This window comes from Nyctereutes procyonoides, unplaced genomic scaffold (assembly GCF_905146905.1).
Source record: "Nyctereutes procyonoides isolate TBG_1078 unplaced genomic scaffold, NYPRO_anot_genome, whole genome shotgun sequence".
Lineage (NCBI taxonomy): Eukaryota > Metazoa > Chordata > Mammalia > Carnivora > Canidae > Nyctereutes > Nyctereutes procyonoides.
The window spans coordinates 31,926,627-31,998,715 of record NW_026575044.1 but is presented as its reverse complement, the minus strand read 5'-3'; the positions used below and the strand labels follow the sequence as shown (position 1 = coordinate 31,998,715).

The window sequence follows — 72,089 nt, the reverse complement described above, 5'->3', positions numbered from 1 at the left end:
GTTTGCAAAGGCTTCTTTCATGTAATCACCTACTTCTCAGTGCATTGACAGGTTCCACAAGAGGAGTTAATACAACACTGTCATCTTGATTTAATATCAAATTACTTTCCTGCCATTTGTTTCTTTTTTTATCTTAAAGAAAAAAATGCAGTTTCTGCTCCTTCTGTATGCATTATTTCTAGTGTACCAGCAACTCATATAAAAAGCAGCCCTAGGCGTTTGACTTCAGTGATGATTATTTCCTCCTTGTGATGGTTTGTGTGATAGAACATGTCAATCCAAACAGCAAGTGACTTTTTGGAGTATGTTTTCAAGGCTATCCTTGAAGGATGGCCTATGTCCGAAGGTTTTAAGACAAGACTGTTTTGGGACAGGGCAGCTCTAGGAGGTTTTAGTTAGTTACTTGGTTAGTAAGGTAGTTTGTTTAAGCCCAACATAACAGCTGTTTAGGGACTTAAACCAAAAAGTGCTAGAAGAAATTGGCTTGGACAAGAACTTTTGCACATAATTCTTACTAATTTGGAAAGTGAAAGGTAGTCAGTCACTTAGAAACAACCCTCTTTAACCTTAGCATTAATTTTCCAGCCTACATTTTTATTGAGATTGAAGTTACTAGAATCAAGCTTTATCAGTAATTCTATTTGTTGGTAATCACATTATTTGAATTAAGGTATACAGTGGCTCTCTATTCCCTTAAGTAATATGAGCAGGCTATATAAGAACCAGGGAATTCAGGGATCTTGCAGACACGAAACAATAGCCTGATAGATTTCTTCTTTTTCTTTTTTTTTTTTAAGTGCCATTTGATTGGTGTGATGTACTTTTAAAACTACTGTTTGTTCAAACCTGAACTTGAATATAAAATATCCAATCACACATATAAGCTAATAATTATAAGAAAATTGCTACACTTATCCCTTTCAAAAATACTACATGAGTTTATACTTTACGTTTACCATAGATAAGTCATTGGGATTACTTTTATTATTTTGACTGGACACTCATTAATAAATCAACTCAGGCCCTTTAAAAAATGGACAATTGTTCATTTAATTCAATTAGTTATAAAATGGCAAATGAATGGGTAGATTCTAATTATGCCCAAGACATCTTTATATACTTTAATCTTCTATAGTAGTATTAAAAAGTGTGTAAAAATTTCTTTCATATTTCTCCCAGTGAATTATGAAGTCTATGTATGTCTTATTTCTTTCAAGGTGGGCTGGATTTTGTGATGTTTTTTCTATAAATATAGCATGGCATAACTGAAACTATGTGACTTCTGAGATTGGTTACAAAGGTTGCTTATAAGTCCCCTTGTCTATGGCAATTCTGTTACAACAACCCAAATGGACTAAGACACCAAGTAAAGCTGTTTCTAAATTCTTAACCCACAAAAGTAGTTGATTGAATCTATTAAAAGAGTAATTATTTAGTACCTACAATGTATCAGAACTATTAAATTCAGGGATAGAGAAGTAAATTAAGAGAAAAACTTTCTGCATCATGAAACATATATTTCCCCCAAAGCAACACATAGAATAGGTAAAAGGACAAGATAATCCATTTTCTTTAAGGTACCAAAAGTAACTCATACCACAATGACATATTGATTTGAAAGTGATTTCAATAGCACTTCAGGTATTAAAGATAGAGTGAATAATATCAAAATTTACATAAATAGAGCCCCAAATAATAATAATCCATATACTCTAACCCCTGTAACTGCACTACTTTCAAGTCTCCATGGAACTAATTTTTCTTTATTCCACATATTTTTAAATTTATAAAATTGTAGTTTGGACAACAGATATTTGCATTGCTTTTTTTTTTTTCAAATGCCTGTACTGCTGCTTCTCCTACATTATCAAATGCTTCTTTTAAAATATAAATAAAATAAATTGTTAATATTTTGTTTATTCTTGAATAGAAAACAAAATCACCTATGGCACCATGCATGCTGTACTTGGCTGCTTTGATATCAGTAGATCAAGAGACACTGATTATTAATTAAGTCCAAAGGAGATGGCAACAGTTCAAATGGAGCAGCAACAATCCTCTTAGTACATCTGCCAGCCTACTTGTATTAATCTAGAAAAAGATTGTGCACTTGTCTTGGACTTAAATCACAAAAAGTACCTTCAAAACCATGTTAAAGACAATAATTATATGCACAACACTTGAGTTGCTAAAGAACTTTCCTCCTCTCATTCAGAAAATTGTCACCAATTGCCACTTTTGCTTTTACATTCTCTCCAACTCATTAAACTTTGTGAAGCTGCATCTGATGGTTAAAATAGATTTCAGTAGCATTAGCTCCAATTTCAGGAGATTAAATGCTGAGGATAAGAGAGTGGAATATTCTGATTAGGTATATTTACCAGGCTCTTTCAAAAGATGCAATGTGGGCACTTAAAAACTAGAGACTAAAATATGTGTTTACTTTTAAATCTTTTACTGTCTAAATAGTAGATCATGCTTCTAAAGTGAAATGACTTACATTGCTGCCTAAATGGAAAAAAAAAAAAAACCTTTCTTGATAATTTCTGTTTTCAAATGAGTAATTAACTCCAGTGATTGAACATCTACTAAATGAGTAAGATTGGGCCCTGCCTTTAAAACAGAGATCATAGCCCAGTGGGAAATACACATACAGGTATAAATATCTATAATGGAAGTGCTCCAATAGCTAGAAATGATCAGGTAAGTGGCAAGGAAATCTCTAAGATACACTACTGGTATATTCACAGAATATCAAGTACTCCATAGATTACAGTATTGTGCAGAGGGTTATTCTCATGGAATATGGGATTAGAAAAGTGTGCAAGATTTAATTTACAGCTGGACTGGAGAAGCTCTATCTTTATCTCTAGTGACTGGGTATCTGGCTTTTCACTCTTAGCAAAACAATGAGCTGTAGCCATTATGTTGCCTTATTTACAGTCCAGAACTCCCCAGGGTCAATTTGTGGTCTGAAGACTTCCCTCCTACTGCCGATCTCGCTCTCTTCTTTGTGCTTCACAGATATTTCCTCCAATAAATTTCTTACATATCATTCCTTATTGACATCTGCTTTTTGGAAGACTTGAGGTCTCACATACACATCATAATAGAACTATATGATAGACAAGATTGAGAGTGTTCAAGGTAGTATAGCCATACACACGTTTGATAACGCACTGAGTAGGAGAAGATATGAGGAGATAGACACTCCTACATTGCTGTGGGAATGTATATTAATAAAACTTTTACGGAGTGCTATTAGGCAATATCTATTAATAATAAAGTGGACATTCCCTTTGACCCAGTAATTCATCTTTTGAGATTTATTTAACAGGAATAGTTGCATATGTGTGAAATAAATATACAGAGATAGTTACTGTCATATGCATATAAACTGAAAACAATGGGAAAAATCTAAGTGTCCATCGATAAGAGAACAACTAAGTAAATTCTAGTATGTCTATAGAATGGAATAATAATGAGTAGGGAAAGATAATGAGAGAGCTCTACATGTGTTTATCCTGATATGGAATGATCTTGAAGATATATTAAATGCAAAACAACAGAATTTTTGGGATGCCATTACTTTTATATCTATATTGGTATAATGACTTATATGGTTGTATGTACATTGATTGTTTTTTGATGGATTCATGAGTTATGGGTAAAAGCACCCCTCTGGAGAAGAGTACTTAAGTGTCTAAAGACAAACATGGAATGAAGATTTTTCATCATATTCCATTTCACATGTTTTGAATTTTGAACTTCATATATGTACATAAAATTAAAATTATACAATTCCACATACATACAAAAACCTATATGACAGATAAAATGAAGACATTTTTATCTGGTACTTTCAAATGTTTCAACTAAAAGAAAGTTTCTAAAATATCAGAGAACATTTGGACTTTAAAGCAGCTAGATATCCTCTCAGTGGATTTAAAAAAAAAAGATTTCATTTATTTATTTGATAGAGAAAGGGAGTAAGCAGAGAGAACACAATCCAGGGGCGGGGTAGAGGTAGAAGAGGAAGCAGACTCCCTGCTGCTCAGGGAACCCAATGTGGAGTTGCATTCCGGGACCCCAGTATCATGATTTGAGCTGAAGGCAGACACTTAACTGAGCCACCTAGATGCCCTGTCTTTTTATGCACAGGAAAGATAATTTCAGCATAAATCTAACCAAATGCCGAATGTTGATTCATTATGAGATATGTCACATCCATTTAATAAGTGTCTATAGGATATTGGATCAAGCTCTAGAGATACAACAGTAAATAAGTCTGGTCAATATTTGCTCAAATAATGTAATCTAATAAAGAACACAAACAAGAAAAGAATGTTAAAAGAAAAAATGTGCTAAGTTGGGAAAGGTGCCAAGTATTATGGAAGTACTTAGGGAAGTGACTTAACCTATGGACAGTATGGGATATCTTTCTTTTTTTTTTTTTTAATTTACTTATGATAGTCACAGAGAGAGAGAAAGAGGCAGAGACATAGGCAGAGGGAGAAGCAGGCTCCATGCTCCTGGAACCCGATGTGGGATTCGATCCCATGTCTCCAGGATCGCGCCCTGGGCCAAAGGCAGGCGCCAAACTGCTGCGCCACCCAGGGATCCCATGAGATATCTTTCTAATGAAGGTGATGAATTCTTGAAGGAGGGAAAAGCAGTGTAAAAGAAAACAATTGGGAAAAAAAAAGTGTAATTTAGGATTGACAGAAGTTGAAGCTCGAAAAATAAGCAGTGTGGTCCCATAGTGCAGCATTCTATATGGTATGGTAAGGATCAACAACGACAAGGGGAAGTCATTTAAGGATATTATACAGATATGTTCAGAAATTCTTTGTATTTTGACTTATCTTGCTACAATGAGAAATGGATTGAGAACACAACTTAGAGGAATATGGGTATTAAGTATCCTAAAAAATTTTCTGCCAGAAAAACAATAATTATGTTGGACAATATATAATAAACATATTTTAAATGCATAGCTTAGCAAGAACAATTAATGAATATGTAAAATCTTAAATATCCAATAATGGGATCCCTGGGTGGCTCGGCAGTTAGGCGCCTGCCTTTGGCCCAGGGCGCGATCCTGGAGACCCGGGATCGAATCCCACATCGGGATCCCGGTGCATGGAGCCTGCTTCTCCCTCTGCCTATGTCTCTGCCTCTCTCTCTCTCTCTCTCTCTCTCTCTCTCTCTCTGTGACTATCATAAAAAAAAATCCAATAACAAAAGTAAGCTTTAAAAAATCCAAGTATCTGTGTTTATAAGAGACACAAAAATAGTAAAATGAAATAAAATGAACCAGAGATTATTAAAAGAATACTAAGAAGTTGGTATACCTATATTAACCCCAGAAACAATAAACTTGAAGAAAATAAGATTAGGAAAAAAATGTACAAGTTTATCAGGGAAATAAAACTAAATTGATGTATATCAATTCAAATTGTCTTGACATACTTTAAACAAAAATGGACTTTAATACAAGGAGAGATTGAAAAATCCATAGAGAAGGTCTACAGAATAATCTACTATGCGGGTAGCTAATAGATCAAGGAAATAAAAATGCTGTGTACAAAAAAATTTATCAGTATAATTAACTAATTTGAATAACCAATTTGTGTATACATGAAAGCCAGCATCTAGAACTAATAGAGTACATATTCCTGTAGAGCACATAGGTATCGTGAATAATTTAATTATATATATGTGTGTGTGTATATATATATGTGTGTGTGCATTTTATATATTTTTGAAGTATAATTTTATATATATTTATATAATATATACTTATATAATTTATATATATTTTGAAGTATAATTAACATATAATATTATATTCACCACAATAAAGGTACTCCCTATCTGTCACAAACGACATTATTACAATATTATTGACTATATTCCCTATGTTGTACTTACTTTTCATATTCATGATTTATTTATTTTATAACTGGAAGTTCAGATTTCTAAACCCCCTTTACTTCACACATATCCTACTCACCTCCCCTCTGGCAACCATCAGTTTCTTCTCTGTATCTAAAAGTGAGGTTTTTGTCAATTTGTTTATTTCTTTGTTCATTTGTTGTTGTTTTTTTTTAGTTTCACATATAAGTGAAATAATATGGTAATTGTCTTTCTCTGATGTATTTCATTTAGCTTAATACCCTCTAGTTCATTCTTAAGGCTGAGTAATATTACATTATAAATAAATAAAATATATATATATGCACACACATACATATATATGTATATATATGTCTATATGTATCTTATATGTCTGCTGTATATGCACGCAACATCTTACATTTGGTTGCAAAAAAATTCAATGAATTTCAAAAATATAATATTATACAGATACTGTTTTTTTGTTTTTAATGCAATTTAGAATCAAATAATCAAAATGTTAACAACTGAAAAAATTTAAAATACTGTTATATATCAAAAAATGGCATACATTTTAAGCAATAGGCAGAAGTGAAGTAGATTTACTTTTCAAGAAAATCTGAGCAGCTGATGAATAGTGAGCTAAGCATTCCATGTAGGAATTTAGATAATGAACAAGTAATAAAACTATAAAGAGAAAGGTAAAAATAACTGAATTATAAATATTAAATATCTAAAAACAGAAGATTTAAGGAGGAATAATAGACTAGCAACATATTGGCTCTTTGAAAAAAATATACACACAGCTTGGGCAAAATTAATTAAGAGAAAAGAAAACAAAATTGGAAAAGAGAGATATGAGTCTACCTATAACAGATTAAAACTTATAAAAGAATAGTATGAATAACTCTATGATAAAACATTTAAAATTTTATATGAAAAAATAACTGTCTGGAATTGTAAACTGCCCAAACTGCCTCAACAAAAAAACTCCAGAAATTCTTAATTGTCATTAAGAAATTTATTTAGTTGGGGTGCCTGGGTTTCTCAACCATCGATTAAGTATCTGACTCTTAATTTTGGCTCAGGTAATGGTCTCAGAGTCATGAGATGAAGCCATGCATTGGGCTCTGCATTGGGTATGGAGCCTGGTTAAGCTTTTCTTTCTGTCTCTCCCTTTCCCCATCCCCACTTATGCTCTCTCTCTCTCTCTCTCTAAAAAAAAAAAAAAAAAAAAAAGGAAAAGAAGGAAATTGATTTAATTTTTAAAAATCATGCCACAGTGTAACTACCAGACTGAGAAGGTTGTATGGCTTAGACCTATCAAACACGTATAGATAACCTAATTTTATACAAATAGAAATTTATTATAAAGTTAGACATAAACTTAGCATACAACCCATAATATCCACTCCTAGGTATTTACAAGAGAGAAATTAAAATATATAGTTATATAAAATATTTTACTCGAATCTTCATTGCAGTTTTCTAAATACTGGTTAAAAACTGGAAACAACCTAGAAGTCCATAAACTGAAAAATAGATAAAGAGATTGTAAAGTAATCATACAATGGGGATGCCTGGGTGGCTCAGCTCAGGGCGTGATCCTAGTTCAGGAATAGAGTCCCACATCAGGATCCCTGTGGGGAGCCTGCTTCTCCCTCTCTCTATGTCTCTGCCTCTCTGTGTCATGAATAAATGAATAAAATATTTTTAAAATAATAATCATACAATGGTGTATTACTCAGCAATATAAAGTAATGATACATTCAACAGCATAGGTATATCTCAAAAGCAAAGTAAAAGGTCAGAAAAAAAAAAGACAAGCTACTATAAGATACTTTTTGATGAAATTTTAGAAGAGACAAAAGTATTGTGTCCGAGACAATAGTTATTGTCAAGGGCTCAATACTAGGGGAATAATTAACTGACAAGGGGCATGAGTAAATTCTTGATTAATTGTGGTTTGTATATCGTGATTGTGATAGCCATTACATGACTACATATATTTGCCAGAATTCACCTAATTGTACATCTAAAATTGTTGAATTTTTGGATACAAATCATGCCTCAGAAAGGCTGATATTTTAAAAATCTCAATTTTGAGGAGTGACAGTATTATTTGACTCATTACAGTATGATTGAACTGGAGAAAATTTCCCTATTTCATTTAATTATGTAATACTTTAAGACTTTATTTATTTTATTTTTTTAAGATTTTATTTATTTATTCATGACAGAGACACACAGAGAAAGAGAGAGAGAGAGAGAGAGAAGGCAGAGACACAGGCAGAGGGAGAAGGAGGCTCCATGCAGGAAAACTGGTAGGACACGACCCTGGGTTTCCAGGATCAGGCCCTGGGCTGAAGGCAGCACTGAACGCTGAGCTACCTGGGCTGCCCGCTTTAAGACTTTAATTAGTAAAGTTATTAAAGATAGTTCTATGAACTTGAGAACCAAACAAATAAATATTTAGATATATAAGATTGTTAATATTAAAAAAATAGAAATAACATATAACAGTATTGAAAACTCCAACAACTTTTAATGAAGATTAAAAAGTTGCTAATTGAATGAATTTTGGGGAAAAAAAGATGCATGGAGGGTCATGGGCATCAGAGGTTAATGAACTTTCAATGGATTTATTCATGAAGGAAAACACATTTTAAATGAAACTAAAATATAGTCACTTCTCAGCTATCTACATTAATGGAGAAGAAAATAGCTTGTACTTATTCAATAATTGATTACTCTTTGGAATGAAATGGCATCATGTTGACTCTGCAGTCAACACCAACAGCTTCTACATGGCCAATTATATTTAAATGCTATAAATCAAATTTAATTTTAAAAATTGAAGTAGGTCTGTATTTTTTTACAAGTAATCTCCAAAGATATAAGTGAATTCCAGTGAATTTGGATATATTGGTATGATATCCCCTAACCTCTCATAATTTTTTGACAAGGCACCTACTTTCTTTCTTTCTTTCTTTCTTTCTTTCTTTCTTTCTTTCTTTCTTTTTTTTGGCACCTACTTTCTTTAGCATTTTATAAACAAATCTATTTGTCAACTTTTTCTGTTAGAGAATTCCACAAATTACATGACTTATTATAATGGTGTCTGCCAAAATTAAGTTAAAAATCAAGAATATATTAATTACATGGCCTTTTACATTGAGCCCTTTGAGCACTTAAACAGTGTTCTAAGCATTGATGTAATTGTGTAAGGAAGTTTCCCAAATCTATAGTCTCAAACAGCTTAAATTTTAGTTAGAAGGGAAAAATTTAAATTAAATTAAAAGTAAATAAAATCTAAGTATCAGTAAGTGCTCTCAATAGCATACAAATAGTTAATGTGATACATCAGTACTTCTCAAATTCCCTACAATTTTGGGCTTTCCTCCAAACAATTACAGACCACTTTTACCAAATACAATCGAATATTGATATATAGCAATATCAAACTGCTATAAAATTTGCTTAGCACATATTCTGTAGTTTCTGTACTCATCTTGTTATTGCCTGGATATACTCAGCTCTTGGACTAGCACTAAATGGTGGACTTCCTTTTGAATTCCACAGAAAAGATGGCTGAGGAGGGACTCGTTTTGTTGAGGGAAAAAGGAAGGGCACTCTGAGGAGATACACTGGAGTGAGGACTTCAATAATGAAAGGGGACAGATGTGCAATATCTATAGACAAACATTCTAAACATCAGAAATGTCAAGTAAAGGCAATGGAATGTGGACTTATTTAAAGTGCTTGAGAAAGTGAGAGGCCAATACAGCCAAAGCATAGGGTACAAGATGAAGAGAGAATTAGAAATTTAAGTATTGGAAAACCTTAAGACCAAATTTGGTACTTTGGTTTTCATTTTCAATGAGCATTTTATTGTCTGCATAATTTATAACAATATACTAGAAAGTGAAGAAAAATTGCAAGTAGTCTTTATTAAAAATAAAAACTTTAAGAATCTCATAGTATTCATGAGAGAGGGCAGCCCCGGTGGCGCAGCGGTTTAGCACCGCCTTCAGCCCGGGGTGTGATCCTGGAGACCCAGGATGGAATCCCACGTCGGCTCCCTGCATGGAGCCTGCTTCTCCCTCGGCCTGTGTCTCTGCCTCTCTCTCTCTCTCTGAATAAATAAATAAATAAATCGTTTAAAAAAAAAAAACTCATAGTATTCATGAGAGAGCTTGTCATTGTAGTAGAACAGATGAGATCACATCTGGGTTGCCTAACTACTTTTGATGAAAAGTTAAACAAGTTATTTAATTTACATGAATCTCAGATTCTAGGTCTACAAAATAGAAATAGTAATTATTTTCTCCTAGGTAGTTGTATAATTAAAAGATGGATGATATATTAAAGAAATATAGATGTTTGGGATATAGGAGATTCTCGATATTATGAATTATTGATCCTTTTCCTTTCACATGTATCACATCCCTAATAAAAATTTAACTGTGTACTTTATATAATTCTGATTACAAGGTGATTTGTTTTGGATTAATAACTAAGTTAGTGGTTTAAAGGGTCAATTTATGAAAATTTATAGCACATATTCATTCAACAAGTACTTATTATTAAGGGATCTATGGTTTGTTAAGTGCTGAGTATGCGTAAACTCTAACAGGGCAAATTTTATATACTCACAATATATCAAATAAAAAAATAAAATAATTTCAAAGACGGAAAGAAAACAGGATGATAAGGTACAGCATGCCCTGCGTACGGTAGTGGGAGACAACCTAAATTTGGGTCCCTTCTACGGACGTGACAGTCAGAAACTACATGACAGCTTTGACCTTGCATAATTCAAAGTTTAGGGGCCCAGGCACTGGAGGGTTTTGACAAATAGTTACAGTAAGGAAATGAAATCTGAATGATGTAGAGTGTTGCTATGTGACAAACATGGCTAGAAAGAAGTCTGAGGAAGAAGGAATGAAGTTGAGTAAAGGAAGTTAAAGATAGGGATCCCTGGGTGGCGCAGCGGTTTGGCGCCTGCCTTTGGCCCAGGGCGCGATCCTGGAGACCCAGGATCGAATCCCACGTCGGGCTCCCGGTGCATGGAGCCTGCTTCTCCCTCTGCCTGTGTCTCTGCCTCTCTCTCTCTCTCTGTGACTATCATAAATAAATAAAAATTTAAAAAAAAAAAAAAGGAAGTTAAAGATAAGAATAAACCACCATTGAGGAATGACTATATTTTGGACAAGAAAAGGAAATTAGTAAAAAAATAATATGATTTACCTTAAAAATACATAAATTTCTTAGAGAGTAGGCTAGGAATTTGGTGGTAAAGTTTGAAAAATATATGTAAATCTATGCCTATATATATAAAACTATGTCTATGTGGATAGGTACAGATCACATATATGTGACATATGATGGGGACATATACATGATTAGTATTATTGAGAAGAAAACAATACTGGGTATAAATAGTCCATTTTTAAACTTTACACATGCCTTTTTAGTTGTTTTTATAGTTGAGTGTATATATTTGGCATCTGCTCACACATTTTTTAATACTCTTAAAAATGCTGTCATTGTGATGAGCTAGTCTTTCATTTCCAAAACAAAATGACCTTATTTCAATTTGTAAAGGTAAATAAATTAACATTTTAGTCAATTCATACTATATTACATACACTGATACTGCACATTCAGAATACTATCAAAATATTTTAGTTCAATACCAAAGAAATAGGATAAAGTTCATCTCTATGGTTTTGTAAAACAAAATATTACAATATGAACTTAACATAGCTCTAATACAAAAGTTCTGAGAGACTTTGAGCAGAGTTATAAACAGAATCACACAGAATCATTAGAGGGTAATGTCATAGTAGACAAGAATTTTGAGCCAATATAAAAAAAGAAGTTGAGAAATAAAAATTATGGGAACAGAAAGGTTTGGAGAAATCTGGTGCATAGCAGAAATGCCTCACTGTGGCAAATAAAAACTATATTAATGTTCCTCTAAAATAAATAGAATAGAATTTTAAAATAATCAGTGATACGTTTAAACTATACATAAAAATAGTTTAACTTGAATGGATCTATGGACATAACACTAAATCACATATACTACATTCTAATCACTTTCCTGTTTTAACAAGCTGTTGGGCCATATAGTTTACAGAAGTATAGTATTGTAGGTTGAAAGTTGTTCTAACAATAATTTGATACTTTTCATAAATGAAAAGTCAAACTAAGCAATGCTCCCTTAATGAAAGATACTTCGTGTAGATATGTGGGATATCATGTACAAATATTTATTTCAAGTAAGTACACATTTTACATTTGTATATTGTTTTTGTGTCCCTTGTTTTGTAACTTAACCTGGAATTTTCAAAAATGGTATATACAGCATAAAATAGTTGTGCTTTACTGTGTTCATATACCAGCAGGCAAGCACTGGCTACTGTACGTGACCCAAATCACTGCAGTTACTTTTTACCACACCTCTTCGAAGTAGGTTCTAATGACCCCATCTGTCGAAGGAGAAAACAGAAGGTCAGAGCTGTCAAGAGTCTTTCTCAAAGTTATACAACTAGCCACTATTCTGAATTCTGGCTGTCTGATTTCACAATTACCACTCTGTATGCACATGTGATACTCCATTAATTAGTATTTACTACCCGTATATGTCAACTAGTTCACTTCCTTAATGTTCTACTTTGTATTTGTTTGTTTTATTTATTTTGGAGTCTTTATCACTTATGTATGAAAAATAAAGTAGAAGTTGGTGTATCTGACATTTCATTAGATATCTTTTTACGTTTTCATTAAAGGTTTTCCTGAACTGGTATATATGGGCAATCACCTAAATCAAAAGTTAATGATTTTAGTAAATTCAGCAGAGAAAAATGTCAACTTGGGTCTTAAATTGAATTAATCATCAAGTTAGGTGTCCATGCACTACACAGATTTTCCTGGAAATGGTGAAAGTATCTGGAGAAGAACTGTGTGAGGCAATATAATGTACCGTGTCAAAACTCCTTACATTAAAAATGTATGTAGTGTATGTAGTGTCCACTATTATACACGGATTCAAATAGTCAAGAAATATTTATATAATAAATAAGATATTAACCTCTCTCGGGGATCTTAAAACAGAGGGACAAACATGCAAAAAAGATTAATAATAGCATAAGGGTTAATACTAAAGAAAAAAATTCAAGATTATTTTGTAAGATCATACCTGATTAAATGTTGAATTTACCATATAAAAGTCAACGTTTATGGTTCACAGAGTAGGTAATCACTATAAATTTGGTTGTTCAATGTAATTCTTATAAAGAAGAGGCAAATTAAGTTTGACTTTGAAAATTGCCCATTATTTCCCTATCAATCAGAGTTGCAATAAGAAACAAGAGGTATACTTATTGGGTTAAAGAGAGTTCAATAGTTAAGGTTTACAGTGCTTAAGGCTGGAGTTTAAGAGAAAGTAATGACGAAATAGATAGAGTAGGGAGCCATTCTCATTTCTAGTCCTGAAGAGGCAAGGAAAGGGAACATTCCCCAGAGAGAGTAGTAGCCATGGGTGAAGTGTTGCCAGGATGAGTTCATATATGATCTTTACTCCAGAGCCTAGGAGTTCTGCCTTAGGTAAATAACAGACCAGGAGGAGGAAGGAGCTATGTCTCACCACTCTATCCACGGCTTTTTTTTTTTTTAATCTCTAGCAGTTTCTCTCATTCACTAAACATACCTGGAAATCAGAGGTCAGAGAAGTTCAAGAACTATACTCTAGGTAACCCTGCAAGGCAAAATTCAGAGTAAAGCAGGAAAGGGATAAATAATTAGCCCAGGTGGGATAAATAATTAGCCCAGGTTTTCTGGTCAGAGAAGACCAAAAATTTATTCCAATTTAGGAGAAGGGAAAAGATGGGAATACAGACATGGGAACAGAAAGTTGCCGTGACTCATCCAGGAACTATAGAATAGCTGGTGTAGAAATAATTGAGAATATAGAAAACAGGATACAGAACAGAGACAGAATGGGATTGTATGGAGGATCTAGACTATCATTTGAAATTACTCTCATCATTATGAATTAAGGACATAAACTTGCTTAAAAATGCAAATCTTACCATAGACAAATCCAGGTTATAGGTGACTAATTTTCCTTCCCTCTGGCTAATTTCTTTCTTTCTTTTTTCCTCCCTCTTTTCCTCTTTCTTTCTTTCTTTCTTTCTTTCTTTCTTTCTTTCTTTCTTTCTTTCTTTCTTTCTTCTTTCTTTCTTTCTTTCTTTCTTCTTTTTTTTCTTTTTTCTTTCTTTCATTTTCTTTCTCTCCTCTCTTTCTTTTCTTTCTTTTTCTTAGAAGTTCTTGTCTCAGGTGCTTCAATTAAATTTCTGTCATACCAATTATTTCACCTTCCTTCCAGCTTCTCAAATCTTCCTCTTTCAGGCTTATTTATTATTTGTAGTTTAAAGCTGGTCCAATATTTTCTTTTAGTTCTCTATCCCATGATGATTTTTCTGAGTTTCAATTGCACTTACAATAAGGACCATACAATACTGACTGGTTTCTAAATGTTCTTAAGTATTCACTTTTCTTCATACTTCTGGATGAAAGAGAGACATAATTTCCCTCTTTTGTTTGTATATATCCTATACTCCACAACATGAAGCAGGATGCAAGAACCATAATATGGTTAAAATACAGACTCTTGCAAAATTAGATAGGTTTAAATTAATGTTCTTAATTTCATGTAACCCAAGGATACAATCTAATACTAACCTAAATTTTAGAGTTGCATCAATCAGAGTTCTGGCAGATCTAATCAGAATCAGAGTTCTGAACATAATTCAACTCAACTCAACTCAAGAGATACAGAGGATCCCAAGGAATGGACACTCCAGGAAGCCACTGTTACAATTAGGACTGAAAGTGGCAAGAGAAAAAGTCATAATACTGAAGATGGGTGAGGGCTGGAGGCTTAGAGGGTAGAAAGATCCTATGGGGAGCTTCAGAGATCATGGATGAAAACAACAGCTTTGAGAAGCAAAGTGTGTAAGACAAGAACTTGGGAAAGAAATAATTCATTTTCCTTTTCCCTCTATCCTCATATCTCCTACTGGTGCCTCCCCTTGCTGAACCCAAACAGAAATCTGGTGATGCAGGCCCCTGAAGGTCAGCCTATAGGACACAACAGAGGAAGACAGAAGGGGATAACCCAGCAGAGAATGAAAAGTACTACTGAAACTGAAAATAAATGAAACAGATCTGAAGGGTGTAGTTGAGTCATATAAGGGGTAGAGATCTAAAATGAATATCATGCACAGTTGTCTACTTAAATTTATGTTCTTCCTGTAGCCTACCTCTACTTTTAATCCTATGTGTCTTCTTTAATTACATTTTTTGCTCTTCCAGATTCTGTTTTCTAGCCTTCTAGGGTTCCTGCAAATATGTACACTAACAATAAATGGTTCAATGCTTGACATAGTTGAGATTATGTTCTTTGTAAACCAAAGAATTAAACTAAAATGATCCTCTGGAAGGGACCCCTGGATGGTTCAGCAGTTGAGCATCTGCCTTCAGTTCAGGGCATGGTCCCAGAATCCTAGGATCCAGTCCCACACCAGGCTTCCCTGGTCGAGCCTGCTTCTCCTTCTGCCTGTGTCTCTACCTCTCTCTCTGTGTCTCCTATGAATAAATAAATAAAATATTTTTTAAATAAATAAAATAAAATAATCCTTTGGAAAGCTCATATTGCATGCAAAGTAATAAAAGTGACTGTTTAGTCAGACATGGTGATTGTAAATGGCATCTATCTCAAAAAGACAGATTTAATAAAAAACTTTTAATAAAACTATCCAAATAATACCCTATTCTCTAACTATTGTTTATCCAGTTCCTTTTAACTTTTTCGGTCAGGAATTTTTCCATTTTCACCCTCAAGTAATTCCCTTACGTTGTCACATTGTCATGTCAATCAACATGTCACAAGAACACTGTGGAAGACCAAAGATGGTTAGAAATAGCTATGGAGTAGATGCAAAGTCTTGATCAAGGAGACATTATTCTTTTAGCTTTATCTGGATAAATTTACCGACCAGTAATTCATTTGTTGTTTGTTTAGTTGGTCGCTAGTTAAGGTGTTTGCTTCATTACTTCTTTTTTTTTTTTGCTTCATTACTTCTAAGAGAAATATCATGCCCAAGACATTGCCATTGAACTAAACTTAAATTATACATAACAGATATCCTGATGCCCACAAATTAGCCCCAAATCCCATACTACTCCGTTAAACTAAACACAATTTCCATATTAAAACTGACCCAAAAGGAGGGTAATAATCATATCTTATATTTCCATAATTCCTTGCAGTTTCCAAAACACTCTTGTAGACATTGTCGGATGAGCATAACAAAAAATTTATAAAGTAGGAATTACTAGTCCTACTACACAGCTAAGGAAAGGGAGCTTAAGAAAACTGAAATTATTTTCTTGAGTAGTTTGGGCCTCCTTCAATGGTATTATGTTTAGCAGGCCTGATCAAAATTTCCAGTGTCTACCATAGTGTCATCTACACTATTGGTTTTTAAATTTTTATTTCAGGCTGTAAGAGAAAGTGCTGAACTGGGTGTTATACAATATATTCAAAATAGCATTCCCAAAATTTCTTAGAAGATTCATGTTATAGGCTACAATTAAAATGTGTCTTTTGGCATTTAAAACAAATGAGTGATTTCTAAATATCTTCTTTTATAGGAATTATGTTTTACATGTGTTTTTTCATTGAGAAATAATTGACCTACAACATTATATAATTTTCAGGTGCACAACATGAACCTATGTTTGTATATATTGCAAAATGATGACAACAATAAATCTAGTTATCATGTATCACAATACAAAGATACAGAATTTATTTCCTTGTGCTAAAAACTTTCAATCTACTCTCTTAACAACTTTCAAAAATGTAATAAAGTATTATTAACTATAGTTTCCATTCTGTACATTATATATCCATGTCTTATTTATTTTATAATTTGAAGTTTATGTCTTTTGACTCTTTTCACCCATTCCACCCACCTCTAACTGCCAACTCTAGCAACCACTAATTTGTTCTTTGTATCTGTGAGCTTTTTTCTTTAATTCCATATGTAAATGAGGTTATATGATATTTGTCTTTTTTTGTCTGACATTTCACTTAGCATAATGCACTCAAATTTTATTCATATTGTCGCAAGTGGCAAGTGGTTATTCTTTTTTATGGCTGAACGGTATTCCATTACATATATGTATGCTCTATATCCTCCTTATCCATTCATCTATTGATGAACACTTAGATTGTTTTCGTATCTTGGCTATTATAAATAATGCTAGAGTGAGCATGGGGATGCTTATATCTTTTTGAGAAGGCAGTGTTTTCATTTTCTTTGAATAAGTACCCAGAAGTGGAATTGGTGGATCATATGGTGATGCTATTTTTGGAGGAAATTCCATACAGTTTTCATAGTGGCGGCACCAATTACATTTCTACCAACAGTGCACAATGATTCCTTTTTCTCCACATTCTCACCAAAACGTTTTATTTCATGTCTTTTTGATAACGGCCATTTTGATAGGTGTGAGGTGATATTTCAATGTTATTTTGATTTGTATTTCCCTGATTACTAGTGATATTGCTCTTTTCAACTGTCTGTTGACTATCTGTATGTCTTCTTTGGAAAGAATGTCTATTTAGCTCCTCTGCCCATTTTTTAATTTGATTGGTTTTTGCTATAGAGTTGTATGTGTTCCTTATACTTTTTGCATATTTAATTCCTTATCAGAAGTATGAGTTGCTAATATTTTCTCCCATTCAGTATGTTGCCTTTTTATTTAGTTGATGGCTTCCTTTGCTGTGCAGAAGGTTTGAGTTTAATGTAGTCCCACTTATTTATTTTTGATTTTGTTACCATGACCAGTTATTTTATGAGGATAAAATCAGAAAAAGTTTAAAAGTTATTTTAAGTCAGAACATCACTTATGATGTAGTTCTTTCTGAAGAATGTGAAATGAGTTCTTATAAACTAAGCATTTCATCTTTAAAAAGTACTGAGTAAATGACCATCTCATATATTGTCTTAGATCAGCATTTCTCCAAAAACATTTGGCAGAACTTTTTCAGAGGGATGTAATTAGTATTGAAAAAAAAAAAAAGACAGCTTGTAAAGAAATTTGGGGAATTTCTGGTCTTCTAAATTGCTAAAGTGTACTGAAGATCTCTAAAAGGGGTAATACACTAAAATATTTGGCCAAGAAATTATTTTTCTTTTTCTGAGTATTTTTAACAGCTAGTATTCTATGCTTTTAAAAATGTATTATGATGGCTATCTCTTCTATGTTTCTTCCTGAATGTCACAAATTTTTATGCATAAAATGGGCAAAATAGACAGTGACATTTTCTACAAGAATGTTGCTTTAAATGAACCTGTTTCTGCCTGAGTGATATTTTCTATTTAAAATTAACATTCCTGTTTGCAATATACATGATATATTTTACTATAAAATGTACTTATCAATTATTAATGCACTTAAATGGAAATTTTCCTAAATTTCTATTTGAGAGGAGACACTCATATATTCATATACATATGGACAAATACATACATACATATATAATTTAAACAAGTACATATTTTAAAGTTATTTTTCCTCTTTTGTTTTTTTCAATAATTTTACCAGCTTCTTTGAGATTTATGTGTAAGTTAACATGTACATGATGATTTCATACACATATATGTTGTGAAATGATTAGTTGAATAAGGTTAGTTAACACATACATTACCTCACACAATTTTCTTTTTTGTGTGAGAACCTTTGATATCTGCTTTTTAGCAGCTTTAAGCATATAATACAATATTGTTACTTATAGACACTGCTGTACATTAAACGTCCAGAACATATTCATCTTATAAATGGAAATTAGTATTCTTTAATGGATAACACCCATTTCACCAAACCTCCAGCTTTGGCAACCACCATTTTATGTTTCTATGAGTTCAGCTCTTTTATATTTCACAAGTAAGTGAAATCATGCAGTATTTGTCTTTCTCTGTCTTATTTTACATTGCATGATATCATCTAGGTCCTAACATGTTTTAACAAATGGCAGGATTTTTGTCATTTTTATTGCTAAATAATATATATGTTATATTATTTACTATATATAGTAATATATAAAATAAATATGATATATATCCATTATCCATTCATCTTTATCCATTCATCCATCAATGAACACTTCAGTTGTTTTCACGTCTTGGTTATTTTAAATAATGCTGCAATGAACATGAAGATGCAGATATCTCTTTGAGAGAGTTATTTAATTTCCTTAGGATATATACCCAGAAATAAAATTTTAACTTTTTGAGGATCCTCTATGCATTTTCCATAGTGGTTTTACCAATGGCAGTAGTAGCTGTACCAATTTTCTTAATAATATATTTTGGTGCTCCGGAGGAGGGGCAAGATGGTGGAAGAGCAGGGTCCCCAGATCACCTGTCCCCAACAAATTACCTAGATAACCTTCAAATCATCCTGAAAATCTACGAATTCGGCCTGAGATTTAAAGAGAGACCAGCTGGAATGCTACAGTGAGAAGAGTTCGCGCCTCTATCAAGGTAGGAAGACGGGGGAAAAAGAAATAAAGGAACAAAAGGCCTCCGAGGGGGAGGGGCCCCGGAGGAGCCGGGCTGAGGCCGGGGCGAGTGTCCCCAGGACAGGAGAGCCCCGTCCCGGAGGAGCAGGAGCTGCACCAACCTTCCCGGGCGGGCGGAAAGGGGCTCGCAGGGAGCTGGAGCAGGACCCAGGAGAGCGGGGATGCCCTCGGGCTCCCGGGGACACTAACAGACACCTGCGCCCCGGAGAGTGCGCCGAGCTCCCTAAGGGCTGCAGCGCGCACGGAGGGACCGACCGGAGCAGCTCGGAGGGGCTCGGGCGGCGGCTCCGCGGAGGGGGCTGCGGGGCGGGAGCGCGAATCCCACAGCGCAGGCCCCGGAGCACAGGGCGCCGGGACACAGCCCAGGATCCGGCCTCCCCCGGGACAGGCAGAGGCCGGGAGGGTCCAGGACAGCGAAGACGCTCCTGCCCCGAGCTGAGCAGATCAGCGGCCCCGCCCCGGAGCCTCCAGGCCCTGCGGACGGAGAGCTCCGGGGTTATTGCTGAAGCTGAATCCAGGCTTCCAGAGCTGCCGCAGCCACTGGAGTTGTCCCTCCTGGGGCCCCACGGGGTAAACAACCCCGGCTGAGCCCTGCAGCAGGCAGGGGCAGAGCAGCTCCCCCAAGTACAACACCTGAAAATCAGCACAACAGGCCCCTCCCCCAGAAGACCAGCTGGAAGGACTTTATGTCCAGGGACATAAAGTATATAGAATCAGAAGATACTCCCCCGTGTTTTGTTTTGTTTTTTTCTTTTTGATTTCTGATTGCTTACCCCACCCTTTTTTTTTTACCTTTCTTTATTTTTCTTATCTTTTTTCCTTTTTTTCTTCCTTTTTTCTTTTTTCTTTTTCTCTTTTCTTTCCTTCTTTCTCTCCTCTCTTTTTCTCCTTTTCCCAATACAACTTGTTTTTGGCCACTCTGCACTGAACAAAATGACTAGAAGGAAAACCTCACCTCAAAAGAAAGAATCAGAAACAGCCCTCTCTCCCACAGAGTTACAAAATCTGGATTACACTTCAATGTCAGAAAGCCAATTCATAAGCACTATTCTACAGCTACTGGTGGCTCTAGAAAAGAGCATTAAGGACTCACGAGACTTCATGACTGCAGAATTTAGATCCAATCAGGCAGAAATTAAAAATCAACTGAATGAGATGCAATCCAAACTAGAAGTCCTAACGACGAGGGTTAACGAGGTGGAAGAACGAGTGAGTGACATAGAAGACAAGTTGATGGCAAAGAGGGAAACTGAGGAAAAAAGAGACAGACAATTAAAAGACCATGAAGACAGAAAAGGGAAATAAATGACAGCCTAAGGAAGAAAAACCTACGTTTAATTGGGGTTCCCGAGGGCGCCGAAGGGACAGAGGGCCAGAATATGTATTTGAACAAATCCTAGCTGAAAACTTTCCAATCTGGAAAGGAAAACAGGCATTCAGATCCAGGAAATAGAGAGATCCCCCCCTAAAATCAATAAAAACCATTCAACACCTCAACATCTAATAGTGAAGCTTGCAAATTCCAAAGATAAAGAGAAGATCCTTAAAGCAGCAAGAGACAAGAAGTCCCTGACTTTCATGGGGAGGAATATTAGGGTAACAGCAGACCTCTCCACAGAGACGTGGCAAGCCAGAAAGGGCTGGCAGGATATATTCCGGGTCCTAAATGAGAAGAACATGCAACCAAGAATACTTTATCCAGCAAGGCTCTCATTCAAAATGGAAGGAGAGATAAAGAGCTTCCAAGACAGGCAGGAACTGAAAGAATATGTGACCTCCAAACCAGCTCTGCAAGAAATTTTAAGGGGGACTCTTAAAATTCCCCTTTAAGAAGAAGTTCAGTGGAACAATCCACAAAAACAAGGAATAAATAGATATCATGATGACACTAAACTCATATCTGTCAATAGTAACTGAATGTGAACGGGCTTAATGACCCCACCAAAAGGCGCAGGGTTTCAGACTGGATAAAAAAGCAGGACCCATCTATTTGCTGTCTACAAGAGACTCATTTTAGACAGAAGGACACCTACAACCTGAAAATAAAAGGTTGGAGAACCATTTACCATTCAAATGGTTCTCAAAAGAAAGCAGGGGTCGCTATCCTTATATCAGATAAACTAAAATATACCCCGAAGACAGTACTGAGAGACGAAGAGGGACAGTATATCATACTTAAAGGATCTATCCAGCAAGAAGCCTTAACAATCCTCAATATATATGCCCCGAATGTGGGAGCTGCCAAATACTTAAACGAATTATTAACCAAAGTAAAGAAATACTTAGATAATAATACACTTATACTTGGTGACTTCAATCTAGCTCTTTCTACCCTCGATAGGTCTTCTAAGCACAACATCTCCAAAGAAACGAGAGCTTTAAATGATACACTGGACCAGATAGATTTCACAGATATCTACAGAACTTTACATCCAAACTCAACTGAATACACATTCTTCTCAAGTGCACATGGAACTTTTTCCAGAATAGACCACATACTGGGTCACAAATCGGGTCTGAACCGATACCAAAAGATTGGGATCGTCCCCTGCATATTCTCAGACCATAACGCCTTGAAATTAGAACTCAATCACAAGAAGAAGTTTGGAAGGACCTCAAACACGTGGAGGTTAAGGACCATCCTGCTAAAAGATAAAAGGGTCAACCAGGAAATTAAGGAAGAATTAAAAAGATTCATGGAAACTAATGAGAATGAAGATACAACCGTTCAAAATCTTTGGGATGCAGCAAAAGCAGTCCTGAGGGGGAAATACATCACAATACAAGCATCCATTCAAAAACTGGAAAGAACTCAAATACAAAAGCTAACCTTACACATAAAGGAGCTAGAGAAGAAGCAGCAAATCGACCCGACGCCCAGCAGAAGAAGAGAGTTAATTAAAATTCGAGCAGAACTCAACGAAATTGCGACCAGAAGAACTGTGGAACAGACCAATAGAACCAGGAGTTGGTTCTTTGAAAGAATTAATAAGATAGATAAACCATTAGCCAACCTTATTAAAAAGAAGAGAGAGAAGACTCAAATTAATAAAATCATGAATGAGAAAGGAGAGATCACTACCAACACCAAGGAAATACAAACGATTTTAAAAACATATTATGAACAGCTCTACGCCAATAAATTAGGCAATCTAGAAGAAATGGACGCATTCCTGGAAAGCCACAAACTACCAAAACTGGAGCAGGAAGAAATAGAAAACCTGAACAGGCCAATAACCAGGGAGGAAATTGAAGCAGTCATCAAAAACCTCCCAAGACACAAGAGTCCAGGGCCAGATGGCTTCCCAGGGGAATTCTATCAAACGTTTAAAGAAGAAATCATACCTATTCTACTAAAGCTGTTTGGAAAGATAGAAAGAGATGGAGTACTTCCAAATTCATTCTATGAGGCCAGCATCACCTTAATTCCAAAACCAGACAAAGACCCCACCAAAAAGGAGAATTACAGACCAATATCCCTGATGAACATGGATGCAAAAATTCTCAACAAGATACTAGTCAATAGGATCCAACAACACATTAAGAAAATTATTCACCATGACCAAGTAGGATTTATCCCCGGGACACAAGGTTGGTTCAACACTCGTAAAACAATCAATGTGATTCATCATATCAGCAAGAGAAAAACCAAGAACCATATGATCCTCTCATTAGATGCAGAGAAATCATTTGACAAAATACAGCATCCATTCCTGATCAAAACTCTTCAGAGTGTAGGGATAGAGGGAACTTTCCTCGACATCTTAAAAGCCATCTACGAAAAGGCCACAGCAAATACCATTCTGAATGGGGAAGCACTGGAAGCCTTTCCCCTAAGATCAGGAACCAGACAGGGATGTCCACTCTCACCACTGCTATTCAACATAGTACTGGAAGTCCTAGCCTCAGCAATCAGACAACAAAAAGACATTAAAGGCATTCAAACTGGCAAAGAAGAAGTCAAACTCTCCCTCTTCGCCGATGACATGATACTCTACATAGAAAACCCAAAAGCCTCCACCCCAAGATTGCTAGAACTCATACAGCAATTTTGTAGCGTGGCAGGATACAAAATCAATGCCCAGAAATCAATGGCATTTCTATACACTAACAATGAGACTGAAGAAAGAGAAATTAAGGAGTCAATCCCATTTACAATTGCACCCAAAAGCATAAGATACCTAGGAATAAACCTAACCAAAGAGGTAAAGGATCTATACCCTAAAAACTACAGAACACTTCTGAAAGAAATTGAGGAAGACACAAAGAGATGGAAAAAGATTCCATGCTCATGGATTGGCAGAATTAATATTGTGAAAATGTCAATGTTACCCAGGGCAATTTACACGTTTAATGCAATCCCTATCAAAATACCATGGACTTTCTTCAGAGACTTAGAACAAATTATTTTAAGATTTGTGTGGAATCAGAAAAGACCCCGAATAGCCAGGGGAATTTTAAAAAAGAAAACCATAGCTGGGGGCATCACAATGCCAGATTTCAGGTTGTACTACAAAGCTGTGGTCATCAAGACAGTGTGGTACTGGCACAAAAACAGACACATAGATCAATGGAACAGAATAGAGAACCCAGAAGTGGACCCTGAACTTTATGGTCAACTAATATTCGATAAAGGAAGAAAGACGATCCACTGGAAGAAAGACAGTCTCTTCAATAAATGGTGCTGGGAAAATTGGACATCCACATGCAGAAGAATGAAACTAGACCACTCTCTTGCACCATACACAAAGATAAACTCAAAATGGATGAAAGATCTAAATGTGAGACAAGATTCCATCAAAATCCTAGAGGAGAACACAGGCAACACCCTTTTTGAACTTGGCCACAGTAACTTCTTGCAAGATACATCCATGAAGGCAAAAGAAACAAAAGCAAAAATGAACTATTGGGACTTCATCAAGATAAGAAGCTTTTGCACAGCAAAGGATACAGTCAACAAAACTCAAAGACAACCTACAGAATGGGAGAAGACATTTGCAAATAACATATCAGATAAAGGGCTAGTTTCCAAAATCTATAAAGAACTTATTAAACTTAACACCAAAGAAACAAACAATCCAATCATGAAATGGGCAAAAGACATGAAGAGAAATCTCACAGAGGAAGACATAGACATGGCCAACATGCACATGAGAAAATGCTCTGCATCACTTGCCATCAGGGAAATACAAATCAAAACCACAATGAGATACCACCTCACACCAGTGAGAATGGGGAAAATTAACAAGGCAGGAAACAACAAATGTTGGAGAGGATGCGGAGAAAAGGGAACCCTCTTGCACTGTTGGTGGGAATGTGAACTGGTGCAGCCACTCTGGAAAACTGTGTGGAGGTTCCTCAAAGAGTTAAAAATAGACCTGCCCTACGACCCAGCAATTGCACTGTTAGGGATTTACCCCAAAGATACAGATGCAGTGAAATGCCGGGACACCAGCACCCCGATGTTTATAGCAGCAATGTCCACAATAGCCAAACTGTGGAAGAAGCCTCAGTGCCCATCGAAAGATGAATGGATAAAGAAGCTGTGGTTTATGTATACAATGGAATATTACTCAGCCATTAGAAACGACAAATACCCACCATTTGCTTCAACGTGGATAGAACTGGAGGGTATTATGCTGAGTGAAGTAAGTCAATCGGAAAAGGACAAACAGTGTATGTTCTCATTCATTTGGGGAATATGAATAATAGTGAAAGGGAATATAAGGGAAGGGAGAAGAAATGTGTGGGAAATATCAGAAAGGGACACAGAACATAAGGACTCCTAACTCTGGGAAACGAACTAGGGGTGGTGGAGGGGGAGGAGGGCGGGGGGTGGGGGTGAATGGGTGACGGGCACTGAGGGGGACACTTGACGGGATGAGCACTGGGTGTTATTCTGTATGTTGGTAAATTGAACAGCAATAAAATTAATTTATTAAAAAATATATATATATATTTTGGTGCTCTAATGTATACACATACACGCACGCACACACATATATACAATTCTATTTTTTAAAGATTTTTTTAATTTATTAATGAGAGATGCAGAGAAAAGAGAGAGAGAGAGAGAGAGAGAGAGAGAGGCAGAAGCAGGCTCCATGCAGGGAGCCCAACATGGGACTTGATCCTGGGTCTCCAGGATCAGGCCCTGGGCTGAAGTTGGCCCTAAACCACTGAGCCACCAGGGCTGCCCTATATATATATACAATTCTTAAATATTCTTGATGAGTTAAGCTATTGATCATTTTATAATGATCCTCTTTTTTCTTATTACAGTTTTTTATTAATATTTTATCTGAGATAACTACCCCTGTTCTCTTTCAGTTTTCATTTGCATGGCATATCTTTTCTCATCCTCTCACTTTTAGTCGATGTGTGTCCTTAAAGCTGAGGTGTAATTGTAATTAGCATATAGTTGTGCCTATTTTTTTAATCTACTCAGCCACTCTAAACTTTTTGATTGGATAATTTGGACCCTTTATATTTAAAGTGTATTTGTGGATAGATAAAGACTTACTAATGCCATCTTATTAGTTATTTTCTGAAAGGGAGTTCATGTCTTCCTCTCTTGCTGGCTTCCTTGATGAATTGATGAGTTTCCATAGTGATATGCTTTGCTTCCCTTCTTTTGTCTTTTATGTTGTCTAATGTAATTTTTCTTTTGTGATTATTGTAACCTAACTTTGCACACAAAAACTGTTCAGTTTTATCTTCCTTCAAATATTTTATGTGTTTGATGTCACAGTTTACATCTTTTTATATTGTGTATCCATTAAAATATTTTTGTAACAATAGTTATTAATATTCTCATCCTTTAACTTTATAATAGAGTCAAGTGAGCAACACACCACAGTATTACAGTATTATTATGAATTTGACCAAATACTTACTTTACTATTGTGTTTTATATTTTCATTTTTTTTATGACAGTCACACAGATAGAGAGAGAGAGGCAGAGACACAGGCAGAGGGAGAAGCAGGCTCCATGCACCGGGAGCCTGACGTGGGATTCGATCCCGGGTCTCCAGGATCGCGCCCTGGGCCAAAGGCAGGTGCTAAACCGCTGCGCCACCCAGGGATCCCATTTTCATGTTTTCTTTTCACTGATTACCATCTTTTTGCATCAGCCTGAAGAACTCGTTTAGCATTTCTTATAAGGCACACTTACTGGTGGTGAATTTTTTGAGCTTTTGTTTGGGAAAGTCTCTATCTCTCCATATCTGAAAGACAACTTCTTTTTCCTTTGACACTTTAAATGTATCATATCTTTGCTGAGAATCCAATGAGAGCCTTATGGGGATTCCCTTACATATAACAATTTTTTTTCTTACTGCTTTAAAAATTCTGTCTTTGATTTCAGACATATTTATTATAAGTCTTAGAAAAGACCATTTTTGGGTAGAAATTGGGTGGGGTGGACTATAAGCTCATGAACTTGAATGTTCAAATCTCTTTCTAGATTTCTGAAGTTTTCAGCCATTCTTTAAATGAGCTTGCATCTTTTTTCTCTTTTTCTTCTCCTTTGAGACTCAAATAATATGTACATTGTTTCTTTTAGTTCTATCCTATTGCTCATGGAGGCTTTCCCCACTTTTCTTCATTCCTTTTGTTTTTGTTCTCCTCTGACTGTATAGATTCAAATAAGTTGTCTTCTACTTCACAGATTTCTTATTCTTCTTGATCCAGTCTGATATTGGGTCTCCATCTTGCATTTTTTTGATTTCAAACATAATATTTTTTAACTCCACAATTTCTGGGGTTTTAAAAATATATTTCTAATCTCTGTTAAACTTCTCATCTTGTTTGTGTTGTCTTTTCCTGATTCATCAAATCAATTTTTTTCTATGCTTTCTTATAGTTCATTGAGCTTTCTTTTTTTAAGACTTTAAAAAAGTCTTATTCATGAGAGAAGTGGAGAGAGAGGCAGAGAGAAATATAGGCAGAAGACTCGATCCCAGACCCCAGGATCATGTCCTGAGCTGAAGGCAGATGCTCAACATTGACCCACCCAGGTGTCCCACCACTGAGCTTTCTTAAAGCATTATTATTTACTGAAAAAAAAATCACAAATCTGTATTTCTTTGGGAAAAAATTTTATGTTCCTTTGGTGGTATCCTGTTCTTTGATTTTTCATGCTGGGTAAGGCTAAATGCCCAAATACAATTGTATACTTTCTTCCAATCTTGCACAGTTGGGCTACTTTCTACATGGGCTCACTAGCCATTTGCAAAGGCATGCTCTCACCACCATGGGAGCTAAATATAGTGAGATGGCCATGCAGTGGTGTGTGCATGTGTGTGGGTAAGGCATATGGAGCATTAGGGATGCCCTTGGACCAGCTGAGGGGAGATGAGGCAACTCATAGGCAGGCTTCCTGATGGAGTTCCCAAAGTGGTTAGTAGGTTCTATGTCCTTTTGATGCCCGCTGAGAGCCCTGACTACTGTTCTCCCAGGTACTCCATGCCCCACAGTTTGCAGCATTCCTTAGTATTTTATATGGGATAAGAAAGAAGTAGGTCTCTTTGGAAGCATCCTATATAGCTGAGGAAGCTAGGTACCTACTCACATGCTTTCACTTTCTCCATGGGAGAAATCAAAAGTCAAAAAGGTCTCCTTTGGCACTGACCTATGCAAGCCTTGGGGGAGAAATGGCATAGATGAAATAGAACTGTTTTCTTACCCTCTTCAATGTGTCCAGTCTCAGGTTGGTTTTGTTCCAATTTTGAGCTGCTGTTTGGTTTCCTGGACTTTCACAAAGATGTTTTCATTCATGAGTAATTGTCAAAATTGGTGTTCTTTGGGACAAAAATGGCAGAAAACTCCTATTTCCTCATTTTGATGATTTTCCCCCTATTTTTATTAGTCCAAGTATTCATTTTTGTTAGACAATACATTGAAACGAAGGCAAAATTTTCTGACTCTGAAGCATCAGTTTCTTAGCAACCACACAGAGGAAGACTCTTTTGATATACACTGAGATGTACATCAATAGCTTGAAGTTTCTTAAAAAACTGATAATGCATGATAGATGTTATTAAAATGTCTTTTACAATGTAATGAGTATCTATAAGAGGAACAAATCTTTTTTCATAATGGAATGCTATCTTTTCTGAAGTTGATATATTTCTGATCCACTGCTACTTCATTTCTGATTGGGGCCAAATCCAAACACTTCTGAAAAACATTTGGGATTTCTTGTATAGTCTTTAAAATTGTCTTATTCTTGCTGCACTTTGAGATATTGAAACTTGAAGACCCAATCTTGAGGTCCTATATTTTTTAAAAATTTACCTAACTTTACATTAAGAAACTAGCTTAACACTGGATTAGAAATATTTTTGGGAGGGGCACATGGGAGGGTCAGTCAGTTAAGCATCCAACTCTTGATTTTGTCCTAGGTCATGATCGCAGGGCCTTGAGATCAAGCCTCATGTCTGGCTCCATTCTCAACAGGGAATCTGCTTGAGATTCTTTCTCCCTGTCCCTCTGCTACTCCTTTCTCTCTCTCTCTCTCTGTCTTTGTCTGTCTGTCTCTCATAAATAAATAACTTTTTTAAAAGAAACATTTTCTTGAATAGAATATTTAATAAAAATTATCCAAGTGAAGAGGAATAAATTACCTATCTTCACTCAGTTTCATGGAAGGTGAAGAGGATTGTTAAGCATTTAAAAAAAAAAAAAGACAAAATGTTACTGTTGGTTCCTAGACACCAGAAAAAAAGGAAGGGGTATATGAGAAAAAATAAACAAACTAAGGTATAGTTCCTTGAATTTATTGTAACGTTTGCTAGAATTTTACTGCCAAATGCTGATGATAAGGTTGTTTTCAATCTGGACAGAGTGGAACACTGGCTCAATAAAGCTAGAACATAGCTTCCGCATTGCATATTTTCAGAATATATTAAGGAATATAGAAATGGCTTTTCACACCATAATATTGCCAATTCTCAGAAAGCACTTGTTCCTCTGGCCCTGTTTCTCTGACTAGCAACTAAGTAATTTGTTACCATTTCCATCTTCATCAATCCCCAACTATGACGCTTGAATACACAATGCCCCAATGGTGTGTTAAAGAAAGAAAAACAATGATAGAATGATATGATAAAAATGACTATTTTTCCCTAACATTATTCTTTCCTTTTTTCTTGAATTCTTTGAATAATATTATTCCCCCCACATTTTTAAACATTCTGTTTGGGATTAATACTGCTCAGAATATAGGTCATATTCCTAGACTCTTGCAACTAACTAAATCTTGGCCAGTGATATATCACTAGAAGTTGGTTTGGCAGTGTCTAGAGTACCCTCTATGAAAGACAATTCTGTGCACACTTTATCCCTGTCCTAAGCTGTTTTCTTCATTTTGTTGCCTAGAATGCAAATACTACCATATTAAACCATGACAACATAGCCATTCTCTAGAGATGGAGGAGTCTGAGCCATGAAGAGTGAGTAGAACTCTTCCCAACTGCCATTCCAATCCTCTCATGTTGACCTCTGGATTAACAGGAGGAAACTTTTAAATTGTTTAAGTCAGTATCATTTTGGTTGATTTTTAGACTGATACAGATTTTGTTGACTGAAGTTAAGACTCATAATTTTAGAATTTATAAATGTAGGATTAGTGGGAATGTTTATTTATTTATTTATTTTTAAATACATTTTATTTTCTTTAAAGATTTATTTATTTATTTATTCATGATAGACACAGAGAGAGAGGCAGAGACACAGGCAGAGGGAGAAGCAGGCTCCATGCAGGGAGCCTGACCTGGGACTCGATCCCGGGACTCCAGTCCCGCACCCTGGGCCAAAGGCAGGTGCCAAACCACTGAGCCACCCAGGGATCCCTGTGGGAATGTTTAATAAGTATGGTAGCAAAGACTCAGATTATGAAGGCAGAGTTGCTTATTATCCTTTCATGCCAAATGTTATCTATTGCAATTTTGAAGCCAGATAATTTGCTATCCCAGAGATAATGGTATTCCTACTGTTTCAGAAAATGTTACTGCTTTCAAAAAAAAAAAATTCTGAAAAAAATGAACTTAGGTCAAGTTATCCAGAACCACAGAGTGGGTAGGAAAGGGATCAGGTGTTATATAGGAAGCACTTTCTGTCTTGGCCAGGAATGGAAACTGGTAGGAAGATCCACTCCAGCCTTGAATAATTAAAAAAGCCAACTGCTTTTGAACCAAACACTGGACCAGTTAAGTAGTATCTTCAAAATGGCAGACTTAACAAGAAGTAATACCAATGCTCTTCCCCACAAAGTTTGCAAGCCTAATGGCAGATTTCTGCCAAAAGTGTTATTTTCCCTTTCTATGACATTATTTCATATAGTGTCAAGAGAACCAGTACTGAGAGGATTGAAGATGGGTAAAGTTCTTTACAAAAACACTACAGACTTCAAGGTTAGAAACTAGGTTTAAACAAGATACTCTGCTAAGGGAATATAGGTATGGAATTAATTAGAAACAAGAAGCTCAGAGAGCTGTTGAATAGATTATATTGCTATAGAAAACAAGAGACATACTGGACTGCAAAAGTCAGTAAATTTTCTGGGATCCCTGGGTGGCGCAGCGGTTTAGCGCCTGCCTTTGGCCCAGGGTGGGATCCTGGAGATCCAGGATCGAATCCCACGTCGGGCTTCCGGTGCATGGAGCCTGCTTCTCCCTCTGCCTGGGTCTCTGCTTCTCTCTGTGTGTGTGTGACTATCATAAATAAATAAAAATTAAAAAAAAATTTCTATCCAACAGCTATTTCGGGACCCAGAAACCCAAACGAACAGAAGGTGAGGTCTTAAATCTCTGCAATCTCCTCAAAGTATATATTTTCTGATGCTCACCATAGATGTGGCTCTGAAGAACAAAAAAATAATGAAGAACCACTCTAGGAATACAAAAGGTGCTCAGAAAACAATGAAAAAGTGGATTATTCCTAGAGAATCAAACCAGGGTTGCCAGAGGTGCTAGGACAGGAATTTATCCAGTGTCAGAGGCAAGGCTGTTCATTATCCCTGCCTAATATTGTTGCTATGGCCTAGTTAGGGCTATAAGTTTTTCCTGTGGTTTTCTACCTGTATTTCACAACTGTCTATGTACACCTCATGGAGAAGACTGTACCACACACTGAGAGATATGAGGATTTGAACAGGTTGCAGAAAACAAAACAAAACAGGGGCACCCAGCTGTCTCTGATGGTTGAACTGGCTGCAGAAGCTAGAGGAGAACTTAGGATTTCTCACTTTTGGGAAGAAGATGAAATTTTCTGTATGTAAGAAAAATAATGAACATGAATATTCAGGAGGCCAAAGAAGAGGGCAGGAATAGTGACCATATCTGACCCTCAGATATTAATCTCCCTTTTCTTTGGTAACAGAATTTATAAGTGAGCGCATTTGTCAGACTTGCTTTTAGTTAGATATGTTCATATAACTAAGCTATAGTGAACAAGATGTAAGCAGGTGGGCTTCCATGCCCTGAAGAATTGGATGCACTATATCCCTGCCTTTTTTCTCATTCCTTATGATTGAAAGGGTGAAACACTATATGGGCTGAAATAATCCTCCTTGAACATGAAATGATACTGAGATGTAGGCTACAGACTCATCAATATAAAAGATGTACAGACTCATAACATTTTAGCCTAGCATATCTGGCATGGACCATTTACATTCAACATTTGGCACAAGATAGGAATAAATGTCAACTGTTTAAACCTCTGCTACTTGGGTTTTTTTATTACCCATAGAAAAATATAATACTATAACTGCTTTAATTCAAAATTTAGCAAATACACATGAAATATGATTCAAATAATCATTTTCAAAGAATAGAAAAACAAAGTAACAGTATATTAATTGTAAAAAGAGTTTCCTTTCTCTGTGTAACAAATTCTAGCAAGAGATGATTGGTTTATACTCAGCAAGACCAAGATCCCATCAAAGACCTACTATTTCCCCTTTATTTCTGCTCCTTTATCCTCAATATGTTGACATTTTTAAACCTTTTTTTGTATTGATGGTTACAGGAAGGCTACATCAGCTCCAGATCTCATACTTCTTTTGAGGCAGAAAGGAGGTGTTTTTTTTTTTAACCCTCCTTTAGTTTAGACATTAGTTTTGTTTTGTCTTTTCATCAAGAAAGCAGCTTTGCAGCAAGCTTTTCATGAAATTTCATCATTCTGAACCGAGTGTCACCATCACCCTAGGAGGTACAGAAAACGGGAAAAGTGTGGAGCTCTAGCTTTCACAGTAGGAGGAATTGAGATAAAAGGAGCTTGGGAGTGTTTGCTCCTTCTATGTGCCAGTTTATTTCCAATATAATAGCCCTCCAACTAAAAGAAGACTGTGGTACATGTATTGAGGACTTTGCTCAGATTTTATGCATAACCTCTTATAAGTAAATTAACTGATTTAATAAAATGATGCATTCAAAATATGTAGTATATGTACAGTTAGTTAAATGAAGAGAAAAAATACAGAGTATGCAAACATCTTATTTCATAAGTCAAAGATAAATCATCATAGCAGAACTCAAACTAAGTGGCCCTGTACAATAATAGACCAGTTCATTTATACAGAACAAAAGTAGAAATTATATAAAAGTATATGTCATATTCACATTGATTACATTAAAATGCTACCAAATTGCTAATATTATGGACAGATGACTCTTGAGTAGTATTCAAGCTTTAACATGATTTTGCTTTGCTCTAAGAAGAGATGTCACTAATTTCATATGAAAAATATATAAACCTTTTCAGTGACAATCTTGTGTTTATCCATAAGATTGTTTTAAAAGGAAATATTTTCCATTATTAGCCGTTCATTGAGTGTTAGGAAATTTACTCTTTCTTTCATTATTCTTGGATATCAAAGACTTGTATAGTTTTTCAGATTACATTGGATACATTCTGACTTGGTTTAATAATAAGACATTTCTTGGTGTAACAAAAATTCAAGAAAACCTCAAACATTTCCTGCCCATATTTATTGAAAATTTATACTTGTTCTGTTATATAAATCTTTTTTTAAAGCCTTAGTAAACATAATTTTGATGACAGTTGCGTATGTGAAGGTCAAATAAATAATGACCTATTGATTTATTTTAGAAGGAGGACACACAAGCTGGGAGAGGGGCAGAAGGTGAGTGACAAAATCTCAAGTAGACACCCTGCTGAGCACTGAGCCTGAACCCCACTAGGGGCTGGATTTCACAACCCTGAGATTATGACCTAAGCAGAAATCAAGAGTCAATCAGTTAAATGACTGAGCCACCCAGATGCCTGCCTATGGGAAAGCATTGATGATGGCTAGGATATCTTCATACCATCATAGATAAATCATAGGAAATATGGGTTCTGGCATGTAAGATGAATAGAATAGGAAACAACTACTGTGCAAACAAATGGGTTATGTTTTCCTGTCAGAAGTCACCTCTTATTTTTTTTCTTTATATGATTCTATTTATGATGTGTGTGGATATATGTGTATGTGCTATAGGCATTAGTTTTCATCAAAGATCCTCCCTGAGAATTTTACTCTGCTTCTTTTTTAAAATTTATTTGAGTGGGAGAGAGAGTGAGCACAAGTAAGGAAAGGGGCAGAGAGAAAAGTAGACTTCCTATTGAGCAGGAAGCCTGATGCAGGGCTCCATCCCAGGATTCTGAGATCATGATCTGAGCTGAAGGCAGATGCTTAACAGAGATAGCCACCCAGGTACCCCTTATTCTGCTTTTCAATCTTCATTGATTGAGCAAGAACACAAAGTTGTGGCTAGAAAAATGACAAATGTTCCTCACTTGATTTTCTTCCCCTACTAGCTAGTAGGAGAAGCCACAGATTTTGCTAACACTGAAAGGATGCCCAGTATTAGGTATTTATAAGATACCATTTTATTATACCTACTAACTCCCAAATGTTACTCTATAAATATTTCTGTCCACTGCAATAGTTAGAAACAGCCAAAAAGAGGGTTTTTTTTCTTCCCTTTGCTTTTGTATTTTCATCTGGTAAAATTAGTCAAACAAATGCCAAATGACAAATATTAATTCTTTCCCTCCTACAGTTTTGAAGCAATGAAACAAAAAAGATCCAAAGAGGAAATAGGAGATTTGTTTAACCTAATTGGTTTACTGTTGTATTGCTATTAAATATTGAAGTTGCTGGGTAGAGATTTTGTATTTCTGTCGCTACAGTATTTCTTAGAGGACAGACGGAGTATGAATTGAAGAGAAAAGGGGAAAGGAAGAGAAAAATTGTTCAAGTAGATATGTTCCCCTGTAATTCTGCTTTGTCCCAAGAATCTAGAATGACCCAGATTTCAAAACAAAACAAAAGAAAACTTACAGAAATATGGGAACACGAAGTATCACCAAGGGACAGAATCCATAGTTGTAGGTGTTTTTACTTGAACACAAAATAAACATAATGAAAAAATTCCTGTAATTCCCTCATGAGTAGACTGAAGAAATGCTGGAAATGCCATCCTGCAATTGTCCACCCACTGGTCATTTCTTACCCCCATCCAGTCCCATCTTTAAGATTCACCATAACAACCCAAGGAATTTAAGAGTAAACAGGGTTTCTCCCCTACTCACCTGACACCAGTAGTGTTTTGAAAAGATTTTGCAGTTATGCAGAAATATTGAGCTGATGTTTGCTAGTCCATCACATTATTAATAGGCAAGGTTAGTACCATCTAGCTGCAACACATGCAGGATCACATGAGCCTTAAGCTCCTGGGCCAGGGTAGACACTCAAAAACAATCAAAGACACTTGGGGCCATCTTAGCACTAACACAGAAACAGCCCCATGGAACTACATGTAAAAATATATGATACTAGTTTGAATTATAACACGAAAGTTTGGTGGTTGTTGTTTTTGAATTTTCTAAATTCCTAAGCCAGCATGGGACAAAAGTATCAACTGTCTATTTTGCCTCAAGCTGAGTAATAACTCATTTCGTTACAAATGCAATTTTTCTTTTATGAACTATATGCCCACAAATACAAATGCTTTGTAATCTTGAAATTCTCCTGGTTGCAATGTATTTTTCCTAGGCTAATATTTTCAGAATACCTCCTAAATCTTTGAACACTGTTATACAATATTTTATGTTTTAGCATGGTGTAAATTCTAGTCCAGTTAGAAAAAAATAGAGGACCTTTGAAGTTCTCCTATGGAACTAGAAGAAGAATGAAGTACTAAAAAATATATGATATATTAATTCCTTTGAATTAACCATTTAGTGATAATCTGACCTAACTTTCAATTGTATATAATATTGTATTTTCTACGCCTCCAAGGTTAAACATTTTCTTTGTGAAGATAAGGGGATATCAGAGTAAAATAGAAATACAGGGTGGGAGGAGATATACAGACTGTTCCTCTCAGGCAAAATGAAATTTAACACATTTGTCCAGTGGCCATTTTTATTCATGACACCGGAATGCACTAATGCTAGTAGTTCACATGAAAAAAAAAAAAAAACAACAAAAACAAAAAAACATGGTTCAGGAAAGGAGTTTATTTCACTAGGATAAATAGCCTACCTTGGAGTGATTAGGAAATCCCACAACAGAAACTCGGCAAGAAATTGCCTATAATGAGTTAGTTCAATTGAGAGAGGGATTTAACATTGTTTCTTTTCCAAGAGATGAATGATTAAAAATACTCCCTACACCAGGTGCTCTATGGTGCTCTTGACCTTCATCCTCATCTATGTTTGCAGGTGTTTCTTCAGTTTTACAGGGGTAAACATTGTCTTTCTATGTCTCCACGAGGTGTAATTGTAGTGGCAAGCATTGTGGATGAGTGCAGTCACTTCTCTTGCCATTGCAGATAAATTTTCAACAAGAGGCTTCAAAATCTCATCCATAAAATTTGGATGTGTATCAAGGGAACTAGAAAAGATGCCAACATTTGTATATACTGTGCATTGTGAGTATGGAACTGTAACCTGATATTTGCATTCAGGTAAACTTAAAGAATTTAAATTTAATGAAATACTTAATATATCCAATTTCTTATGATGAGTTTAAAAATAAAGACCGAGAGAAGTAGAATATTTTTATTTGAATAACATTGCTTTCAGTTGATATCCAATTAGAATCTGAATTACCTTTTAAGCTCATATGTTGAGACACTAAAAAGATATAGCCCTATGTATTCCTTATTCCTTATTGTGATTGTTCCATGGGAGAGGTAGAATAGAAGGGAGAAAGTGGATTATTAAGAAAAAACACAGAGTGACTTTATCATATCGTTGCTACCAGGAACAAGAGAAAGGAAAGCTGCCACTCTGTGAACTATGACTCCGCCTGTAATCTGAGCTACAAGAAGTAGAGAAGATACACTGCAGACATCTGAAGTTGTTAGTCATTATTCATCTATTATCTATCTATCTATCTATCTATCTATCTATCTATCATCTATCTATCTATCTATCATCTACCTATATCATCTATCATCTAACTGTCATCCATCTATCTACATACTTACCTATTATCTGTCTTAAGAAAGCTCTTGTATTGCAAAATACTGGTTAGAATTAAGGAAGTGACAGGGATTTACAGAAGCTAATATATACTACTTTTCTGAGTTGTAGCATTCACATTCGTGTTTCCATATCTGACTTTGATAATTCTCGGTATTAATTCTGGTGAGTGTTATTGAATCATTTGATTAGTTTGGGGAATTGAAGTAGAGCAATACCATAATAACACAAATATATAGGGACCTCTGTGAAACTGTAATCAATGATTTAAAAGCACATGCACATGAGAGACTCCAAACTCTGGGAAACCAACAAGGTGTAGTGGAAGGGGAGGTGGGCAGGGGATGGGGTGACTGGGTGATGGGCACTGAGGAGGACACTTGATGGGATGAGCACTGGGTGTTACACTATATGTTGGCAAATCAAACATAAATCAATAAATCAATCAATCAATAAATAAATAAATAAATTTATATATGTTTTTACTTTATATATAAGCACATGCAGTAAAAACCTAAGTGGCACTAATAAAGCAGCTATCTACAAACATAAAGAAACGCCATGAGTAGAGTCCAAACAAAAAAGACTAGAAGAAGATTTTCAGCCAAACTTCGAAAAACAACATTTGTCTTTATCTTTAGTCACTGTCGTATTAATGTATTGGGTCTGTGTTTTTGATACAGTTCTCTAGTATTTGAGGGATTATTTTACTTTTTAGGTGATTGGTGCACTAGTGGTAAAAAGGGTCCTTTCAGAACTGCATAATTTGTACTCACTTTTAGGATTGATGGACGAAAAAGGCCTAAACCAAAAAAAATGGACAACTCAAAACTCAAATTCAAATTAAGTAAAATATGAAATTTAGAAACAGAAGGAATAAATTAGACTACCAACATAGTTCTATGTTTTATTTAAAAAAAAGGAAAAATTCCTATTTTATCATCAAAAAGGGTTGAATCTTCTATCCTCTCTTCACTCTTTCTTCTGCTTATCAATAAGCATTCTTGGTATCCAGAGAGGAGCTGATTCTGCATTCTAGAGCCAGCAAAGAAAATAATAAATATATTGAACTTGAGATGTATTGTTTGAAGAAAACAAGAAATGTTCTTAGATATTACTTGATATTACTACAGTGGACAAATAATCTAGCTTGAGGACAGCTCTGCTAGTAGACAAATATGGATGATTTGTGCATCAAAAAGGGAAACAACAACAGTTGATAAGTGCAGACTTTTGAAAAATTCATGAAAATATAATGATGCCAAAGGGGTACTATATTACAAATTATAATAAATAGTAATTGACATGCATATGTAAATGTCTTGATCAATAAAAGTGAGTATTTTACTGAAATTTCACAAACATAACGTTGAAAATTTAGACATAGGCTCATGTTTTCTAAAAGGAGATAAAATAAGTAAAAAGATTTGTGTAAAACGTTAAAGAGGAATGATTAGTCTTTTTGGCATTTCTCTGGTTTGTTTTGTTTTTTTAAGTATCAGATTACTTTGGCATCTTCTACTTTGGTTACTCAGACTGCCAAACTTTGGAAATCCCACTTATGTCACTGTGAGATAGTGCTTTTAGTTGTCACTTAGGATTCTATCAGGATATAGAGGCCCCAATTTTGGAAAAATAGACTGTGTTTGAAGACAAGGTTATACAAGGTCTGATGTGACTCTGTGCTATTATCAAGATTGTGTAATTATGCTTTAAGTTCATTTGGAGGAAAAGAAAAATTTCTAAAATTTCTGTTGGAAAGTAAAGAAGGGGTCTTGAGAAACTCTTCTAGTTTTACCCAAAAAGATGGACAGTACAAATGCACCATGGAAGACTTTTAGTCTACAAGGTAAATTAGAGTGGCACTAGTGGAAAAAATATTGTGGTTATGGCATAAGGGGAAATCATGTAATATATTGGTGTTTATTCCAAAAGCAGTGAAAAAAATGAGTAGCAATGTGTGGAAATGACAGTGTTTGGTAAAAATGCCAGTCTTTGGACTAAAAGTACTTAGATTAAAATGAAATTGGTCAAAATTCTCTAAGGTAATAAAATGTTATCACTCCTAGATGCAGCACTACAGTCCAGTTAAGAGGATAGCAATCTTTAGAAATTGAGACTGAAAGTCTATCTAACAGCAGCACGATACAGAGAGTTACAATGAAAGTGATGATGAAGTCTTTGAAACAGAGCCTGACTCAGTTTACTGACAATTGGTGAGATGTACAGTCCCAAGAGAGTGAAGGAAAGAAGGAAAGAAAGGAAATTCAGGGTGCTCAAACCTAGAGAATACCAGTTCAATTAAATACTACTGGAATTGCTGGGAACCATGCATGGAGGCATGATGAAAAGCTTGCTATATCCCAGGCTGCACATCTGGGAAATCTGAAACAGTCTGTGCTGAGAATTGAAGCAAAAGAGACAGTACTTATGGCTTTGTGATCATGGAAAACACAGGTCTCTTCAAGTCCTGAAGCAAAGAAAATGTCTGTGGGCCTAAAAAAGTAGAAGTGAAGGAGCAGATCTCTAGTGGTATTAAGACTGGTTCCAATAATTCAGTAATCATCTTTTGTTAGTGTAATTTATTATAAAGGACTAAGAAAAAAAACAAAAGAAGAAAAAGATTAAATACTAAATGATGAAATAAGAAGTGTGGTGGCTTTAGGGAGATGCAATTATTTAGAAAGAGACATGACAAATGTTGGGTGGTAGGCTTGATTAAAGGGGACTTCTATTACATAGTGAAAGTGAAACAAAACATTTACTTTTAAAAAATAAATAAAATTATGTGGTAAACTTAAGATAACCAAAGCTCACTCTGAATCTTTTATGGAACATGAGCCCCAAAGAGAATGGAGTTGCGATAACCATATGGATAGAGGGGAGGTTTTTATCTTTTTAATTAAGGTAGCAAATTCAAGAAAAATTACACAAGGAGCGCCAATGTTAAGGAGATGGAAAAGCAAGGATAAAAATAACCTGGACTTTTATTGATTATCAAGTAGAAGAGGCAGAGGTACCTGATTGATAGGTTCAAGGTCTCTAAAAAGACTAAAATTGGGTGAGGGGCGCCTGAGTCACTCATTCAGTTAAGCATCTGACTCTTGGTTTCAGCTCAGTCATGATCTCAGGGTTCTGAGATCAAGCCACACATTGGGCTCTGTGCTAGGCATGGAGTCTGCTTAAGATGATCTCTCTTCTCCCTCTGCAGCCCCGCCCCTAAAAATAAAAGGATTGAGGGAATCCCTGGGTGGCTCAGCGGTTTAGTGCCTGCCATGGGCTCAGGGCATGATCCTGGAGTCCCGGGATCAAGTCCCACATCAGGCTCCCTGCATGGAGCCTGCTTCTCCCTCTGCCTGTGTCTCTGCCTCTCTGTCTCTGTCTCTGTGTCTCTCTCATGAATAAATAAAATCTTTAAAAAATAAAAAAATAAAAGGACTGAAATTGGGTGAACACCATTCCCTATGATCCTGGCAATAGAACCTTCAAGCTAATAGCATTATCATGAGGAAAATTTCATGTAAATGAAACAAACAGTAATAGAAGCTTGGGAGCTCAACCTTGGGGCCAGAACTGGAAAGGAACTTGCTTTAGGTTGTGCTATTGGCAAAGAACGAATTGATGCTAGGGAAGAATTTGAGTTGTATGTAAGAGAGCAGTTGAATGAACTTCTGGAAACTGCTGGTTATTACTTGATCATGGTCAGGTCAGCGTGTGCAGTAAATCACACGATTTGCTTTCTGTGTTGCATCGTCAATTCTTTGCTCTGGCTTTGCTGCCAAAAGGAACTATGTATTGGAAAAGAGAGGCTCACTTTTACTTTTATTTGTCCTGGAATCAGAGCCATCATTGCAAACTGCAGTTATATATTTTCCCAGAGCACTGGGACTGTCTAGCACAATTGTTGAGCTTGGCATCAAAATGGACCTTTATCATCAAGATGCCTTAGAGTTTCTTTTCCAATGTTCTCACTATCAAAATTATAACCCTCATGAACTCATAAAATTGACTATTATCCTTTAAATGAAATGAAATTCCAAGAGAATAAAACCTTATTGGGCTTCTATTAGAAGAACATGAACAAGACCATGTGCAGAGGACACTCTTTCCTTGTGGATCCATATAATTGTACATTTCTATGATTTGCATTATATCAGTACAGAGACTTTCAGTTTCATAAAAGATAGTACCTATTACCATTTTATTGCCTATTCACTTATTGGATATTTATAGCTTCTGATTATAGCATTCTGTCCCAATAAAAATGGATAAACCCCTGTTTAATTTCAGTCAAAATCAGATCATAGAAGTTCATTCTGAAATACTAATAATAAACGTGAAATGCTATTTCCATCTGAGATTTTGAGCAGAGCCATGGCATGAAATGGCTGAGTGAGGACATATGGATGGAAGTTATGTCAGTAAACTAGCTTCCAAATATGATGTTCTAAGAAGTTTTCAATTCATTTAAGGAAACAAAATAAATGACCTGAACAGAATCATGATAGGCTTCAGATGAGCTATAGCCCAAATACTTGTGATAATAAGATTTCTCATAGCCTTCAGGTTCACATAGAACAAAATACTTATGAACTTGGACAATTATTAAAAGAACACTTCTCAGTACAATAACAACATTATGGGTCATTACATTCATAAATGAAGTCAACAATGTAATTGTGAAATTTCTTAAAGGACTCCTTAAAATAGTTATGTTATAAAAAATGGTGTGTAGTAGAAATTAATTTCTTCAATGGGGTTTCTGAATTGAACAAATACATGGTAATTAAATAAAGAAATCAGATTAAGAGACTTTGTATCTCAGGGTGCCTAGGTGGCTCAGTCAGTTAAGCATCTGGTTCTTGATACCAGGTCTTGATATCAGGGTTCTGAATTCAAGCTTCACATACATTAAAGAGAGAGAGAGAGAGAGAGAGAGAGAGAGAGAGAGAGAGAGACTGTATCTCAATTGGCTAACAGACACATGAAAAGATGCTCGACATCATTTATCATCAGGGAAATACAAATCAGAACTATAATGAGGTACCATTTCACACCTGTCAGAATGGCTAAAATTAGCACAGAAAACAACAGATGTTGGCAAATGCAGAAAAAGGGGAACCCTCTTACACTGTTGGTGAGAATGCAAACTGGTGCAGCCACTCTGGAAAACAGTATGGAGGTTCCTCAAAAAGTTAAAAATAAAACTATCCTATGATCCAGCAATTGTACTACTAGGTATTTATCCAAAGGATACAAAAATGCTGATTCGAGGGGGCACACGCATTTCGATATTTATAACAGCATTATCCACGATTGCCAAATTATAGAAAGAGCCCAAATGGCATTATCAACAATTACCAAATTAGGGAAAGAGCCCTAATGTCCATTGACTGATGAATGGGCAAAGAAGAAGTGGTATATGCATATAATAGAATATTGCTCTGCCATCAAAAAGAATGAAATCTTGCCATTTGCAATGACATGGATGGAGCTAGAGTGTATTATGTAAGCAAAATAAGTTAGAGAAAGACAAATACCATATGATTTCACTCACATGTAGAATTTAGGAAACAAGACAGAAGAACATAAGGGAAGGGAAAAAAAAGAGAGGTAGACAAACCTGAAAGACTCTAAGCTATAAAGAACAAACTGAGGGTTGCAGAAGGGGACTGGTGGGGCCTGGGTTAAATAGGTGATGGGTATTAAGGAGGACACTTGCTGTGATGAGCACTGGGTGTTGTAAGTAAGAGATGAATCACTGAATTCTACTCCTAAAACTAATACTGCACTGTATGTTAACTAGAGTTTAAATAAAAACTTGAAACATAATAAATAAATAACAAGTAAGGCAAAGAGAAAGTGTTATTGATAAAACATTACATTCTGTTCCAAATGCTCCAATTCTAACTTGACTCTGGAGAGAAAATAAAGCTCAGTTTAGTTTTTTTTTTATTAAAAAAAAAAAGATTTTTCTTCTTGTCTACCCTGATAGTCTTCGTTTATTTAATTCCTATTTTTTCTTCAACCCACTCCAAGCTGCTTTCCATCCACACACTCTATACTTTGTGATTTCAGTATGTTTGCATATGTTTAATTTAATATCAGCAGTTTTTGACAGTGATGGGCATAATTTTTTTCTTGACTCATTATTTTTCCTTGACTTCCATAATACTATAATATCATGGTTTTCTTCCTAAGTATAGTGCTGATCATCCTCAGTCTGTTTTACAGTTAAACAGGCAACAAAGACTCTATTTAATACTATTTCAATACATAAGAAAGGCCCAAACTCAATCTGAACACAGCTTTGATACAAAAGCAGGAGGTAGAGTTTTTAAGAGCTGAGGTGAATGGGAGATCATAAACCATCTGGGTTTGTTAATTGGCTTTACCAACAGGAAAGGAAATTTTCTCATGACTTCATGACAGAAAATATTGTATAACTTAGAGCTAAGTGTTCTCCAAAGTTAGGCCCCTACCTTCCAACAGAAATTGGGAGATGGAGCTACTATCTTCCTTGATTATCAAATTTCAAACAATGATTCCTCCATCTTTGAGAAAGATAATACTTAACTGTGCAAATGACAAGAGGCTTTTAAAAATATTTATATTCCAGAATATTACTCAGCCATAAAAGGAATGAAATTTTGCCATTTGCAACAATATGGATGGATCTAGAGAGCATAATGCTAAGTGAAATAGTCAGAGAAAGACAAATACCATGTGATGGAATTTAAGAAAAAGAAAGAAAGAAACATACAAACAAAACCAGACTCTTAAACATAGAGAACAAAATGGTGGTTACCAGAGAGGAGATGGGTATTCTTCCATCTCCTGTCTGGTAAAATAGGCAAAGGGGATTAAGAGTACACTTATCTTGATAAGCATGAAGTAATGGATAGAACAGTTAAGTCACTTTATTGTGCACCTGAAACTAATATAACACTGTATATTAATTATATTGGAATCTATAAAAATTTGCATCTCAAAGCAGCCAAGGAGAAATTCACATTTACAGGTTTTCTAAAGCAAATGCTCCAGGGGAAGTCAGGGGTCTAGAGACAGGAAGAAGCCTATCTAAAATTTGGTCGAGCTGAGGGAAATTTTAAGGTCAGGTCTCTTTGCCACATATTTGAATTTGCAGTTTTATTTATGAGAGATTTTTTTCCCTTAAATTTCTTCCATAGATATTCTTGTCCACTTTAATAGCTTCATCATCTATATTCTAATGATGCCCAAATCCTATTTTCTAGCCCAGCACTATCTTTTGCACTTGAGACCTCTCTTTTCAGTTGCCTAAATCCTTCTTCACTTTCATGTTCCACAAGCCCTTCAAAACGCCCCAATTCTAATCTTAGCCTTAATACTTGCACTGATATCCACCAACTCAAATTAAGTACACTTCTTCAGCTCCAAATAGAATTAGAAGTAAATTCTGTTAATGTTCTCTCCAGACTATCTCTCAAAATAGTTTATTTTTGAATTTACCTCTGTTTACACATTAGATCAGTCACTGTACTATGGTAACATGCCCTGCCTGCCACTACTACCTCTACTAGATTTCTCTGTACCTTTATTCTTCTTGGCTCCAGTTCTCTTTCTTCACTGCACCCAGTGTGATATTTTAAAAATACAAGTATTTTTTTCATCATTCTTCTGCTTAAAAGTCTTCAATTACATCTTTGAGGTTAAGTTCAAAATGTTTGACAAGGCTTATATGACCCTCTATAACACAGCGTCAGTCTACGTTTCTAGGTTTACTATTCACTGTATGCTCCAGTCATAGTGGTCTTTTCTCTAGTCCTTATAATATATCATGCTTTCTTACTCTATGTTTTCTCTACAAATCATTTAGCTTATTCTTATGCTTCCTCCCAACCTCAGGATCAATGCTACTTTTTCTTCTTTCAAATTATACTTTGCTTCCCTTGTATGTGATTTGTCCCACTCTGTACTTCCTTTTTTGTAGGGGTCATCACATGTTATCAAATTCTTTGCTCTCTTAATTAGAACCTTCATGAGGGTAGAGTCAGGATCAGGCTTTGATAGAGTAGTAATCATAGCACCTAGAGCAGAGGCTATGAGGAAGCCAATGTTTGGCAAATGGAATATATTCAATGAACCTCAAATTAAAGTAGTAACTCCAAATACAAATGTTCACTGTACATCAGCATGCAAAACATCAGCTACACATCCTTCAAAATAAGATTATAGGCAAACTAATCCCTAACACGGTTTTGGAATGTAATACTAATGTAGCTCTTTCAAATTAGAGTATGTAAGGTGCAAATTTTGGCAAAGCAAGAACTATGTTGAAAGAGTAATACATATGTAATATAATGCATTAGACTTGAGGAAATGTCACACCACTTATATCACCTGATCAGTTTTCCTAGTCATTCATATCATAATTTAGTACAGTACATCACATTTAAAAGGTTAAGGCAAAAAGCCTGAGGATGTTGCCAAATTTACAACAGTATTTATAAATATTCATGAACCTATAGCATTTCCTCGAGATGCCCTTTGACAAACTTTCCAGGAGAATTGAGACTTTGTCAAGATTTCAAAGATCACATGATTGATGGTTCTAGTAGCTTATTATAAATATGCAATAGGTCTTCTCATCACTAGAAGTTGTTGAAAGTCTTGGGAGCACATATATTCATACTAATAGTAATTAGTCACTAAGGATCCCATCAGACCACTTTACCATAGGCGGTTATTACCAACTCACCCAGAACATGATCTAGGAAACTCAACCTTAAAAGAGATGCAGAACTATTCAAACTGAACCCAGCCACATAAAATTTAAAAAGTAAAAAAGACTGACCATTTATTCACATATTGTGTTGTGAAAACAATTCTATGCATCTGGTGATTATATCACTAGGGTGTATGTCAAACCTTACTAATGAAATGAGACTATAGCTCACTATGAAAAAAGCCCATTATGCAATACTTTCAAACCTCAGTATTTAATCAAATTCATATTCTTACGGGTAAAGAAGAGGACATAGGGGAATACTTTTTAAAAAATACTGGCAAGGTTGATTGAGTAATTATTACCTATCAGAAATTATAAGGTTCAATGCAGAAGATGGAATTTGAGAGCATTCTCACACCCTTCTAGTAAGAGTCACATTTGATTTAATCATTTTTGGAAAGTATTGCACAGTATTCAATAAAAGCTTTAAAATGTTCATAGCCCATTACCTTGTCCTTCCTTCCATATATAGTAATATATCTTAATGAAACAATTAGGCTTATAGAAAATGCTTATAGAACATTGTTATAATAATCAGCAACTGAAAATATCCCAGATATTCAGTGATAGGAGGATTATTAGTATAATAATATGTCTGAATATTTAAGTAACTAGAAAAAATACTTAAAAAGAGTTTTTAATAAATAGGCTTGCTTAGACAAAGGAAAGAATAATCAGACTTCCAAATTATATACAAAATATTATAAATTATTTTTTAAAGATTTTATTTATTTATTCATGACAGACACACACACACACACAGAGAGGCAGAGACAGGCAGAGGGAGAAGCAGGCTCCATGCAGGGAGCCTGACGTGGGACTCGATCCTGGGGCCCCAAGATCACACCCCAGGCTGAAGGCGGCGCTAAACCACTGGGCCACCGGGGCTGCCCAAAATACTATAAATTCTATATAGATGCAGTATAATAGCAATGATTTTAATATATGCATAGGAAAAAAACAATAAAAATTAAGATCAGGATATTTTAGAGTTTTAAAAGTATTTCATTTATATAATCAGAAAATCTCAGTTTAGTATTTTTTAAAGCAGACTTTATGATTTTGGGCAGTTTTAGGTCAAAGCACAATGAGCAAAAAGGACAAGGAGTTCATATATACCCTTTGATTCCACATATACACAGCCTCCCACACTATCAACATCCCACTGAACCCACATTGACACAACATTATCACCCAAAGTTTATAGTTTGTATAAAGATTCACTCTTGGTGTTGTCTATTCTTTGGGTTTTGGCAAGGAATCACCATTATAAAATTGCACAGAACTGTTTCATTGTCCTAAAACTGCTCTTTATTCTGCTTCTTCAACTCCTCTCTCCAGCCCCAATTTCCATGATGTTGTTTTTTTCCCAAATGGCATGTAGTCTATAGTGTTATATAGTTGGAATCATATAATATGTAGCCTTTCAGATTGGCTTTTTTTCACTTAGTAATATGCATTAAATGTTTCTCCACGTCTTTTCATTATTTGATAGTTCATTTCTTTTTAGCTCTGAATATTATTCCATTGTCTGGATGTACATGAGTACTCATGGCTGATGCAGGCTGGCTTCAGTATTGAAATTCAGAATTATGAAATAGAATGCATGTTAGTGGCTCCCACATTCACTCTATAGTTACAGCCTTCCATTAAAAAGAAGAATTTTGCAGGAAATACCCACATTTTATATAAAATACGTTTTACTTTACTGTGCTAAAGTTAAAATAAGAAACAAAGTGTCATATGTTATAACCAGAGTTATAATTATATATTAAAATTTCTGATTATTTTTCATGAAGGCATTTCTTATTTTGGGAAAATTTATCAGGATAAGCATTTTCACAGGTGACTGGAGGCTTTAAGGCAGAAACCATAGAGGCTTACCAGCTTTTCCCAGGGACAGGATATAGGAGATTTGAGCCTGACATTTCCTGTAGGAACTTCTCTGCATCAGCCCCAATGTGGTAGTTAGATTCCACCAAAATAATTGAACCCATACATTTGGATGCACTTGTTTTCTCAAAAATAAAGGTTTTCTCTGCTATTCTGTTTTTGCTCTGTTTTTCCCTAGGAATCATAGACCACAGCATTGTAAGGCAGGACTTGGCTTTGCACATTATTCCAAAACCATTACCACGAGGTAATGTGTTAGTTGTAAGATTCTTGACATCAGAGACAAGCTCAAACACCTCCAGTGCCTAACCACTTCAGTTCTCTGTGGTACATTTCAGAATCCTGGGGAAGATGTTAAAGACAAGGTATGTCAGGCCATAAAGTTCCAGAATTATCACCAGCATTCATCTCTAGTTTAAGCTCCATTAACACAAATTCTGACAAGGCGATTCTTTGGTAAAATCCCAAATGTCTATGTGTATTTATTCCTATAACTTAATATTTATTTATTTATTTATTTATTTATTTATTTATTTATTTATTTTTAAAATACCTGCTGATTGATTTATCAGGATAAGATGGTTTCCTTGGATATAAATTCAAGAGGAAGTGCATGTATTTTATTCACTTGGATATCCTTTTCTTGACAGGCAGGATAGCAGGTTCTGGGACAAGCTAAAATCATTCCCTATTGAAACTTAAAAAGAAAAAAAAAAGGTAACCTCTAGTAGTAGTGGGCAGGAGTTAAATTTAAGCAAATTATTTTTTTCAGTAATTCCTAGTTGTTTTTGAATACTGAAGTTTGGAAGGAAGTTTCCACTGGGTTCAGGAGGTAGGTGTGACTTCTGCATAGTGCTAAGAAAAGGGCAGGAATAGGGTCCAAGTAGTTTGGTGTCTTAGCCCACAGATGTCAAGATGATATCTATTGACTTCTCTGAACTTCCTACTGTCATCTGCATTCTTACCATGTCCAAAAGCAGCAGTTGAGAATTCTAGGATGCCATGACCACCCTGGAACACATCAGCCAGGAGCAATGTGTGGGTATGCTTGTTACCCAGCACTTTGTCTGACCTCACAAGGGGACATTCCCAGGAATTTCACCATATTACCCACAGCCTCTTCAAGTGTTTTGATGCTAGACAAGGTGAATGTTTCTTCCTTCTCAAACTCATCCCCTACCTCATCCCAGGCTGTTTCAGAGTTCAACTTCATGACCTTTTAGATGTGATCAGCAATGATGACATCCAGATCTTCCAGCACATATTCATCTTTATAGCCTTCATCATCAATCTCCCCAGTTGTGGTATCATAGTCCTTGACAGTGAACTTTGTTATGCAGCTGAATGTGCAGGCCACATCTGTGGGGTCTTCCTTCCACATCTGGGGTGCCACCAGTGTGTAACAGGTCCCAGGCTGGTTGTAGGATAGGTTTGGGGCAGACTTGCAGCAGAGCATTTGGTAGGCTTCTGTGGGCTGGCTCCATCTGCATTGTGATGTTCTCCAAAGTCTAGTCATTGAGTGTGTCTCTAAAGTCAAACTGGAACTCCATGTGGTCTGTGAAGGTATGTTTGGTGCAGTGATGACATACTCTGTCTCTGGCTCAATGAGGGTCACAGGTTTAAGTGAGGACTTGAAGAAGGGACCCCACCCATGGAACTCTGGTACTGTGGCCAGCTATTCCTGGAAGATCTCTTACTCGGTGGCTACCACTTTCTCAGGCTGCTTGGCAGCTGTGATGGGGGTGCTTTTGGTTCTCTTCTCTGACATTGGCATGGTGGCCAGGGGCACCGACTGGAGGTCAATAGGTTTTTCTGATGGATCTAGAGTTTACTGCTGCAGAGATCTCTCCATACCAGTGAGGAGAATAGTCAGACCATTTAAGATTTAGCCTGAACTGAGGGCCTTATATTCCTCTCCAGGATATTGAAATAGTAGGTGTCTTGGTCCCTTGCTTCACTATCATCATTCATCACACACCTCTTAAGCTACACCAAGATGTTAGGTAACATCTCTTCTTTCTGGGCTCCAAACTTGGCCAGAACACTCATAGCACCTGCCCAGACCTCCTTATGCTCCAAGACCAATGAAGCATATATATATGGATAGATTATTGCTCCTGGACCCCTCCTGGCCCAGGAGATGCAAGACACGGGTAGCCAGCATGGTGAACTCACAGTCCTCTATGAACTCACACAGGTACAACAGCCTGAGTTCCCTTGCTTTCTGGATTCTCCTTAATGATGCTGATGGTGCAGTCCATGATGGTCTACTTGTACTCAAAACCACTCTCTTCCCACAGCATGGTGAATAGGAAGTTCATGACCACAGCATGTTTTGAGGATAATTCTGGCACTGATGGCCTCGACTACTACCACCTTGAACCCATCTGAGATCTCCAACATGAAGGATGAGATCTGCTTCATGAGGCAGTTTTGCTGCCCGTCTTGAGGAATGTGGTGATGGCCACTGTGGTGATGCTACAATTCAAGTATGTAATCAGGTTCTCAATGTCCAGATTGCAGGTCATCACTCCTGACAGATGCTTCATGGCCACTTTATTAAGGGTGCACACAGCAATGGCCTTGGATGAACTTCAAAACATCTGGAACACTGATACAACTGGGGCCAGCTCTTTGGCACTTCAGCCTGGCAGATTGACAATGGACAGGGCAGTTTCGTATACCACCATATTATGCTTGTTGGGCAAGCAGCTCTCAATGAAGTCAAACAGTGGGCTGTCATGGCTGCCATCCTCTTCCTCCAGCTGCTTGCTGGCCACCTGCATCATCATGCCGTAGGCAAAGGGAGTCATGAGACTGTGCTCGGTGAACCTGCTAATCAGCTTATTGACATCCAGGTGGTCTTTCTTATGCACAGGGTAGACGAACCCCAGTGCATGGTACTGGACTATAGGTTTATCACTGAGTCCTGCCCCTAAGTCTCATTCACCCAGAGCTTGACAAAGCTGCACTTTAGCAGGTGCAAGCAAGATACCAGGGAAGAGCTGGAGACACTGAGCACCTTGTCTATGAGGGCCTGTTTCATGTAGCACTCAACAGCCTGCAGCATGGTACTCAGTAATCTATTAGAGGGTACGCATAGCCAGCCCCTGGTGGTCATCTTCTTTCCTGGTCATTTCCATTGTCAGGGTGCTGGCAATGATAACGATATCCTCATCAATGCAAGATATCTCCTTGATGATCAAGAAGCACATCCGAAAGAGTGTGGGATCATTAGACTGAAAGAGCTTGGTCATGGCAACAAAGGCCATGGTCACTTCAGTGGTCCCTAAGCATTCTCTTGGTTTATGAGGAAAAGGATCTTGGTGAGGATGTGGGCACATTTTTGAGAGTTGATAGAAGTTTCAAGAAATACATGGGACTCCTGGAGTACTGCACTCTTCTCAAGATACTAGAATAGGTTGGAGCCTCCACCTGATTCATTGTCTCTCTTGTTGAATTTCTCCAGCATGGTGGTGTTGGCAATGTGCAAAGTAGTGGCCCTATGTTAGGTGCAGTGAGCACCAGTAGTCTAGTGGCAGTTCCATACAGGCCACTTCCCGGCAACTACATCACCTTGCACCTTAACATTCTCTTAGTATAAACTTTCAGTTAAAAAAAAGAAAATTAAATATAAGTATTATGGTAACCCCCACTCATACCTTTGACCTGAACCAGTCTTCTATCTAGATATACGTGGGTGTAGTCAAGATGGAAAAGCTAATTTTATCAGGTCCGAATATAGACTAAGGCTTAGAGCATAGATGTTTTTAGGTACCACCCTAAGAATCTCCAATGTATATAGCTCCTATGGTGCTTTAATAAGATTGTTCATCTGATTTAATCAGAAACTTTCTTTAAACAACATGTATATATATGAATGACAGTTGTGGTAGCTTTGGCAATGGGGAATTTTTAAATATGCAGTTGTAGAAATGTAAAGGGACTGAGCTATGTGCAATTACTATGACAGGGATATCCACACAACTCTAGCGAAAACTAAGTGAATCCACTCCCATGCCAAATAGGTTTCAGGGTTCCCACCAGTAGCCAGTATCACCACACAATAGCACAAAGTAACCTTTAATTGGCATGTAGGGAAAAGATCATTTAGTAATGAAGAAGTCAGTTTAGAAAGGTGTATATTTTAATCTTTATTGTGTAGGAACTTCAAAGCAATATTGCAAATTCAGATTTGTCTGATCACATCTGGAGATCTAGCAAAGCAATCCTTCAGGGGTTAAATTTCCAAGACTATTTTCATGGCATCTTTGCCTTAGCTTATGATATCCTGATGCAGATCCTTTTGCTTTGGCTCCCAATCCAGCCATGGTAGTACTTCCATTCTGAAGTCTTTACCTCCCGTGAAACATTGAGGTAGTTTGGCGACTACCTCTGCTGCCATTTTCACAGACAAAATGCACATTGACCACCTCTACACCCCCCTCCATTGAACCTAGAATTGCTTTAGAACACAGGTGTGGCCCAGAGGTAATTACCTTCTGAGAGGATAGTCAATGACTGCTGTTATCTTGTCAAGCCTGGAAAGAAAGAGATTCCAGTTCACTATTTGCAACAAGGATCTTCAATCCTATTATCTTCATTGCATTGTCACATTGATTTATTCTTGTTTGCCTTGAGTTTTGTGGTATAGTTTAAACTCTGGACTTTGTGGGCAAAGTCTTTCACCAGCATACATGGGTTTGAAATTTAAGGGTCAGAAGAAGAGAATCGAAAGTATCTAGGCTATTGGCTGCACCCTACCTTTTATGGGATTAAGATCCAAGACACATCCCTTTAAACTCTCAGTTGTGTAACTATTAAAGTCTTCTAAGGAAAGAGAGGAGAAATGCTCAAGAAACTTAAGATTATCACAGAAATAATACTTAAAGTGGGATAGTAGAGGGCTCAGATCACTCTCTGACCCAGTCTCCTCCATGCCCACCCACTGGAGAGCATGGGCTATAATAGAGCAACAGTGAAAAGCCTACATCACAAAGCACTATAAGCATCCTAGAGGTCAAGGTCACAGGTCCATGGCCTACAAAATCAATACAGCACACATAGGATGGACATAAAAACCCTCAGCATCAATGGGAAACACTATGGCAAGCTATAAACCAAGCTATGCACATGTGACAGCCGGGAGGACTATCCTTATGAGCACTTTCCCTCCTTACTTTCCAGTTGGTCAGGACTCTATAGATGAAAATGGTAGGGCTAAACAAGAATAACAGCTTTGTTAAGAATTCCTCATGAAGGGGCACCTGGGTGTCTCAGTCAGTTAAGTGTCTGACTGGATTTCAGCTCAGGTCATTATCTCAGAGTCATAGGATCGAGCCCTGCTTTGAGCTCTGCACTCAGTGTGGATTCTGCTTGTCCCCTTCCTTCTACTCCCCCCCACCCTCTTTCTCTATCTCTAAAATAAATAAACAAAATCTTCAAAAAAAAGAAAAAAAGAACTCCTCATGGAATGCTCTATGTTTATAGTTATGCTTTTATTGTAAAGGGTGAAAATCAGGACTAGCCAAAAGAAGAGATACACAGGGCAAGGTCTGGGAGGGCAGTATTTATTGGGAATAATGTATTTTGAGCTAACTGTTAAAAACAATGAAAAATAAGAATCCCTTCCCTCATGGGGCTTAAGATCTCATTGAGAAACCAATCTCATTGAGAAACCAAGCAACACATGATACAATTAGCAAACAATTAAATATGTAACTAATTCATACTGTCCAAATAGTAAGCACACTGGGAGCAAAAGGAAAGGACATAACCTATACAATTTCTCTACTATTGGCAGTCTTCTAAGTAACTTGGAATAGCTGAGGTTTTGAAAAGAAAACAGCAAAAAAAAAAAAAAAAAAAAAAAAAGAAAAAGAAAAAAGAAAAGAAAACAGCACACAACTGCAGAGCCTACCAGAAAATGAGAGTAAGCAGTAAGTGGTTGACTAGAGATTGGTAGAGCACCATCACTTCAAATAAAATGTGGCTTTATGAGAGGCAGAGATATGAAATACTTCTATTTGATCTCTTCCTTTGTTTCACATTTCCATCCACTCTGACCCTTCATATCTCCATTTCCCCAAAGATCTCCAAAGGTCTTTCATTCTTTGCTGTGTGTCTTGATATTTTCCTAAATTCTCTCTGATGGGACAATTTTGTCCACTCCCACAAGACCATTTATCCAGACTGAAAGACATGTTGCATTTGCTGGTAGTACTAAAAAAAGCCAACCTGGTAAGAGTTGGCATCTGCAAATCTGCAACGGCAGCTCCTTTCCATAACACCCTGTAGGGAGCCATTACCTTTTTTTTTTTTTTTAATTTATGATAGTCAGAGAGAGAGAGAGAGAGAGAGAGAGGCAGAGACATAGGCAGAGGGAGAAGCAGGCTCCATGCTCCTGGAACCCGATGTGGGATTCGATCCCGGATCTCCAGGATCGCGCCCTGGGCCAAAGGGCAGGCACTAAACCACTGCGCCACCCAGGGATCCCGAGCCATTACCTTTGACCTCCACCTTCCACCATCTCTAACTCCAGTAAGGATGCTGTTCGGAAGAAAAGGTGAGAATTGATGGGAAAATGATTTGAAAATTATTTTTTGAAGGAATTTTTCTTGATTCTCATCAACTCTCTAGTGGAATTATTTAAAATGAATATGAGTTTATTGAAATACTCCAAGTTTTAGTAGCAAAGCAATAGTTTAAGCAGTGAACACCTATGCTTATGATGTATATATTTACATACTACAGCTGTACGTTAAAACAAGGTATATTATAAACATGCCTAGCTAACAAATCTTTTGTGGTATGTTGGTATAATCATAGGCATTCTAGTGACTTCCTAGAAGGAATGTTTTTATGGAGAATTAAAGATTAATTTTATGCTACTTGCTATAATGATTAAAAAACCTGAATTATTGGTTTGAAGTTGACTTTATTTTGTTTTTTATTACGGTTTTTTATACTTTATAAATGTTCATTTATGATTCTAACGATTATGATAATATTTTTTTGCAATTTCCACATATATATTCTTTTTAAAGAGATTTTTTCCAATTTACTCAAAAGATCACTTCAACTATTTCCTGTTTTTTATACTATTAAATGGATCTGTTTACTGCTTGCATTTTTGACAGGTTCTTTGCATCTTCCCTTTTGACAGGACTACAGGGAATTCATTCTTTAGTATACTTTTTGGAAGGAGGAACACCAAATTATATAGAAACTAAGATTATTAGGGGAGAAGAGCACAGTGGATTATCCTGTTTTGAATTAGATGTTCTGGCAGCTAGTCATTTTATATTATTGCCAGATTTAATGTACATAAGATGTAGTTACAATACAAATGTAAGACTAATAAAAGAGAGTGCCTTTAAATTACAGAGACAGAAGTTTTCAGTAAGAGCTCTTGAAAACATTAGCAGACTTTTCCAACATGTCTATAAATTTGTTTAAAATCTGAGTGGATTATTCTACTTGATATCAAAAATACCTTTCTAAGACTACATTCAAAGAAAAAATGTTATTACAGATGCAATTTCTTTAAATAGTAAGGAGAGCTACTATATTTATAAATTATTTCCATTTAGACAATTGTTTGAATAACTTTTACTAGCACTTAAAAATGTGTTGCTACCTTAATGGAACAAAACAATGGATTGCTATTTTATAAGTTTGTGTTGATAAATCTGTCATTTACCAATGGTGAACAACTAATTTTCAGACCCTCCTGATGCAAAGCATATCCCATTAAGTTTAAAAATTCATTAACGTTTCCATGTGCCAGATGGCACAGTGTAAAAAATGTTTGAAGTACACAGCAATTAAAACTCTCAAACATATAATAACCTAGCTGGCAATTTGTTATATATATTGCATGTTAGAACACCAGAAAATGCTGGCTACATAATATCCATCTGTGAATATATTGAATTTCTAAAAACATAAGTAAATAGATTAGGCCTGAGACAAATTCATTTCTGATTTGTAAAGACTACAGAAACTGCCATTTAATTCTCTGAACTTATAAGACACAACTGCATTTCAAACTGATTAGAAAAGCTCAGAAAAATGTAGACACCAAGCATTTAAAAATTTATCTTCAGAGACCAACTGGGTGATTTGCCTAGGAATAGAAAACCATTAAAAAAAAAGAAAAAAGAAAAAAAGAAAGAAAGAAGAAGAAGAAGAAGAAGAAGAAGAAGAAGAAGAAAAAGAAAGAAAGAAAGAAAGAAAGAAAGAAAGAAAGAAAGAAAGAAAGAAAGAAAGAAAAGAAAGAAAGAAAAAGCAATGCTCTTGTAAGTACCCAGCTAAGAGCAAGTACGGTTTTGAATAGGAGAGCAATCACAAAAATGCTAAATTTTGAATTTAATATAGTATTTTTGGCTAGGTTTTAAATCTGGACAGTAATTCATTTGAGTCCACACTGATTATATTCACCAAAACAAATATGCTGTTTACACATGGCAAACTACAGATTACCTCAATTATCTAGTTAAGAAGTGTTGCTTATCTAAGACTTATTCGAACGATTTGAGAATGCACTTTTCATTCCATGCATTATTCAGTCCCCTTCTCACAATGAACTAAACATAGTTTGCCTTTTATCCCTATATTAACTAGGTGAAAATGTCCACCTAAATTCAAAATATGTTTGATAGCCTTAAATCCTCTATTCATTTGAATAAAGTGTTGAATATATATTAAAAACTTCCTATGGGGATGCCTGGATGGCTCAGTGGTTGAGCGTCTGCCTTTGGCTCAGGTCATCATCCAGGAGTCCTGGGATCAAGTCCCCCATCAGGCTCCCCAAGAAACCTGCTTCTCCCTCTGCCTATGTCTCTGCCTCTCTCTCTGTGTGTCTCTCATGAATAAATAAATAACTCTTTAAAAAAATGTGTGTTTAAAAACTTACTATATTTTAGGTGGAGCCAATCTAATTTCGAAGATGAAAGTTTCTCACCTCTAACAAGAAACAATTTATCAAAATAATAATACAGTTTAACTGTCTGCTTATGTTTAAAATCTACTAGACACTATGCACTATTTTTAAATCTTACTTCTCTAACATACCTATGCACTAGATTTTATTACACCAGTTTTACAGATAAAGAAACTGAAACTCAGGAGGGGTATATAACTTGCTCGAGGCCATAGAGGCAGTAACTTGAAAAACTAACATTTAGAGGCCGTACTGTCTAATTCCCAAGAGGTGTTTTTTGTAAAAATGGTCTCTAGAGTCAAATTATCTGATTTGGAAGCCGAGATGACAACTATGAGCCACATACCTTTGGGCAAGATACTGGGCAGAAATCTCTAGAATCATGATTTTGTTTAAATCTAGACTTTATAAAGATGTGGCAAATATCATAAACTTACATTAAAACATAACTCTACTGGATTTTATAAAAGGAATAGACACTAAAAATATCATAGTCTGGTTGGAAAATAGAACATTCACATAAAAGTGGCTTTGAATATGTCAAATCATAAATATATGCTGATGTATGTGTATATATACATAAGCTAGAGAGAGAGAAGTACTATTTTCAAATGATTATGCAAAAGAATTAACTGAAAATCTATGGAAGCACTTGCATTAATAGCTTGAGTTAAAATTTAGTGAATTAGAAAATTAAATTCCTGGATTATTTTCCCAGATCATTATTGTCTTAAAACACAGGCCATTTTTTAAATTAAAATAAAATCCAGTATACTAAGAATTAGTGCAATTTAAGTGTTGCCGGGATCCCTGGGTGGCGCAGCGGTTTAGCGCCTGCCTTTGGCCCAGCGCGCGATCCTGGGGACCTGGGATCGAATCCCATGTCGGGCTCCCGGTGCATGGAGCCTGCTTCTCTCTCTGCCTGTGTCTCTGCCTCTCTCTCTCTCCTCTCTCTCTCTCTCTCTCTATCATAAATAAATTAAAAAATTTAAAAAAAGGTTTAAAAAATGTAAGTGTTGCCTACTTCATTATCTGATCATAATACGAACATGGTACTATATATTAGTATATCAGTATTAGTAGGATTATAATATTAGTGGATTAATACTAGTATAGTAGTATAGACAGTATTAAACTAAGAAAAACCTTAGGTGTTCATGTAGTATGTAAACAATTATTTCATTAGTTGACTTAGCTAGACTATATTTGGAAAAATTCCCAATAGCATGTTATAAGCCATATCCTTTCAAATATCCTAAATTCACTATCTTATTCTATCCCATTCATATATGATAGTATTATAAAAGTTTAGAAAAATGGATAATAAAATATTTTGTAACTCAGATTCTAAATATTGGTCATCTTTCACAAAAAACATTTGGTAAATTAAAAATGGTTTATATGAGACTACAAAAAATCTCAATTTGGAGTATCGTCAAATCATAGGCAGTTTGATAGCTTCATTGATTATTGATATGATCTCATTATCAATTTCAAGACAAATGAAAATCAGTTGTAAATCAAAAAATAATTCAGGGTTCCTGGGTGGCTCTGTTGGTGAGTGGATCAGTGTCTGATTCTTGATTTTGGCTCAGGTCATGATCTCAAGTTCTTGAGATGGAGCCCTGCAATGGGTTCCTTGCTCAGTGGGGAGTCTACTTGAGATTTTTGCCCTCTCCCTCTGCTCCTGCCCTTCTAACTCATGTACTCTCTCTCTCTCTCTCCAATATGTAAATAAATCTTTTTAAAAATTCAAATGGTTTGATTCAATAGAAACGTATCTAATTTAATCACCTCAATATAAGTTAATAAAGTTGATCTACATATTACACATAATTATTTAATGAAATATTGCCTAGCTAGATATTTTCTTTTCCCAGAGTTCCTGGAAATAACTAAAAGCATACTTATTTTTTTAAAAGAAGAACAAGATATAAGAACCAAGCAATCAAACCAACAAAAAGCTTGCATTCCCAAAAAAAGTATCAATAAAGTCAGAAAATATCTCATAAAAGTAACTGCCAAACTACTCTGTTTTCCTTTGTTGCTTCTCTAAGAGGCATTATATTAGTTTATCATGAAACTACAATACATTAAAATAGTAACTAAAGTATATTATACTGATTTTTTTAATTAAGGTATAATTGACATATAACATTATATTAATTTCAAGTGTACAACATAATGATTTGATATTTGTATATACGGCAAAATAATCACCACTATATGTCTAGTTACCTCCATCACCATAAAATGCTTCATAATATGCAATACAATATTATTGACAATTGTCACATTACATTCTGATAACATATTTTTTTTTTATGACTTGTGATTTTTCACCTTGTTATCCCTTTCCTTCATTCACTCACTTCTCAATCATCCTTTCCCCTGGCAACCTTCAGTCTGTTCTCTGCATCTATACATTTGGTTTTATTTTATTTGTTTTGTTCTCCAGATTCCACATATAAGTGAAATCATATGATATTTTTTCTGTCTGACTTATTTCACTTAGCATAATATCCCAAGTTCCATCCTTGTTGCTGCAAACAGCAAAATTTAATTCTTTTTTTGTGGGTGAGTAGTATGTGTTTGTGTGTGTATCGTATCTTCTTTATCCTATCAGATCTTTATTCATTCACTCATCAATGGACATTTTGATTGTTTCCATATGTTGGCAATTGTGAATAATGCCACAATGAAAATAGGGGCACTTACATCTTTTCAAATTAGTGGTATTATTTTCTTTGGATAAATACCCAGAAATGGAATTACTGGATCATATGGTAGTTCTATTTTTAGTTTTTTGAAGAACTGCCATACTCTTTTCCATTAGTGGCTGCACAGACTTAGACTTACATTCACAGCAATAGTGATGAGGGTTCTCTTTTCTCCACATCATTGCCAACACTTATGATTTCTTGTTTTCTTTTTCTTTTTCTTTTTTTTTTTAATTAAGTAGTCTCCATGCCCAGCATGGAGCCCAACAAGGGGCTTGAACATACAACCCTGAAATCAAAACCTGAGGTGAGATCAAGAGTCAGACACTCAACCAAATGAGTTGTCTAAGCACCCCTCCTCTTGCCTTTTTGATAATAGCCATTCTGACAGGTGTGAGGTAGTATCTCACTGTGGTTTAGATTTGCATGTCCCTGAGTATTAGTGATGTTGAGCATCTTTTCATGTACCTATTCACGATCTGTAGGTTTTACTGAATTTTTGTAATAATTACAAAATCCTCACAGATATCTCTGTAAATCACACTTCTTAAAATAAGTATAAATAACTACAGAGGCAAAAATTTCACATGCTTATGTTGTTTATATTTAATACTCTGAAGAATCACAGATATTTTAAGATATTTTTAATCTAATAATAAATTCTGAAAAATAAAGGTGAGGAAACATTTATTTCTGATAAATTATAAAGAGTTAAAATATATAGGAAATCTTAACTTAATCAGAAAGCTGTTCACATAATAACTAATCAACTAAAAATGTTATGTAGCACAAACAATTTTGATCTAAATATCTAAAACGTTTTCTATACCAATTTTATCAATGGATTAAATAAAGAAGTGGGTTTTTTTAATGTTTAGAGGAAGAGTGTATTTTCCAATTTGTTCTCAACAGTCCTTTTTACTCTACGTGCTCTTTCTGAAACTTACCATCCCCATTAAGAGGAAGAGTGAATTTCTCTCCTTTTACATGTAGGTGGCCGGGTGGTGGTAATATTCTTGCAAAAATTGAACCTACAGCCTTAATTTGTTCTCTTCTGCTGGTCCTTCATGTTTTAGTTACAGCTGCTTTCTTTCTCTTTTCCATCTCATTTTCCTATTTTCCTTGTTCTATGAAACCTTGATGCTGATGTCCCAGAAGAAAGCATATCACTCTTAACTGGCTTCCCCCTACAGTAGTGTGCATTGCCTTAGAATCATAAATGTCGAACATGTACTGAAATCTATCAGTCATCATCTCCACTCCAGTTTTGTCCCAAGTAAGTGCATGTTTAGTCATGCACCATTCATTGCATAGTGTAATATAGTGTGGAGTTTAGCTTCCAAGCAAATACAGTGTCCCATATTAATATGTGGTATCTAAAAGCTATCATCAATTTTTTTCAATTAAATTGTCCCTAATATAATAGAGATAGTTTTGTGATTTAGTGCAGAATTCAATACAAGAAATGTAGATTGAGACATCTAAACAACTTTTCATAAATACAGATGCCATGGCTGTAAATATAGACCTGCTGAATCATATTTGAGGTTGGGACATGAGTCAGCTTAAACAGTAGTTTCAAATGGTATCATTGATTCTCATCCTGGTTAAGAATTATCTTCGGTATAATCAATGTATTTAGGGACTTGGAAAAACCATAAACCATATCTCTTATGAACATCATAAGTTTAACATAGAAGGAATTAGTAAAGGAGAACATCTCACCAAATATATATATAATATATATGTTATGTTATATATGCTATATATATGTTATATATTATATATATAACTTTAAAAGAAACTGAGTCTTTTTTTATTTTTTTTATTAATTTTTATTTATTTATGATAGTGACAGAGAGAGAGAGAGAGAGAGAGAGAGAGAGAGAGAGAGCAGAGACACAGGCAGAGGGAGAAGCAGGCTCCATGCACCGGGAGCCCGACGTGGGATTCGATCCTGGATCTCCAGGATCACGCCTGGGCCAAAGGCAGGCGCCAAACCGCTGCACCACCCAGGGATCCCAAAGAAACTGAGTCTTAAAATATAATCTATTGAATCAAAATCCACATAATGTAAAATTAAAGTGAGCAATTCAGTACATTCACATTGTTCTGCTACTAGCTTCTTGTTTACTCTTAATCACCTCTTCATTCACTTGATGAGATTGATTCCGAGTATTCTAAGGCTGCCAGAATTGATGATTGTTTTTCTATAAAAAAATACTTCTATATCCTTGCCAGAATTGATGATTGTTTTTCTATTAAAAAAAAACTTAAAGAGAAAAGGCAGGCAGAGGAATGGTAATGCCATCCTCTTACTGGATCCTGGAACAAAAGAATTTGAAAGGTTAATTCTCAAACCCTTGTCCTTTTGGCAAATGTTTGTTTTGGATTCCCTTTATGAGGGAAATTTCTGCCTCACCCCAAAGCATGGAAACCCAGACTAGATTTATGCTATTGCTTGAAACAAACAAACAAAAAGTAAAATATATGAAGCAATGGTTTCAAGACAATTTATCAGGAAATGAAGGACACTGACCCCTGAGAAACGATATACATTGAGGTGAGCCTTACAACTGTGCCAACTTACTGCCTTGAAAGAATTTCCATGAAGAGGAACAGGGAGGGAAAATTCAGGTAAAAAGAGTGGATCACCTAAGGAGATGGATCTGAGAGTTCAGAAACCAAAGCAACTAGAGTTCACAAGGCAGAATATAAGAAAGGAAACTGTTAGGTAGAGAGGGAGCTCCAGAAACCTTCAAAAGCTTGACCATAAACATTCAGCTGAGTGCAGATCAGTGCACAAGTGCCAGGTAGCTAACTCAAAAGTCAAGAAAAAGAATTCAAAAGGATAAGAAGTAACAGGGACTGGCCCTGATGCAGGGCTGGGAAGACTGCCCATTGCCAGAACATGGATGGGAAATCTGATATGCCTTGGGCACAGTACAGAAAAGGAGAAGGACAGAGAGAAGTTCTCAGTACCAGGAAATACGTATCCTTAGATTATATGTCCCTATAGGGGCAAAATCACATCCAACAGGTGAAAAATCAGTTTGTGATTTTTTTTAGATTATTTTTATTTATTTATTCATGAGAGACACAGAGAGAGGCAGAGACATAGGCAGAGGGAGAAGCAGGCTCCATGTAGGGAGCCCAATGTGGGACTTGATCCCGGGACTCCAGGATCAGGCCCTGGGCCAAAGGTCGACCCTCAAGTGCTGAGCCACCCAGGCGTCCCCAGTTTGTGTTTTAATTTAATCAGAGTCAAGATAATCTTAGATCTCATCATGTTTTATAGACCTCTATTGAGTAATGGTATATAAATGGAAATACTATATAAATTGTGGCATTGATTGAGTGAAAGGGAAGTAATTTGGAAAAAATAAATAAAAAATTCTTCCTAGAGGAAAATGAAAAATGTTTAAGAAACACTACCTTTAGGCTGATCTCTACTCTGGTCTTATCTAACAAATCATAAAAGAAAGACTAGAAAGATTTAAACTATTTTAAGTGACTTCACTGTACTCTACAATAAAGCTTAAGAATATTTAGAGGAATTCAAAAATACTACCACCCAACAAGAAAAAAAGATTACCAGAAATGCAAAGGAGTAGGAAAATTAAAAGCTCCTGTTCTTTGGAAGGCATTATTAAGAGAAATAAAAAAAAAAAGCCACTGACAGTGAAAAAATATTTGCAGGTATATCTCAGATAAAGAACTTATGGTCAGAATATATTTTTTTAAAAAATCTAAAACATCAATTTTAAGAAAACTAATACTCCAGTAAAGTATTAGCAAAGTATTTGAATAGACACTTAACCAGATAGATGATAGATAGGTAGATAGATGATGATGATGATAGATAGATAGATAGATAGATAGATAGATAGATGATAGATAGATAGATGATACATAGATACATAGATACATAGATGATATAAGGATGGCAAATAAGTTAAGACCATAAAAAAAAGTTAATATCATCGATTTTAGGATTGCAAGTTAATATGACAATATATACTTTTTAGAGTGGCTAAAGATTAACAGACAAACTATGCCAGGTTTGAGGAATGAAATAGAGGACCAGGAGCTCTTATGTAGTGCTGGTAGAAATGCAAAATGATAAAACCAGTTTGGAAATAAATTAGAGGTTTTATAAACATTAAATATAAACACAATATGATGCAGCTTTTCCACTCTAAGGCATTCCCCCAATAGAAGTGAAAGTAAATGTCTATAAAAAGACTGCTATATAAGGTTGCCAGGCATCCTGTATATTCAAGCATGTCTTGAATTGAATGATTTTAGTTTGCATTCTGTACTGATATTGTCAGGATGCTGTAAATATCTTACATTCTGATTTTTGATATATTACATAAATTCAACAGTTGAAGTCATTTTTTTACTACAGTAATTAATGTCTAAATTATTTAAATGACAAAACTACTTCAATTTATCTTGTTTTTAAGTTCATTAACTTTTCAATAATTCAACTCTGTTTATAATCAGTTAGTTATGGGTTAGGAATCATGAGTAACATGCATTCATATGTCCATGAACTCTTCAAAATCATTTTTTTTCAATTCTTGCATTACTGTCTATTATCTTGATTTCTATTTGTATATGTTTGAATGCCAAAGGGCCAAAACACAAGTAAAAATTTCTTGTTTAATATTCTGAACAACGGACAGAAAGGGAGAAAAAAAAATTTGAAGCTGTTTGTGCATTTGTAATTATTCACTGAATCTCAGAAATCATGGGAAGTTTGGTTATAAATCATCATATACTAGTAGGTAAGTGTAAGAGATGTATGATCTCAAGTAGTACTAAAGTGATTAACAATTTTAGTTAAGAGAAATTCAGATGAAGAGGTTAAAATCATCATAGCAAAAGATGTGATGACCTTCCATACCATCATCGGTTTTTTAGCTCAAATTATTGTTTCAACATATATCCACCTAACACATTTTATACTCCAATAAAGTAAGCAAATTTTCAACTGTCTGAACAAAAAGACCACAATAATGAACAGTCATTCTTCCTGGCATTTGTGGTAACCGAGGGTGTAAGTAGTAACAATGCAGACATTATGAATTTGTAATATTTTTGTCATGAAAAAGTCTTGCTTATAAGTCTATTGCAAGTAAAATCTATTCCAGATAAGACTTTAGAAGCAAGAATAAATTTTTGCAGAGACTTATTACATTTAGAATTTATGGGAAAAATCATAGTGTTTGTAGTAGTGACAATATAGATACAAGTTTTTGTATTTGTTTTTTGATGGTACAATGTTTATTCAAAGTTGAAAGAAGGTGTGAATGATTCTCTTGAAGCTGTTGTGTGTCCTACCCATATTTTGCTTAACGCTTCTCACATAGCAATTGATGTCCTTTCTAATGACACCGAAGGAATTGTCATGAAATTTTACTCTGGTTTAGTTTATATTTTTTTAATTGAGCAATTAAATTATATTTGTGATTTTATTGATAATCTCTATTTTTATTTTTTGTACATTCAAAACTCCATTGGTCCTCTTAAATAAATGAAAATGAAATAAGAGCAAACTGCACTATTGAAGTACTCCCATTGCTTAAAAGAAACTATTGAATGTGTTAAAGAAAGAATTGGCAAACAATTATCCTTTTAAGTGTTAAGGCTGTCTTTAGAAGGGACAACATTACTAATAAAGAGGAAAAGAAATTCCCACTTTAAGGATATAAATATTATGGCATTTGCCATGATGATTTCTGAAATAGATTTTTTTCCTTAAAGAATTTAATTATTCTACCTGGATGTTGCCAAATGCTTTTCTAGTATGGAAATGGAATCATTACATGTGATAGTGGAGAGAGGGGAATAAAAATTTATAGCAATGTTTTCTTTTTGGTCAATGGACAACATTTTTAAAAATCTTGATCAGGAGATGCAAATGGAATCCTGAAGAAAGAAACATATTATGTCACGAACAATATTATATGCAACAATGTTATTGTAATTTATAAAGTTAAACTTGAAGATCAATTCTCAAAGTTGTTAACTTTATGTCAGAATACGTAATTAACTAGCTCATAATACTAATGTTTAATGAGTTTTCTCATTATAAATGTTCAACGGGGAAAAAATTAAGTTGGATATAACTACTTAGAGAGTAAATGGAACATTGACCATAACTGCAAGGTTTTATATGCAAATTCTGCAAAAAAAACATAAACAAAAACAAAAACTAAACAGAACAACACCTTTAAGGACAGTGAAATCTGTAAAGAAAATTAAATTTGTAGTTTAGATAATTATAATCTACTTCAAATAAATAAATTTTAGTACAAATGTAATATTCTTTTATGTCAGTGCACATATGCATAAGCAATCAGAATTAATTCAAATTTAACTGAATGTATTGTATTTTTATTTGCTAAATATGGTAACTCTGTACATGAGTGTTCATAATTGCCTTATTTCCAATAATAAGACCTGTAAACAGCCCAAAGGTCCATGATATTAGTCTGCTCTAGTTGCCATAATGAAATACCACATCAGATTGCTTGAACAACAGAAATTTACTTCTTACAGTTTTAGAGACTGGAGAGTCCAAGACCAAGGTGCCACCCAATTCATTTCTTTTAGAGTCTTTCTTCTTGGCTTACAGATGACTGCCTTCTTATTGCATCTTCACATGGCCTTTTACCTGTACTCAATGGAGAAAGAAAAAGCTCTATGATGTCTCCTACCTATAAGGCCACTAATCCAATTGGATCAGGGCCCCACCCTTATGATCTCATTTAACCATAATTACTTCCTTAGGGGCCCTGTCGCCAAATGTAGTCACACTGGAGATTAGGGCTTCAACATAAACATTTGAGAGGGACACAAAAATTTAGTCCATAACATCTATCAACAGATAAATGAAGAAACAAACTGTGGTATATCCATACAAGACAATATTATTCAGAAATAAAAAGAAACTACAGACATATGCTATCACAGGAATGACTCTCAAAGTAAGTGTGCTTGTAAAAAAGAAGTCAGACAAAAAATTATTCTAGTTATATGAAACGTTATTCTAGTTATATGAAAATCTAGAAAGCTCAACTAATATGCAGTAATATGAGTTGATTAGTGGTTGCCTGAGATTGAAGAAGAAAGATGTGGAGGTATGGAAGGCAGGAATTTTAAAGGAGCACGAGGAACATTTTGGGGTGGTGCATATGTTTTTTATCTTGACTGCGGAGCTTATTTGTTGATGTATATTTATATAATAACAAAGCTTTAAAAAAAATCACTGTCAATCCCTGAGAACCACTGTTGAAGTTGCAAATGTCTGGCCTCAAATTGGGCGAGACAGAACTTTTACCATGTTCCAGAGGCACAGGTTTGCATAAGCACTGCCCTTCCTAGTCAGTAGTTCTTGTGGGGCTTTCCTAGTCAAAAACTGCACCTCCCCCAGGCAAAAAATACTGTTGTCTTTATGTTTTTTTTTTTTTTTCACTCTGAAGTTAAGTCATGGGACTCTCTCTCTCTGACAAAATTTTGCCAGAACAATTGGGATTTGAGGACTTTGGGGAACTTTTGAATATAAAAAAGATTGTTTATTTGAGAGACTGTTTAGAACAAAAAAGAGAAAAGAAAAGCAGACTATGTAATTGTCTGCATTCTTTAATTGGTATGAAGAGGCTTCCAAATGCAAGTTGAGAGGAGGAGGGGCAAGAAGGTGGAAGAGTAGGGTCTCCAAATCACCTGTCCCCACCAAATGACCTAGATAACCTTCAAATCCTGAAAATCTATGAATTCGGCCTGAGATTTAAAGAGAGACCAGCTGGAATGCTACAGTGAGAAGAGTTCGTGCTTCTATCAAGGTAGGAAGACGGGGAAAAAGAAATAAAGAAACAAAAGGCATCCAAGGGGGAGGGGCCCCGCGAGGAGCCGGGCTGAGGCCGGGGCGAGTGTTCCCAGGACAGGAGAGCCCCGTCCCGGAGGAGCAGGAGCTGCACCAACCTTCCCGGGCGGAAAGGCCTTGCAGGGATTTGGAGCAGGACCCAGGAGGGCGGGGATGCCCTCGGGCTCCCGGGGGCACTAACAGACACCTGCACCCCAGGGAGAGTGCGCCGAGCTCCCTAAGGGCTGCAGCGCGCACGGCGGGGCCCGGAGCAGCTCGGAGGGGCTCGGGCAGCGGTTCCAGGGAGGGGGCTGCGCGGCTCCAGGAGCAGCTCGGAGGGGCTCGGGCGGCGGCTCCGTGTTGGGGGCTGCGCGGCAGGGAGCGGGAATCCAACAGCGCAGGCCCCGAGCACAGGGCGCCGGGGACACAGCCCAGGATCCGGCCTCCCCCGGGACAGGCAGAGGCCGGGAGGGCCCAGGACCTCAAGGACTCTCCTGCCCTGAGCTGAGCAGATCAGCAGCCCTGCCCCGGAGCCTCCAGGCCCTGCAGACCGAGAGCTCTGTAGTTACTGCAGGGGCTGACTCCAGGGCTCCAGAGCTGACCCAGCCACTGTGGCTGTACATCCTGGGGCCTCACGGGGTAAACAACCCCCAGTGAGCCCTGCACCAGGCAAGGGGCAGAGCAGCTCCCCCAAGTGCTAACACCTGAAAATCAGCACAGCAGGCCCCTCCCCCAGAAGACCAGCTAGACGGACCAGTTCCAGGGGAAGTCAAGGGACTTAAAGTATACAGAATCAGAAGATACTCCCCCGTGTTTTTTTTTTTTTTTTTTTTTGATTTCTGATTGCTTCCCCCACCCTTTCTTTCTTTTTCTTTCTCTTTTTCTTCTCTTTGTTCTTTTTTTCTTTCTTTTTCGCTTTTCTTTCCTTCTTTCTCTCTTTTCTTTTTCTCCTTTTCCCAATACAACTTGATTTTGGCCACTCTGCACTGAGCAAAATGACGCGAAGGAAAACCTCACCTCAAAAGAAAGAATCAGAAACAGTCCTCTCTCCCACAGAGTTATAAAATCTGGATTACAATTCAATGTCAGAAAGCCAATTCAGAAGCACTATTATACAGCTACTGGTGGCTCTAGAAAAGAGCATTAAGGACTCACGAGACTTCATGACTGCAGAATTTAGATCCAATCAGGCAGAAATTAAAAATCAACTGAATGAGATGCAATCCAAACTAGAAGTCCTAACGACGAGGGTTAACGAGGTGGAAGAACGAGTGAGTGACATAGAAGACAAGTTGATGGCAAAGAGGGAAACCGAGGAAAAAAGAGACAATTAAAGGACCATGAAGTTAGGTTAAGGGAAATAAACGACAGCCTGAGGAAGAAAAACCTAAATTTAATTGGGGTTCCCGAGGGCGCCGAAAGGGCCAGAGGGCCAGAATATGTATTTGAACAAATCCTAGCTGAAAACTTTCCTAGCCTGGGAAGGGAAACAGGCATTCAGATCCAGGAAATAGAGAGATTCCCCCCACCTAAAATCAATAAAAACCGTTCAGCACCTCGACATTTAATAGTTAAGCTTGCAAACTCCAAAGATAAAGAGAAGATCCTTAAAGCAGCAAGAAACAAGAAATCCCTGACTTTCATGGGGAGGAATATTAGGGTAACAGCAGACCTCTCCACAGAGACCTGGCAGGCCACAAAGGGCTGGCAGGATATATTCAGGGTCCTAAATGAGAAAAACACACAACCAAGAATACTTTATCCAGCAAGGCTCTCATTCAAAATGGAAGGAGAGATAAAGAGCTTCCAAGACAGGCAGGAACTGAAAGAATATGTGACCTCCAAACCAGCTCTGCAAGAATTTTTAAGGGGGACTCTTAAAATTCCCCTTTAAGAAGTTCAGTGGAACAATCCACAAAAACAGGACTGAATAGATATCATGGTGACAGTAAACTCATATCTTTTAATAGTACCTCTGAACGTGAACGGGCTTAATGACCCCACCAAAAGGCGCAGGGTTTCAGACTGGATAAAAAAGCAGGACCCATCTATTTGCTGTCTACAAGAGACTCATTTTAGACAGAAGGACACCTACAGCCTGAAAATAAAAGGTTGGAGAACCATTTACCATTCAAATGGTCCTCAAAGGAAAGCAGGGGTAGCCATCCTTATATCAGATAAACTAAAATTTACCCCGAAGACTGTAGTGAGAGACGAAGAGGGACACTATCTCATACTTAAAGGATCTATCCAACAAGAGGACTTAACAATCCTCAATATATATGCCCCGAATGTGGGAGCTGCCAAATACTTAAACGAATTATTAACCAAAGTGAAGAAATACTTAGATATAATACACTTATACTTGGTGACTTCAATCTAGCTCTTTCTATACTCGATAGGTCTTCTAAGCACAACATCTCCAAAGATATGAGAGCTTTAAATGATACACTGGACCAGATGGATTTCAGAGATATATACAGAACTCTACATCCAAACTCAACTGAATACACATTCTTCTCAAGTGCACATGGAACTTTCTCCAGAATAGACCACATACTGGGTCACAAATCGGGTCTGAACCGATACCAAAAGATTGGGATCATCCCCTGCATATTCTCAGACCATAATGCCTTGAAATTAGAACTAAATCACAACAAGAAGTTTGGAAGGACCTCAAACACGTGGAGGTTAAGGACCATCCTGCTAAAAGATGAAAGGGTCAACCAGGAAATTAAGGAAGAATTAAAAAGACTCATGGAAACTAATGAGAATGAAGATACAACTGTTCAAAATCTTTGGGATGCAGCAAAAGTAGTCCTAAGGGGAAAATACATCGCAATACAAGCATCCATTCAAAAACTGGAAAGAACTCAAATACAAAAGCTAATCTTACACATAAAGGAGCCAGAGAAAAAACAGCAAATACATCCTACACCCAACATAAGAAGAGAGTTAATTAAGATTCGAGCAGAACTCAACGAAATCGAGAGCAGAAGAACTGTGGAACAGATCAACATAACCATGAGTTGCTTCTTTGAAAGAATTCATAAGATAGATAAACCATTAACCAGCCTTATTAAAAAGAAGAGAGAGAAGACTCAAATTAATAAAATCATGAATGAGAAAGGAGAGATCACTACCAACACCAAGGACATACAAACAATATTAAAAACATATTATGAACAGCTCTACGCCAATAAATTAGGCAATCTAGAAGAAATGTACGCATTCCTGGAAAGCCACAAACTACCAAAACTGGAACAGGAAGAAATAGAAAACCTGAACAGGCCAATAACCAGGAAGGAAATTGAAGCAGTCATCAAAAACCTCCCAAGACACAAAAGTCCGGGGCCATTTGGCTTCCCAGGTGAATTCTACCAAACGTTTAAAGAAGAAACCATACCTATTCTACTAAAGCTGTTTGGAAAGATAGAAAGAGATGGAGTACTTCCAAATTCGTTCTATGAGGCTGGCATCACCTTAATTCCAAAACCAGACAAAGACCCCACCAAAAAGGAGAATTACAGACCAATATCCCTGATGAAAATGGATGCAAAAATTCTCAACAAGATACTAGCCAATAGGATCCAACAGTACATTAAGAAGATTATTCATCATGACCAAGTAGGATTTATCCCAGGGACACAAGGCTGGTTCGACACACATAAAACAATCAATGTGATTCATGATATCAGCGAAAGAAAAACCAAGAACCATAGGAACCTCTCATTAGATGCAGAGAAAGCATTTGACAAAATACAGCATCCATTCCTGATCAAAACTTTTCAGAGTGTAGGGATAGAGGGAACATTCCTCAACATCTTAAAAGCCATCTACGAAAAGCCCACAGCAAATATCATTCTCAATGGGGAAGCACTGGGAGCCTTTCCCCTAAGATCACGAACAAGACAGGGATGTCCACTCTCACCACTGCTATTCAACATAGTACTGGAAGTCCTAGCCTCAGCAATCAGACAACAGAAGACATTAAAGGCATTCAAATTGGCAAAGAAGAAGTCAAACTCTCCCTCTTCGCCGATGACATAATACTCTACATAGAAAACCCAAAAGCCTCCGCTAGAACTCATATAGCAATTTGGTAGCGTGTCATGATACAAAATCAATGCCCAGAAATCAATGGCATTTCTATACACTAACAATGAGACTGAAGAAAGAGAAATTAAGGAGTCAATCCCATTTACAATTGCACCCAAAAGCATAAGATACCTAGGAATAAACCTAACCAAAGAGGTGAAGGATCTATACCCTAAAAACTACAGAACACTTCTGAAAGAAATTGAGGAAGACACAAAGAGATGGAAAAATATTCCATGCTCATGGATTGGCAGAATTAATATTGTGAAAATGTCAGTGTTACCCAGGGCAATTTACACGTTTAATGCAATCCCTATCAAAATACCATGGACTTTCTTCAGAGAGTTGGAACAAATCATCTTAAGATTTGTGTGGAATCAGAAAAGACCCCGAATAGCCAGGGGAATTTTAAAAAAGAAAACCATATCTGGGGGCATCACAATGCCAGATTTCAGGTTGTACTACAAAGCTGTGGTCATCAAGACAGTGTGGTACTGGCACAAAAACAGACACATAGATCAATGGAACAGAATAGAGAACCCAGAAGTGTACCCTGAACTTTATGTTCAACTAATATTTGATAAAGGAGGAAAGACTATCCATTGGAAGAAAGACAGTCTCTTCAATAAATGGTGCTGGGAAAATTGGACATCCACATGTAGAAGAATGAAACTAGGCCACTCTCTTTCACCATACACAAAGATAAACTCAAAATGGATGAAAGATCT

The 72,089-nt window shown here is 36.1% G+C and overlaps 1 pseudogene; it reads right to left on the bottom strand.

Annotated features, from left to right (window-relative positions):
* Nucleotides 1-48,622: 48,622 nt before the first annotated feature.
* LOC129508575 (coatomer subunit gamma-1-like) lies at nucleotides 48,623-51,198 on the bottom strand (annotated as a pseudogene).
* Nucleotides 51,199-72,089: the final 20,891 nt, after the last annotated feature.